Raw genomic sequence first — 67,406 nt, 5'->3', positions numbered from 1 at the left:
ACCATATTCGTTTAAGCAAGTCAGCCATATCAGTTATGTTTTTTAAAAAGGGAATAAATGAGGCCGAATTAACTGCCAGATGAGGCTCCTGTGGCTGATAGCCAGGTGTAGCGGTGGTAAGGATTCACTCCATGGTGCTGAAAGCAAAGCTCAAGCATTATGTTGGACTAACTAAAATTCAAATGGTTTACTTGAGCTGTTCTTGCCATAATATGGACTTGGTATTTTACCAAATCTTCTGTATACCACCCAGTGGCGTAGCTTCAGCCGATGTGGTTGCACCAGGGCCCGCGGAGTACAGGAGCTCGGTGACGGGCCCGGATCTAAGGATGTATTTTGAATTCCGCCCTATCATGTCCAATTATTAATTGTTGACGTGAGCCCATCACGCCCACGATTTGACGAGAAGATCTTTAATGTCGGCTATATGATAAATGATCCCAATGATCGTTTCACCAACAAAATGTTTTTTTGTCAATACATAAGTCAGCATGATATTTTAGTGTATTGACGACAATAAATCTAATTAATTTGCTAAATAAATCATATTATTCAATAGTTTCAATACCATGTTAAGATAATAAAACGCGTTCTGGGATTCCTTGTGCAAATACTCTCCAAAGCTTTGTTGTTTCTGTCATCGTTTTAAAAGAGGCTAACAACAGTTGAGCTAGCTATCAAGAGACAACTGGCGAAAATAAATAAAGAGAGAAAATCGAGAATAGAAAATTACGGATTTAAAAATCAGCAATGTATCAACACAAAAGTGGAGCACAAAAGAGCAAAGCCAAAAATGAGAAAGCAAAGGAGGTATCAAAATGAGTTAAATTAGATTCCTTTTTCAAATGCAGTTCAAGTGCAGCCATTGCTAGCACAAGCAATGTAGCGGGACCAGAAGAGGATGTAGGTTTATCATCACCAGCAGCAGCTTTTAGCGGGTCAAGTGAGCCAAGGCCAAGCTGTTCCATCGTACCAGAAGAAGCAACTTTGACAGAGGAGGATACAGGTTGTCAGGTATGGGCGGATACGACCCTGAGCACAAGCCAGGCCGGACAAGCTTTCCCCGGGCCGGGCGGGGAGGAAGAGGAGCAGGGCGAGGCTAGAATGGTGGCGGGTAAGGAAACAGGTGGAAGTGGGACAGACGGCCTTTTTACCTATCCAACTGACAGGATGCAAAAGTTAAACGGCACGTTATTGCATTAGGCAGTAAGTCTACTGGCCCATTCCCAAGAGATGACGAAAAGCGGTGTTTTTCCGAGTCGAATTACACCACTACAACCAAGGCTGGAATCAAATGACCACGTACATGGCTATGTTATTCGGCCAAGCTAGATTGTACGTATTGTGAGCCTTGCTGGCTGTTCGGAGATTGGAGTGCCCCTTTCTTCTCAGATGCGTGAGTGAATGGTGTGAGAGATTGGCGCCATCTGACACCCAAACGAGCATGTCATGAGACATCCCAGATTCACATGGGTGCCTGTTCGGTATATGAGCAATGGAAGCTCAATGGCACTATTGACGCAGAAATGGAGAGAGGTGTGCGTAACGCAGCAAATTTCTGGCGACAGGTGTTGGAGCGCATAGTTAATGTAACTCTCACACTTGCATCATGTAATTTGGCGTTCAGCTGGGGCAGGCCAACAGTGGGAATTCTCTCAGTATAATTGAACTGCTGTCATTTTACGAGCCAGTTCTGAAATAACTTTTAGAACGCCCCGCAGGATCCGTTAATTATCTCAGTCCTCAAATCCAAAATGAGCTGATTTATATCTTAGCCAAGCGAGTGAAGTGTGACATTCAGGGAGAGATGCAGGAAGCACCATTTTTTTCTATTATTATGGACACCACACCGGATGTATCCAAAGTAGACCAGTTAAACCAAGTTTATCGCTATGTGAGAGTGATAAGGGATGCAAATAATGTCGCCACAGATCTGACCATCACAGAGTTGTTTTGGGGATTTCTGGAGACTTGAACATAAAAACCTTCGGCAGCATAGAGGATAAGGGCCTGGATATTTCTAAATGTCGTGGGCAGGGGTATGATGGAGCTCCTAACATGAGTGGGGTGTATTCGGGTGTGCAGGCCAGAATATCCAAAAAGGAGCCGCTTGCTGTTTATGTGCATAGCGCAGCGCATCATCTTAACCTGGCTCTCAACGACTCTATCAAAAATGTGCCAGAGATTAAACAGTTTAAACAGTATGATACAGTTGAACTGTTATACACCTTCTTCGGGTATAGCATAAAGAGATGGTCAATGTTGAGTGGTATATTTGATTTTGCATCAGAAAAAGAAAATGGAACTCTAAAAACGACTGGGTCCCACCCGCTGGTCATCTAGATATGAGTCCCTTGACGCCCTGAGACACAGATATGTGGACGTAATGAAGGCCCTCGACAAAATTGTGCTTTTAAGTGACAAGAAGGACGAGATGGATGATGTAGCAGCACTTACATTTTAGTCGTTCTGCAGACTTAAGGTTTTAGAAAATGTGAGCGTCGTCTCCAAAATGCTACAGGCCACAGACGTAGACCTGCACAGGGCAGTTAGCCTACTCAAGGACATTATAGAGGTCCTGTCCAGATTCCGACAGGATTTTGAGAAGGCCAAAGTCACTGCAAAGACCCTTGCCGACAAATGGGGAGCTCAGAACGCATTTGAAGACACTCGGAGAAAGAAGGCGAGGTGTGATTTTGATGAGCTATGCGAGGACGAGCGACTGTCTGATGGGGAGAGTAGTTTTAGAGTCAACGTCTTTAATGCAAACCTTGACATCGTTATTCACCAGCTGTCAAACAGATTTAAAAGCCTGCGGGTAACATCGAGTCTGTCTGACTCCATCCATCCCACTACCCTGGTCAACGCAGATGATGATGCGCTCTACGAGACGGCCAGCCAGCTGGCTGAACATTACAGCAAAATAACAAAAGTAACAGTCAGTATCTGGTGTGGCCACCAGCTGCATTAAGTACTGCAGTGCATCTCATCCTCATGGACTGCACCAGATTTGCCAGTTCTTGCTGTGAGATGTTACCCCACTCTTCCACCAAGGCACCTGCAAGTTCCCGGACATTTCTGGGGGGAATGGCCCTAGCCCTCACCCTCCGATCCAACAGGTCCCAGATGTGCTCAATGGGATTGAGATCCGGGCTCTTCGCTGGCCATGGTAGAACACTGACATTCCTGTCTTGCAGGAAATCACGCACAGAATGAGCAGTATGGCTGGTGGCATTATCATGCTGGAGGGTCATGTCAGGATGAGCCTGCAGGAAGGGTACCACATTAGGAAGGAGGATGTCTTTCCTGTAACGCACAGCATTGAGATTGCCTGCAATGACAACAAGCTCAGTCCGATGATGCTGTGACACAACGCCCCAGACCATGACGGACCCTCCACCTCCAAATCGATCCCGCTCCAAAGTACAGGCCTCGGTGTAACGCTCCTTCCTTCGACGATAAACGCGAATCCGACCATCACCCTTGGTGAGACAAAACCGTGACTCGTCAGTGAACAGTGAGTTTGTGCCCATAGGTGACATTGTTGCCGGTGATGTCTGGTGAAGACCTGCCTTACAACAGACCTACAAGCCCTCAGTCCAGCCTCTCTTAGCCTATTGCGGACAGTCTGAGCACTGATGGAGGGATTGTACGTTCCTGGTGTAACTCGGGCAGTTGTTGTTGCCATCCTGTACCTGTCCCGCAGGTGGGATGTTTGGATGTACCGATCCTGTGCAGGTGTTGTTACACGTGGTCTGCTGCTGCGAGGATGATCAGCTGTCCGTCCTGTAGCACTGTCTTATGCGTCTCACAGTACGGATATTGCAATTTATTTCCCTGGCCACATCTGCAGTCCTCATGCCTCCTTGCAGCATGCCTAAGGCACGTTCACGCAAATGAGCAGGGACCCTGGGCATCTTTCTTTTGGTGTTTTGCAGAGTTAGTAGAAAGGCCTCTTTAGTGTCCTTGGTTTTCATAACTGTGACCTTAATTGCCTACCGTCTGTAAGCTGTTAGTGTCTTAACGACCGTTCCACAGGTGCATGTTCATTAATTGTTTATGGTTCATTGAACAGGCATGGGAAACAGTGTTTAAACCCTTTACAATGATGATCTGTGAAGTTATTTGGATTTTTACGAATTATCTTTGAAAGACTGGTTCCTGAAAAAGGGACATTTCTTTTTTTGCTCAGTTTAGATAAGTCACTTATTCATGTATTTTTACTTCATATCAGTCACATTCTGAACGTTGCAAAATTCTTGGATATCTGCACGAACCCTAGTCTAGATGATGAATCAGCTAAACACAAATTGGCTTAATTATTTATTTACTAACTAACTAAATAATCACACAGAAACACAAACACACAGAATAGATTATACATTGATTACTAACATGACTCTATTCTGGTAGAGTCTAACCATTCGTGACGTCCGGCTTACCGTCTGCCTACTTTGTCTGTTGTAGTTTTAAACCATTTGTCAGCCGTGTAGCCACCGCTCCACGCTGTCTGATCTGGTAGTTTTAAACCATTTTACATGTCAGTAGCAACCCGTCAATGTACTGGTCTAATATGTTAATTCTAATGCAAATCTTTTTAAGCACTCATCTTGGAGGGCAGTTCCATCACATTGCCACAATGTCTGTGCTCACGTGGGCGTGGTTACTGACTTGGAAAAAGTCTATATGAAAGAAAATAATCTCATTTAGAAGGCTAAAATCACATTTCATCTTTTCACAAATAGTTTCATTTAATCATATAAGTATTACAACATTTAGATGTAACTCTGACATATACATTGTGAAAGCTCTTAAAGTTACAATGTTTCCATTCTAACGTCTTTAATGATATCACAAATCAACAACTGATTTGACATGATTGTTCTTTAAGTCCCTCCCGACCATTTCCCACATTATTTAGATTATAAATATTGTTTCAATGTCCAACATTTTTATGTTAAAGTTTTGGGGCAGTCTCTCTACACACAAAAACGAGAGAGAGTTCCTGCAAGGTATTTACGACCGTCATAAAACTAGCCAACTTCCCCCCCTTCCTCTCTGGTGGGAGGGGAGGGGGGGCTCTCTTTGATCCTCACCCAGGAGGGAAAGTCAAGACACACATGTATCTACGGGGGAAGGATGCCCAGCCACAGAGGACGGTGATTTTCACTAAGGAGGAGGAGGAGGCCATGCTGACAGAGATGCATGCTGGACATTTCGGAGTGAAGCGCATGATTGCCAAAACCAACCTACGCTTCTTCTGGCGTGGAATTGTCAAGGATGTGGACAGCTGGGCAAGTGAAATAACCTTTTGTTTATAAATCACATGCTTTTATATCTGAAAATATTATGATTTCGATGAATGTCATAGAGCGCACACAGTGTTTCAATTTGTAATTTTGTGCTTATAGGTCAGTACCTGTCTATCCTGCCAGAAGTTTGAGAGGGTGAAGACTGTGGCGCTGGAGTTGAAGCCCATCAAAGTTGTTTCATCATGGCACATGATCGGTAAGTGTGTCACGATGCAAATTTTGCATTGATAAGTTGTTTTTTAAATGGTTGCTTTATTTGACCACAGCAGACTTCAATATGATCAAATGTTTGTGTCAGTATCCGTACAAATATGAAAACTGCATACTGTATGACACAGATACGGGTAAGAGTAAAGTAACCTAACATTTTAAATGTTAGGGGTGGACCTCATCGGACCCTTCACGAAATCCAGGAATGATAACCGCTGGTGTCTGACGGCAAACGATTATTACACCAAGTGGGTGGAGGCAATACCCATTAAGGTCAGTAATGCTTAACTCTAAATTCCCTTCTGTAACCCATTAAAAAGTGTGCTTGGAACCAAAAAAGCAATTTTCATGTTGTATAATACCCATCAAGGACAAGACTGGCGAGGCCACCTCCAAGGCAATGATGGACATCTTCAACACCCACGGTGCTCCTGAGGTCATCTTGAAACAGTCTTACTCTCTGCAGAGATGAGCAACCCTCCATGGCACGATACCATCAGAAATCCATGAGAAAACATATTTTCTCTTGTTTTCAGGCTGGGCACCTGGCACCATTTCCCAGTCCCGATTCCAGTCCCTGTCCTGGGTCCAGGCCTCGCAAGGTGTCCACACCCTACACAGAGGTCAGTATCCACTGCTTCTGTTGGAAATATGTGAGAGAAGGTAAGGGGGTGGCCCGGTGCAGGAGATGCGGCAAGTATTTTAACGTGTCTTGTTTGTCTCATGTCGTCAATGTGCGGGAATTTGTCTGTCCATCGTGTCCATCATCTGTTTTGTCTGATGTTTTCCCAACCATTGTTTTCACTGCTTGGTCGGCTCCCCGCCTCAAGACAGTAGGTATTTTACTACATTGCATCTTGTTGTATAAAGTATGTTATGGGAAATAACCTTAATAACCTGTTGTAATATTGTTTTAAATTTGTATTATAAAGATGTGTTTTCTTGCAGATATTGGCAATGAAGTTGGTAAGTATAAACCATATGTATCTGTAAATATTTGTATATTTTTCCATTTGTTTGCTGGTAAATATTTGAAACTTGCTCAAATTGGATGTAAATGTAAACATTTGCATATTAAATGTATTCATTGCAAGTAAAATGTTCAATTGACCAGTTCCTTACTGGTCCTTAACCCCTTCTTCCTAACCATTCATCTTTGGTGTCCAATTCCAAATCAAATTTTAGGCCAGGGTTGGCATGGAATTGGACATTGGTTTCTAGTTAGTGTTTGTATATCTGGAAGTTCTAGATTTGTTGAGTCATCACCACATTGCTACACCTATCCAAGCCCCATTAGGTCAAACACTACAAAGATAGAGTAGGAGGCTAAAGGACTTAAAATGTTTTATCCTGTTTTTGTTTTTTTATCCTTCTCTCGGCCTGTACCTTGACGTGCCGAGAGGGCTTCCAACTAAACCAGGCCCCTGTTATTGAACCCCTGACTGAGACTGGCTGCCTGTCGAGGACAAGTGACAAGAAGAATTAGCCACAGCACCTGATCAAGCATCTCTTGCTTCTGCCTCCTTCCTCATCTTTTAACTCTTTCTCTCCTCTCCCTCCAGATGAAATTCTGCATCTAGTGACTTCTGATTTCCCAACAATCTGCCCACTCATCCCATCCCCTCCTCATTACATAATTTAAAGCTACTGTTATTGTCATGTTGTCATTATCTGCTAATAAAGTTTGCGAGCCATATCATACTGGGCATATAATATGTGAGATACACAGATGAAGTAAAAACTACTAGTACTGCAAACACTCAGAACAAGGAGAGCAGCAGTGCCTGGACTTCGCAGTCTCCCTCTTCAAGTCCCCCTTCCGAGACTGTCTGTTGAGAACAAGTGACAGGCAGAACCTCACACCCACCTCTTTATTCCACACACCAGAATTAAGTATTTCTGTCTGCCATGTGTGTACAAAAAATAATCTGTGAAAATAAATGAATGACAACTGTACCAAAAAACAATCAGAGTTTATGTATTACAATCTTAAATATTGCCAGGTATCCTTTGATGGTATTTATTTGTTACACATTATTCATTGTTGTATGCTAGGACCTACAATAGATACATACATATACTCAACCACAAGGGCTAGGTTAAAATAACAGTTAAAATAAAACAGGACAGCCAGACAAGCCCGTTTATGAATCAAATGGAAATTAGCTGACTTCGTGATCTATAAGTTAAGACACTTTAATGTGTCAAGCAGATTACACGTGTTCTTTGCCATTTCTGAAATGTAGCAACATTTAAGACATGGATTTCATGTTGTAATGTTAACAAGGTACCAAAAAGTAGTACGAATTCATGATTAGCTAAACAAAACTTTTAAACAGCGAAATTGTCGTGGAAATCAGCCTTGTTTCCATAGCGATGATGAAAAGAACGTAATTTAGGCTGTAATGATCTCCAAAATTCTAATCATTAGGTCATCACACCATTGGTATAGCAACGGACGCTAATAGTTTATCCAATCCCATTGTGACGTAGAGGGGGACACTATTTGGCCGGGGGACATTATTTGGCATGAAATGCCCAATGTGTGCCATGAAAACAAACCATCACACAACCACCACCAGCCTGCAATGCTGACACACAGCATGAATGCATGTACTCAGGTTTTTCCATACCCTAGTCCTACCATCAGCATGAAACAGCAGGATCAGGGATTCATCAGACCAGGCAATGTTGTTCAAATTCTCCAGTGTCCAGTGTTTTCATTCCTTAGCCCATTCCAACTGCTGTTTGTTGTTTTCTGCTAAAAGCTAATGGGGATCCATAAAAAATAAACAGCATCAAGGATGATATCTTTCACCTGGGTTCACCTGGTCAGTCTATGTCATGGAAAGAACAGGTGTCCTTAATGTTTTGTACACTCAGTGTATGTTGTGTCTACCAGCTCATTCCCACAGAAATCTGCAGAGGGAAGCAGTACCACCCAGTCAACCATCAGAATCCATAGTGAGACGCCTCACAGAGGATATTCAACCCCAAGGGCAAATCCAAGGTCATCTCAATATCTTTACAGTAGAAGCTAACAACACTCACCAAAACTGACAAGGTGCACACTGATCACTAAAGTAAAGAGAGGCTAACATTCTATAAACACTCCCTTTCCTCTGCACAGTTCTCTCACAGTGAGAAACAATAGGATTACAGTAGAGTGTTCTACGCTTTCTTCATTTGATCCAATTCAACATTGCCAATTATTTTATGATAATTAAGTGGAGTGTCTAATCTTAGCTGGTCTGAGAGAACTGATGAGGCTTCTCTCCTTTATGTATACTTTGGTGTCTTTTTAAATTGCTCTGTTGAGAGAATCTCTTCTCACAGTCAGTGCAGTGATAAGGCTTTTCTCCAGTGTGTATCCGTTGGTGTATTTTAACATTACCCAATCGGGAGAAACTCTTGCTGCAGTAAGAGCAGAAGTAAGGTTTCTCTCCTGTGTGTGATCTCTGATGACCTTTTAGCTCCGCTGATGATTTAAAACATTTTCCATCGTCAGAGTAGAAGGAAGGCTTCTCCCCTTTATGTATACCTCAGTGTCTTTTTAAGTGGCTTGGTTGAGAGAAACTCTTCCTACAGTCAGAGCAGGAGTAAGGCTTCTCTCCTGTGTGTGTTCTCTGATGACCTTTTAGCTCAGTTGATGTTGTGAAGCATTTTACACAATAAAAGCAGGAGTAAGGCTTCTGTCCTGTATGTTTACGTTCATGTATTTTTAACTGGCCCAGTTGAGAGAAACTCTTTCCACAGTCAGAGCAGGAGTAAGGTTTCTCTCCTGTGTGTGTTCTCTGATGACCTTTTAGCTCAGCTGTTGTTTTAAAACATTTTCCACAGTCAGAGCAGATGTACGGCTTCTCTCCTGTATGTACACGTTCATGTAGTTTTATGTGGTCTAGTCGAGAGAAACTCAACCCACAGTCAGAGCATAAGTAAGGCTTCTCTCCTGTATGTGTTCTCTGATGAACCTTTAGATCAGTTGATGTTGTGAAGCATTTTACACAATTAAAGCAGGGGTAAGGTTTCTCTCCTGTATGCATACGTTCATGTACTTTTAAGTGGCCCAGCCGAGAGAAACTCGCCCCACAGTCAGAGCATAAGTAAGGCTTCTCCCCTGTGTGTGTTCTCTGGTGAAGTTTTAGCTCAGCTGTTGTTTTAAAGCATTTTCCACAGTCAGAGCAGTAGTAAGGCTTCTCTCCTGTATGTATACGTTCATGTGTGTTTAAGTTATCCAATCGGGAGAAACTCTTCCCACAGTCAGAGCAGGAGTAAGGCTTCTCTCTTGTGTGCGTTCTCTGATGAACTTTTAGCTTAGTTGATGTTGTGAAGCTCTTCCCACAGTCAGTGCAGGAATACAGATTCTTTCCTGTGTGTATTTTTAGGTGTATTTTTAGCTTTGATAGAAATGGCAAAATCTCCTCACAATGTGGGCAATGGTGAAACCTCTTAGCTCTGTGATCTTCCTGCTGTTGCTCTCTGGATGTAGAGAATGTCTCAACAAGGTCTCCTGTGTGAACAACATCAGAAGAACCAGTCAGTTGGTGTGATACACATGTCAATCAAATGTATTTTATGAAGCCCTTTTTACATCAGCAGTTGTCACAAAGTGCTTTCCAGAAACCCAGCCTAAAACACCAAAGAGTAAGCAATGCAGATGTAGAAGCACAGTGGCTAGGAAAATCTCCCTAGAAAACAGGAACCTAGGATGAAACGTAGAGAGTAACCAGGCTCAAGGGGATGGCCAGTCCTCTTCCTACTGTAATTTGTGACATGTATCCATATCAGTAGGCTGTACAACACAAAAAGAGAATACAACTATTCTAAAAGGGGGTACGAGTCAAAAACTAAAAAGGTACAAAAGGAGTGAAACTTATGAGCCATTATATCCTCCACCACCATCACAAGGGTTAGTCACTACACAGACTCATTCTACAGCAACTTTTCATGCACAGAGGGAAGTTGGGACGAACAACAAACTTAGAAAGAACTTGTGCTTACCATGAGAAACAGATTTCCCAATCTCCTCCTCCTCTTCATCTTTAATGTTGACATTCAGCTCCAGTGTTTGACTGCAGTCTTCCAGCTTCACTGATGCCATCTCTGGATCCTGCAGTGCAAACTGGGCTCCACTGTCACAATCAGGACCCAGTGACTGTAGGTTTGGACTCAGTGTGGAAGGAGAGAGGCAGGCTGGGTCTGTCCTCACTGTTGATGTAGTAATAAAGAGAAACGGACACAAAGTCATTGTCTTGACAGTTCTGGCACTTTCTTTATTCTCTAAAAATATATTATATTTCTTCCTGTTCAATTATCTAAGTCGTCTACTGGCTGCACCGGGTAACAGTGTATTCGGAAAGTATTCAGATCCCTTGACTTTTTCCACATTTTGAGGCATTACAAGGTTTTTCTAAAATGATTCAAATGTTTTTTCCCCCTCATCAAGCTACACACAATACCCCATAATGACAAAGTAAAACTGTATTTTTTCATGTTTGCAAATTAAAAAAATAACTGTTATCACATTTACATAAGTATTCAGACCCTTTACTCAGTACTTTATTGAAGCACCTTTGGCAGCGAGTACAGCCTTGAGTCTTCTTGGGTATGACGCTACAAACTTGGCACACCTGTATTTGGGGAGTTTCTCCCATTCTTCTCTGCAGATCCTCTCAAGCTCTGTCAGGTTGGATGGGAGCGTCGCTGCACAGCTATTTTCAGGACTCTCCAGAGAACTTTGAACGGGTTCAAGACCGGTCTCTGGTTGGGCCACTCAAGGACATTGAGAATTGTCCTGAAGCCACTCTTGCGTTGTTTTGCCTGTGTGCTTAGTGTCATTGTCCTGTTGGATTTGTGAACCTCCGCCCCAGTCGGAGGTCCTGAGCACTCTGGAGCAGGTTTTCATCAAGGATCTCTCTGTGCTTTTCTCTGTTCATCTTTCCCCTCGATCCTGACTAGTCTTCAAGGCCCTGCCGCTGAAAAACATCCCCACAGCATGATGCTGCCACCACCATACTTCCCCGTAGGGATAGTGCCAGGTTTCCCCCAGACATCACGCTTGGCATTCAGGCCAAAGAGTTTAATCTTGATTTCATCCAACCAGAGAATCTTGTTTCTCATTGTCAGAGTCCTTTAGGTGCCTTTTGGCAAACTCCAAGTGGGCTTTCACGTGCCTTTTACTGAGGGGTGGCTTCCGTCTGGCCACTCTACCATAAAGGCCTAATTGGTGGAGTAATGCAGAGATGGTTGTCCTTCTGGAAGGTTCTCCCATCTCCGCAGAGGAACTCTGGAGCTCTGTCAGAGTGACCATCAGGTTCTTGGTCACCTCCCTGACTAAGGCCCTTCTCCCCAGCTTGTTCAGTTTGGCTGGCCGGCCAGCTATTGGAAGAGTCTTGGTGGTTCCAAACTTCTTCCATTAGAGAATGATGGAGAGGACACTGTGTTCTTGGGGACCTTCAAAGCTGCAGAAATGTTTTGGTACCATTCCCCAGATCTGTGCCTCGACACAATCCTGTCACAGAGCTCTACAGACAATTCCTTCGACCTCATGGTTTGGTTTTTGCTCTGACATGAACTGTCAACTGTGGGACCTTATATAGACAGGTGTTTGCCTTTCCAAATCATGTCCAATTCATTGAATTTACCACAGATGAACTCCAAGTTATATAAACATCTCAAGGATGATCAATGGAAACAGGAAGCAAATGTTTTCACTTTGTCATGAGGATTATTTATATTTTTTATCCATTTTAGAACAAGGCTGTAACGTAACATTATATGGAAAAAGTCAAGGGATCTGAATACTTTCTGAATGCTCTGTACATCATCCACTCACTATCACAAGGGTTAATAATGACAGACTCATTTCATAGAACAATACTGGTGTCAAACCATGCAAGTCTCAGTAGCATGAAATAACATTACTTTCTCATTGAAACAGTTCTACTGCAACTTTCATTCACAGTGGGAAGTTGGAACGAATAACAAACTTAGATAGGGACATCTGTTTCTCATGGTAAGAGCAGGTTCTATCTTCTCCTCCTCCTCCTCTTCATCTTTAATGTTGACATTCAGCTCCAGTGTTTGACTGCAGTCTTCCAGCTTCACTGATGCCTTCTCTGGATCCTGCAGTGCAAACTGGGCTCCACTGTCACAATCAGGACCCAGTGACTGTAGGTTTGGACTCAGTGTGGAAGGAGAGAGGCAGGCTGGGTCTGTCCTCACTGTTGATGTTACCGGCCTCAGACTTAATTCTAGTCGGGCAGTAGTATTAAAGAGAAACAGACACAAAAGTTAGTCTTGAAAGTTCTGGCATTTTCTTTATTTTCTAAAAATATATTATATTTCTTATTTTTCAATTATCCAAGTCAGTGTTTGACTTGAAATAGGTGCCGGTACTGTTTATATTTAGGTGCAGGAGCTCCACAATACTGTTGAGCTAATATTCTATAAGAGGAACATGAGCTCAAACAGTAGAAATTTGAGGTGACTGTACTCAGCTCCGGTGAGCTCCTGTCCAAGTCAAGCACTGATCTCATTTCAATAGATCTGGTAGCTAAGCATTGGCAACAAAACATTAATTAATTCACATTAGACACAAAGTACATGCTTTAAATTAGGCAATGCAACTTAAGTGCACTTAATCTATAGTAGATACACTGAATTTACATACATGCATACATGACAAAAACCATGTATTACAAGGTTGCAGCTAGTTTGTATTATGTACTATTTTCCTGAATAACCTTGTCTTCAAAATATTGTTACAAAACCAATAGCATTTCCGTTCACACCATACTATACCATACTCCCGGGGAAGGACTGCCCGTTCCATGATCTCGCCATCACGGTTGACAACTCCATTGTGTCCTCCTCCCAGAGTGCTAAGAGCCTTAGCGTGACCCTGGACAACACCCTGTCGTTCTCCGCTAACATCAAGGTGGTGACCCGATCCTGTAGGTTCATGCTCCACAACATTCGCAGAGTACGACCCTGCCTCACACAGGAAGCGGCGCAGGTCCTAATCCAGGCACTTGTCATCTCCTGTCTGGATTACTGCAACTCGCTGTTGGCGGGGCTCCCTGCCTGTGCCATTAAACCCCTACAACTCATCCAGAACGCCGCAGCCCGTCTGGTGTTCAACCTTCCCAAGTTCTCTCACGTCACCCCGCTCCTCCGCACACTCCACTGGCTTCCAGTTGAAGCTCGCATCTGCTACAAGACCATGGTGCTTGCCTACGGAGCTGTGAGGGGAACGGCACCTCCGTACCTTCAGGCTCTGATCAGTCCCTACACCCAAAGAAGGGCACTGCGTTCATCCACCTCTGGCCTGCTCGCCTCCCTACCTCTGCGGAAGCACAGTTCCCGCTCAGCCCAGTCAAAACTGTTCACTGCTCTGGCACCCCAATGATGGAACAAGCTCCCTCACGACGCCAGGAGACACCTGAAACCCCACCTCTAAGGAATACCTGGGATAGGATTAAGTAATCCTTCTAACCCCCTCAAAAAAAGATATAGATGTACTATTGTAAAGTAGTTGGTCCACTGGATATCATAAGGTGAATGCACCAATTTGTAAGTCGCTCTGGAAAAGAGCGTCTGCTAAATGACGTAAATGTAAATACTAACATTTATAAAGATTGAAACAACTGAAAGTATCTGAATATTACTACACATGTCGAAAACGGATAATTACTTTCAGCTTCAAAACAGTAGTACAACCGTCAAATGGTCTCTCTCTGCTGCACCCGCACTGCCGGAAGTCCGTTTACGCAGACCGAGTGGGCGCCGCCATTGTTCCAACTCGTGAATTTTACACAAAACCAATAATGCAAAACGAACTCAGAAATATCAAATAAATGTATTCTTTATGAAATTACCTTGAGAAAAGTATGTATATCCTCTCAGACAAACCAAGTCTCTAGTTATGTAACTTGTCAAGTAGTTATCACGTTCTTCATTCTGTTTGACACAAAAATAACACATCAAACCTTAACCAAACGTGATATTACCTTAATAGATTTGTTACCTAGCATGGCATGACATGTTCTTTCGATATTATAAAGTTTAAACATTCTATTACATACCTGTAGTAATAAATAGAAACGGACACAATGGTTATCTTCTTGACTGCACGCTTTCCTTAGTCTGAAGAATGTTGCGCGCCTGTCCGGAACTTCCTGTTCCCCACTACCACAGTGTAACCGTCCGTACGTTCCGGGATCCTTGGGATGGCCCTACCCCATTACATGAGAAGGGGGTTGGTGCCACCGACTCCTCCTCCTCCAGGACATAGGATCGTAAGAAAAGCCGTGCGTGAAACATGTAATGTAACCGTAAAAAGGAAATCGGTAAACGTACTATGTTACGACCATGAATGAACATTTACACTTAAATGTTTACTTTACGTCTCCCTTTACTCGGTTACAGATCTTTTTTATATGCACAAACGTCTGTCTGGAATGTGGCATCTGCAAAGCCGAATGCTGCTAGTCAATCAAGCAACTCTGCCCAGACGTTAGAGTTGTTTTGCAGCTTCCGGTTTCATTTCCAAAATAAAAGTCTAGATCTTGTTTTAGAACGGCATTGTACCAGTAGATGGCGTAGTATAGGCTTGGGCCTTCAGCAAATGACTTCTGTGAGAATTATATAATAAAGACACAGAAGAGCATTGTCTAGAAAAACCGCCTGAGCTGCAAAACAGAAAGTAAATATGATTTAGGCTAGGGCTATTCCACTATCTAAATATGCCATGGTGTTGTGTGTTATTTAATGGCCATATAATTGCCTAATTTATTTTTATAGCCATGTGGGGCTAATGAATCATGTAACCTTATGAATCACACTATTTCTACTATTTGGGAGCACGGACTTATATTAGGCATTTTGATTGTTTGAGTGCGAATTCCATTCTATATGTAGGCTCGTTATAGTCATTTGCGTTACACAACCCCATCACGTAGAGGCTATATCCATATCAATAAATGAGACAAAACAAAATATTGATTAAGTCTTGGCTACAGTGGCGATTTTAGCATGTAAATCTTGGTGGGGCAAAAAAAATAAAAAAATTGGGATGCATGCCAGCAAGTTTAAATGTTTTTGGCTGTATGTAAGGTGTATGTAAACTTCAGACTTCAACTGTACATACACGCAACCCGCCGCATGCTGCTCCTAATCTGCAGTTCTTTTGAAGTGTCGTGGACGAATCAGAATTAGTTGGGTAACATAGATAATTAAGATGTTTTATTAGTATAATATGCTTATTTGAGGTACTTGTCATTAGAAAATGTCCATTGGACTCTGGTGTCTTTTCAGTTACACATTTCCCTTAGCTGGGGCTCAGACACTTGGGGCCCAGAGAGGGGAAGAGGTCAGACTTGTCTTTTACTTGTCTCTGTTGCTCTGCAGAATATCAGCAAGAGAGGAGGACTGAATGAAATATTGTCTTCATATGTGAATGTCTCTTTACCTATGCTTAAACCATGTGAAGGGATGGCGTGATTACTGGGGAACCAATGACTTGTCTCCACAATGTCTGTGAGCAAGTCACACCCTCCTTTTCCTTATTGTGGAGAGGTTTATGGCAGTGTCTGGGACCATGGTCTCTTAGATCTCACACTTATCCTGTGATAATATATGGCCTAGAGGCTCACTCCCTCCAGTGAGCCTGTCCAGGAGTGGGGTCAAGAGGGGGTTTGCTTGAGATGGGAGTATCTAGAGTTGACAATTGATATATGCCATTGGATGAAATAGTTCTGTTCAATACCGTACCAGGGAGGGACAGTTCTAAGGAGACCAGATACTGGGCTATACCATTCATCCTGTTGACATAGCAGTTACTGTCTGATGTGTTTTATTGATATCTGTCATACAAAACGTAACCTTTGTGAACTGTTACTAAGTATCTGTGGTTTGTCAATGTACGTTGAAGGGGCTGTATCGTTGCTATAAAAGATCCCTGAGCCATTCTGTAAGCACCTCATTAAATGATTTATTCGAGAGAATGCATTGGTGAGGTCAAGAACTTTTGCAAAAGTATCTTAAGTATTAAAGATGTAGTTTTAACTCGGACTGGTGTGTTTGTAAATCCTCATTTGGTAATGCGGAAATTAGCCACCACAGAAGTGAGAACGTGCAGGGAAGGTATTTTGCCAAAATCTATTTAGCAATATTAAAACACTTCAGTTTATTTCAGATTACGAGTATCATCCAATCCGACTATCAAATGTAAATTTATGGATATGATTTAGAATACAAGTATGGCCATGTGGGCACACCCCTACTTAGGACTATGGTTAGCCTGGGGACTATGGTTAGCCACTTTTCCTTTTAGCTGTGTTAATATTTTTATGTCAGAACAGAATGACAGTCATAGAAACACTGTCTATGCATTGTGCCAGAGCCAGGGGCTCTGAGGAAAGATGGCAGGCAGAAGGGTCGGGTTGCGGAGCAGAGGGTATCAGTGGTTAGATAGCTATGCCCCAGATGCCCAGGACCATTAAGGAAAGATAAAACGGATTACTGCATCGGCATTCTATTCCCTACAGTGAGAGAAAAAAGTATTTGATCCCCTGCTGATTTTGTACGTTTGCCCACTGACAAAGAAACGATCAGTCTATAATTTTAATGGTAGGTTTATTTGAACAGTGAGAGACAGAATAACAACAAAAATATCTAGAAAAACGCATGTCAAAAATGTTATAAATTGATTTGCATTTTAATGAGGGAAATAAGTAATTGACCCCCTCTCAATCAGAAAGATTTCTGGCTCCCAGGTGTCTTTTATACAGGTAACGAGCTGCGATTAGGAGCACACTCTTAAAGGGAGTGCTCCTAATCTCAGTTTGTTACCTGTATAAAAGACACCTGTCCACAGAAGCAATCAATCAATCAGATTCCAAACTCTCCACCATGGCCAAGACCAAAGAGCTCTCCAAGGATTTCAGGGACAAGATTGTAGACCTACACAAGGCTGGAATGGGCTTGCAGCTTGGTGAGAAGGTGACAACAGTTGGTGCAATTATTCGCAAATGGAAGAAACACAAAAGAACTGTCAATCTCCCTCGGCCTGGGGCTCCATGCAAGATCTCACCTCGTGGAGTTGCAATGATCATGAGAACGGTGAGGAATCAGCCCAGAACTACACGGGAGGATCTTGTCAATGATCTCAAGGCAGCTGGGACCATAGTCACCAAGAAAACAATTGGTAACACACTACGCCGTGAAGGACTGAAATCCTGCAGCGCCCGTGAGGTCCCCCTGCTCAAGGAAAGCACATATACATGCCCATCTGAAGTTTCCAATGAACATCTGAATGATTCAGAGGACAACTGGGTAAAAGTGTTGTGGTCAGATGAGACCAAAATGGAGCTCTTTGGCATCAACTCAACTCGCCGTGTTTGGAGGAGGAGGAATGCTGCCTATGACCCCAAGAACACCATCCCCACACATGGAGGTGGAAACATTATGCTTTGGGGGTGTTTTTCTGCTAAGGGGACAGGACAACTTCACCGCATCAAAGGGACGATGGACCTGGCCATGTACCGTCAAATCTTGGGTGAGAACCTCCTTCCCTCAGCCAGGGTATTGAAAATGGGTCGAGGATGGGTATTCCAGCATGACCATGACCCAAAACACACGGCCAAGGCAACAAAGGAGTGGCTCAAGAAGAAGCACATTAAGGTCCTGGAGTGGCCTAGCCAGTCTCCAGACCTTAATCCCATAGAAAATCTGTGGAGGGAGCTGAAGGTTCGAGTTGCCAAACGTCAGCCTCAAAACCTTAATGACTTGGAGAAAATCTGCAAAGAGGAGTGGGAGAAAATCCCTCCTGAGATGTGTGCAAACCTGGTGGCCAACTACAAGAAACATCTGACCTCTGTGATTGCCAACAAGGGTTTTGCCACCAAGTACTAATTCATGTTTTGCAGAGGGGTCAAATACTTATTTCCCTCATTAAAATGCAAATCATTTTATAACATTTTTGCCATGAGTTTTTCTGGATTTTTTTGCTGTTATTCTGTCTCTCACTGTTCAAATAAACCTACCATTGAAATTATAGACTGGTCATTTCTTTGTCAGTGGGCAAACGTACAAAATCAGCCGGGGATCAAATACTTTTTTCCCTCACTGTACATGTTTAGTTTAATCACGTAATAATAATTATAGAGAATTGATTTGATAAAATAACAGTCTTCCCTTTTAATGATGCCAAAGACACGACAGTAGCATACACATATTTTGCAGTTATCACGGGTGTAGCAAAATGCTTATGTTCCTAGCTCCAGCAGTGTAGTAGTACCTATCTAGTAGCTAACAATACAAACCAACAGTGCAGTAGTACCAATCTAGTAGCTAACAATACAAACCAATAGTGCAGTAATACCTAGCTAGTAGCTAACAATACAAACTAACAGTGCAGTAATACCTAGCTTGTAGCAAACAAAACAAACCAACAGTGCAGTAGTACCTAGCGAGTAGCTAACAATACAAACCAACAGTGCATTAGTAGCTAGCTAGTAGCTAACAATACAAACCAACAGTGCAGTATTACCTAGCTAGTAGATAACAATACACATATATGAAGAAAGGAATTAAGAAATATAGAAATAATACAACAAGAGAGTCCCAAATATAATTATAGACGTACAGTGCATTCGGAAAGTTTTCAGACCCCTTGACTTTTTCCACATTTTGTTACGTTACAGCTTTATTCTAAAATGTATCAAATTGTTTTTTCCCCTAATCAATTGACACACAATACCCCATAATGACAAAGCAAAAAACAGGAAGAGAAATGTTTGTAAATGTATTAACACAAAAAAAAACAATCACATTTACATAAGTATTCAGACCCTTTACTCAGTACTTTGTTGGAGCCCCTTTGGCAGCGATTACAGCCTCAAGTCTTCTTAGGTATGAAGCTACAAGCGTATTTGTGGAGTTTCTCCCATTCTTCTCTGCAGATCCTCTCAAGCTCTGTCAGGTTGGATGGGGAGCGTCGCTGCACAGGTATTTTCATGTCTCTCCAGAGATGTTCAATCGGGTTCAAGTCTGGGCTCTGGTTGGGCCACTCAAGGACATTCAGAGACTTGTCCCGGAGCCACTCCTTCGTTGTCTTGGCTGTGGGCTTAACGGTCGCCTAGGATAGGGGGCGCTACAGCGATTTTTGAAAAAAAATGGTGCCCATTTTAAACGGCCTCCTACTCAAACTCAGAAGCTAGGATATGCATATAATTATTACTTGTGGATAGAAAACACCCTAAAGTTTCTAAAACTGTTTGAATGGTGTCTGTGAGTATAACAGAACTCATATGGCAGTCAAAACCCCGAGACAGATCGTAACAGGATGTGGAATTCTGAATTGCAGACTCAACTTCATCACTTTGCCTATAAATCACACCGTGAGCTATGGTTCATTGAGCACTTCCTATTGCTTCCACTAGATGTCCCCAGTCTTTACAAAGTGGTGTGAGTCTTCTACTGTGAAAACTGACAGAATGAGAGTCTGTGGAACGTGGTCACATGGGGAGGGCCATCACCATTATGACGCCGGCGCCCCTGGCTACCCTCCCCTTTCGAAACGTTTTGAAAGACAATGCAATCATCCCCCTTGAATATTATTGGAGCTCTGGTTGAAAAAGGCCCTAAAGATTTATGTTATACAACGTTTGACATGTTTGAACGAACTTAAATATTTTATTTTTCCATTTTGGTAAGAAAGGAGTCCCGCGGACGACGGTACTTTTGGTGCAGCCTTCAGAACGCGCTAACAACAACAAGCTATTGGGACATAAAGGATTAACTTTTTCGAACGAAAATACATTTGTTGTGGACCTGGGATTCCTGGAAGTGCCTTCTGATGAAGATAATCAAAGGTAAGGGATTATTGACAATAGTATACAAGAGTAGATTTGATATGCGATTGTTCCAAGATGGCGCTGACCTGTAACGGTAGCCTATTTTTCTGAGTATCGCATCCCCTTTTATCGCAAAGTGTGATTACCCAGTAAAGTTATTTTTAAATCTGGCATTGCAGGTGCTTTCAAGAGATGTTAATCTATAAATCTTAGAATGACAATATTACATTTTAAAAATGTTTTCGAATAGTAATTTAGTAAATTGTAGCGCTATTTCACCGGATGCATTTGAGGGACAATAGTTAATCAACGTCACACGCCGATGTAAAATGCTGTTTTTATACACTGCTCAAAAAAATAAAGGGAACACTTAAACAACACATCCTAGATCTGAATGAAAGAAATAATCTTATTAAATACTTTTTTCTTTACATAGATGAATGTGCTGACAACAAAATCACACCAAAATAATCAATGGAAATCCAATTTATCAACCCATGGAGGTCTGGATTTGGAGTCACACTCAAAATTAAAGTGGAAAACCACACTACAGGCTGATCCAACTTTGATGTAATGTCCTTAAAACAAGTCAAAATGAGGCTCAGTAGTGTGTGTGGCCTCCACGTGCCTGTATGACCTCCCTACAATGCCTGGGCATGCTCCTGATGAGGTGGTGGATGGTCTCCTGAGGGATCTCCTCCCAGACCTGGACTAAAGCATCCGCCAACTCCTGGACAGTCTGTGGTGCAACGTGGCGTTGGTGGATGGAGCGAGACATGATGTCCCAGATGTGCTCAATTGGATTCAGGTCTGGGGAACGGGCGGGCCAGTCCATAGCATCAATGCCTTCCTCTTGCAGGAACTGCTGACACACTCCAGCCACATGAGGTCTAGCATTGTCTTAAGAGGAACCCAGGACCAACCGCACCAGCATATGGTCTCACAAGGGGTCTGAGGATCTCATCTCGGTACCTAATGGCAGTCAGGCTACCTCTTGCGAGCACATGGAGGGCTGTGCGGCCCCCCAAAGAAATGCCACCCCACACCATGACTGACCCACCGCCAAACCGGTCATGCTGGAGAATGTTGCAGGCAGCAGAACGTTCTCCACGGCGTCTCCAGACTCTGTCACATCTGTCACGTGCTCAGTGTGAACCTGCTTTCATCTGTGAAGAGCACAGGGCGCCAGTGGCGAATTTGCCAATTTTGGTGTTCTCTGGCAAATGCCAAACGTCCTGCATGGTGTTGGGCTGTAAGCACAACCCCCACCTGTGGATGTCGGGCCCTCATACCACCCTCATGGAGTCTGTTTCTGGCCGTTTGAGCAGACACATGCCCATTTGTGGCCTGCTGGAGGTCATTTTGCAGGGCTCTGGCAGTACTCCTCCTGCTCCTCCTTGCACAAAGGCGGAGGTAGCGGTCCTGCTGCTGGGTTGTTGCCCTCCTACGGCCTCCTCCACGTCTCCTGATGTACTGGCCTGTCCCCTGGTAGCGCCTCCATGCTCTGGACACTACGCTGACAGACACAGCAAACCTTCTTGCCACAGCTCGCATTGATGTGCCATCCTGGATGAGCTGCACTACCTCAGCCACTTGTGTGGGTTGTAGACTCCGTCTCATGCTACCACTAGAGTGAAAGCACTGCCAGCATTCAAAAGTGACCAAAACATCAGCCAGGAAGCATAGGAACTGAGAAGTGGTCTATGGTCACCACCTGCAGAACCACTCCTTTATTGGGGGTGTCTTGCTTATTGCCTATAATTTCCACCTGTTGTCTATTCCATTTGCACAACAGCATGTGAAATGTATTGTCAATCAGTGTTGCTTCCTAAGTGGACAGTTTGATTTCACAGAAGTGTGATTGACTTGGAGTTACATTGTGTTGTTTAAGTGTTCCCTTTATTTTTTTGAGCAGTATATATAAATATGAACTTTATCGAACAAAAGAATGCATGTATTGTGTAACATGATGTCCTAGGAGTGTCATCTGATGAAGATTGTCAAAGGTTAGTGCTGCATTTAGCTGTTTTTTGGTTATTTGTGATGCATGTGGTTGGTCGAAAAATGGCTATGTGGCTACTTTTACGATATACTCCTCTAACATAATCAAATGTTTTGCTTTTGCTGTAAAGCCTTTTTGAAATCGGACAACGTGGTTCGATTCAGGAGAGGTGTATCTATAAAACGATATAAAATAGTCCTATATTTGAAAAAATATATATATTAAATTTTGTTATGAATATGGCGATAAGATTTTTCACTGGATGTTGATCCCACATACGGGACGGAGACGGTCAAGAGGTTTTAAGGTCGTTGTCCTGTTGGAAGGTGAACCTTCGCCTCAGTCTGAGGTCCTGAGCACTCTGGAGCAGGTTTTCATCAAGGATCTCTCTGTGCTTTGCTCAGTTCATGTTTCCCTTAATCCCGACCAGTCTCCCAGTCCCTGCCACTGAAAAACATCCCCACAGCATGATGCTGCCACCACCATGCTTTACCGTAGGGATGGTGCCAGGTTTCCTCCAGATGTGACGCTTGGCATTCAGGCCAAAGAGTTTAATCTTGGTTTCATCAGACCAGAGAATCTTGCTTCTTATGATCAGAGTCCTTTAGGTGCCTTTTGGCAAACTCCAAGCATACTGTGATGTGACCATTTACTTCGGAGTGGCTTCCGTCTGGCGACTCTACCATAAAGGCCTGAATGGTGGAGTGCTGCAGAGATGGTTGTCCTTCTGGAAGGTTCTCCTATCTCAAGAGGAACTCTGGAGCTCTGTCAGACTGACAATCGGCTTCTTGGTCACCTCCCTGACCAAGGCCCTTCTCCCCGGATTGCTCATTTTGGCCGGGTGGCCAGCTCTAGGAAGAATCTTGGTGGTTCTAAACTTCTTCCATTTAAGAATGATGGAAGCCACTGTGTTATTGGGGACCTTCAATGCTGCAGAAATTCTTGTCCCATCGCGCTCTAGCGACTCCTGTGGCGCGCCGGGCGCAATGCACTCTAACACGGTTGCCGGGTGTACAGTGTCACATTGGTGGAACTTGGTGGCTGGGTTGTGTTTCCGAGGACACACGGCTCTCGACCTTCACCTCTCCCGAGTCCATGCGCGCATCATTCTTCAGAATAAAGGATATGACAGAATTGTGCAGTCGAGACGACAACTTCTGTGTCCGTTTCAAATGTATAACTACTGGTATGTAATAGCACGTTATAATATCGAAAGAACATGTCATAACATGCTAGGTAACAAATACGTCAAGTTATTATCACGTTTGGTAAAGGTTTTTTTGTGCTATTTTTGGGTCAAACCGCGTGAGTGAACATGATCACTTTTTTACAAGTCACATAGTTAGATACTTTGTGTTAGTCTGAGTGGATGTATATCATTTTGTTCACTATAAGCCAAGTTCCGTTACATTTAAGTAAGTTTGAGAGGGATAAAAGTTAAGGTTACTCGGAGCAAGCTGAAATCTCGTCTGCACTCGCCGCCATCTTCAGCCACCTTTTTCCACCGAAAAACGACATGTAAAACGAACCCAGAAATCTCAAATAAATGTATCCTTTATGAAATTCATAAAGAAATTTAAGAATTTATGAAATTCATAAAGGATACATTTATTTGAGATTTCTGGGTTCGTTTTACATGTCGTTTTTCGGTGGAAAAAGGTGGCTGAAGATGACAGCGTGTGCAGACGAGATTTCAGCTTGCTCCGAATAACCTTAACCTGTTGGGGATAGGGGGCAGTATTTGCACGGCCGGGTAAAAAACGTAACCGATTTAATCTGGTTACTACTCCTGCCCAGTAACTAGAATATGCATATAATTGTTTGATTTGGATAGAAAACACCCTAAAGTTTCTAAAACTGTTTGAATGGTGTCTGTGAGTATAACAGAACTCATTTGGCAGGCCAAAACCTGAGAAGATTCCAAACAGGAAGCGCCCTCTCTGACCATTTCTTGGCCTTCTTTGTCATCTCTATCCAAAACAAAGGATCTCTGCTGTAACGTGACATTTTCTAACGCTCCCATAGGCTCTCAGAAGGCGCCAGAACGTTGAATGATGACTTTGCAGGCCATGGCTGAAAAACAGTAGCGCATTTGGTAAGTGGTCGATCTGAGAACAATGAGACGGGTGTGCGCATGCACGAGACGACTCTATGTTTACATTTTCAGTCTTTGAACGAAAACAATGACTCCTGGTCGGAATATTATCGCTATTTTACTAGAAAAATCGCATAAAAATTGATTTTAAACAGCGTTTGACATGCTTCCAAGTACGGTAATGGAATATTTAGAAATTTCTTGTCACGAAACGCGCCGGGCGCGTCACCGTTCGGATAGGGACCTGAACGCACGGACAAAACAGAGGATATTTGAACATAACTATGGATTATTTTGATCCAAAACAACATTTGTGGTTGAAGTAGAAGTCCTGGGAGTGCATTCTGACAAAGAACAGCAAAGGTAATCACATTTTTCTTATAGTAATTCTGAGTTTAGTGAACGCCAAACTTGGTGGGTGTCAAATTAGCTAGCCCGTGATGGCGAGCTATCTACTCAGAATATTGCAAAATGTGCTTTTGCCGAAAAGCTATTTTAAAATCTGACGCCACGATTGCATAAAGGAGTTCTGTATCTATAATTCTTAAAATAATTGTTATGTTTTTTGTGAACGTTTATCGTGAGTAATTTAGTAAATTCACCGGAAGTTTTCGGTATGTTTGCTAGTTCTGAACGTCACATGCTAATGTAAAAAGCTGGTTTTTGATATAAATATGAACTTGATTGAACAAAACATGCATGTATTATATAACATAATGTCCTAGGAGTGTCATCTAATGAAGATCATCAAAGGTTAGTGCTGCATTTAGCTGTGGTTTTGGTTTTTGTGACATTATATGCTAGCTTGAAAAATGGGTGTGTGATTATTTCTGGCTGGGTACTCTCCTGACATAATCTAATGTTTTGCGTTCGTTGTAAAGCCTTTTTGAAATCGGACAATGTGGTTACATTAACGAGAGTCTTGTCTTTAAAATGGTGTAAAATAGTCATATGTTTGAGAAATTGAAGTTATAGCATTTTTAAGGTATTTGAATATCGCGCCACTCGATTCCACTGGCTGTTGACTAGATCCAATTTTGTGAAGAAGCGCGCCCCGTGCATTGACTTGATCGCACTGGCGATGAGAGGTAGCGGGTAACTGTACCTCACAGTGATTTGGTTGATGTATCGATAGTCAATACACGGGCGCAGACCTCCATCCTTCTTCTTTACAAAAAATAAACTCGAGGATGCAGGTGAAGTGGAGAGCCGAATGTACCCCTGCCCCAGAGATTCAGAGACATATGTTTCCATAGCCGCCGTCTCCTCTTGCGACAGGGGATACACGTGACTCCTGGGAAGTGCTGCGTCTACCAGGAGATTTATCGCACAAAACCCCCGTCGATGGGGTGGTAATTGAGTCGCCTTCTTTTTACAGAAGGCGAGAGCCAAATCGGCATATTCAGAGGGGATGCGCACGGTGGAGACCTGGTCTGGACTTTCCACCGTAGTAGCACCGATGGAAACCCCTAAACACCTCCCCGAGCACTTTCGTGACCACCCTGTGAGAGCCCTCTGTTGCCACGAAATAGTGGGGTCATGACAGCACAACCACGGGAAACGCAGGAGAATCAATAAGGAAGAGATTGATTCTCTCCTTGTGACCCTCCTGCATAACCATGCCCAGTGGAGCGGTGGCCTCCCTAATTAGCCCTGACCCTAATGGTCGATTATCTAAGGCGTGCACAGGGACAGGCATAACCACTGGAACAATGAGGATCCCTAAACTATGGGCAAATGATGTGTCAATACAATTCCCAGCTGCGCCCGAATCTACGAGCGCCTTACGCTGGGAATGCGGGGGAAAATCTGGAAAATTAATCAACAAAAACATGTGAGCAACAGGGGGCTCTGGGTGAGCCTGGTACCGACTCACCTGGGGTGACACGAGAGTGCCCTGCCTGCTGCTTCGACTCCCAGAGGAACCTCCCCAGCACCGACCGGCAGTGTGCCCTTTGCGGCCACAGATGGTGCGTGGATCGGCCCATCCTCCGGTCGCCCTAAATGCAGCACCTCCCAGCTCCATGGGTGTCGGAGTGGTGGTGCTGGGGGATAGAATCGACAGACCCCGATCTGGACGTCCGCTGGTAGCCAGCAGGTTATCCAACCTTATGGACATGTCCACCAGCTGGTCGAAGGTCAGAGTTGTGTCCCTACAGGCCAATTCCCGACGGACGTCCTCACACAAACTACAAAGGTAGTGATTGATCAGGGCCCTGTTGTTCCACCCTGTGCCAGCGGCCAGGGTCCGGAAGTCCAATGCGAACTCATGTGCGCTCCTCGTCCCCTGCCTCAGGTGCACGAGACGTTCACCCGCGCTCAACCCTCAGGCGGGTGGTCGAATACTGCCCGGAAGCGGCGGGTGAAATCCTCGAATTGGTCCAGCACCGTTCCTCCTTCCTCCCATACGGCGTTGGCCCAATCCAGGGCTTTCCCTGAGAGACAGGAGACGAGGGTGGACATGCCCTCGCAGCCCGAAGGAGCCGGGTGCACGGCCGCCAGGTAGAGCTCCAGGTGTAGTAGGAAACCCTGACATCCCGCTGCCTTCCATTGTACTCCCTCGGAAGGGAGAGCCGAATCCCACTGGAACCGGGTGAAGGCGGGGTGATCAGTAGTGTCCTTGGTGGTGCTGGTGGAGGCGCTGGAGGAACTCCTCTTCTCTCCCAGCGTTCCATAGTTTGTAGGATGCGATCCATGGCGGTGCCGAGATGTTGTAGCATCGCCTCAAGCTGCTGGACGCGCTCCTCAACCCCTAGTACCGGGGTAACTGCTCCTGCTGACTCCATTTGAGGTGCGTGTTTCTGTCAGGCTGTAGGTAACTGGTGCATGGAATCAGGCGCAGGAGAGCAGAGATGAGTGTACAAGGTCATTTATTCCACGAACAGCACCAGTATAAAACAAATACTAAAGGTGCGTGAAATAACCGGTCACTCGTAAATAACGGGCGTAATAACGAACCCGGCAAACAATACCAGCCAATAAGTAACGACCTGATGTCAGAATCTTCGTCGTCTGAAAAGGAGAAATCATCGAACCAATATGCAGCGGGTATATAGCTCATCTTTGTATTTATTGAAGGTAAACAGACTCAGACAAAATAACGACGTAACAGTTCAGTAAGGTGCACAGACTAACCCGGAAACAACCACCCACAAAAACAAGTGAAAACACACAACTAAATATGGCCTCCAATCAGAGAGAACAACAAACCACTGCCTCTGATTGGAGGTCATTGACAAAACTATCATAGACATAGAAAACTAGAAAAACCACATAGAAATAGAAAACCTAGAACATAAACCAAAAACCCCGAAACACACTAAACAAACACCACGCCCTGACCAAACTACAATAACAAATAACCCTTTTACTGGTCAGGACGTGACACCTGAACATTATATACAAACATGCACAGGGTTAAAGGGGGTTAAATAATGAACATGTAATTGGGGAATATAAACCAGGTGTGTAAAAAACAAAGACAAAACAAATGGAAAACGAAAAGTGGATCGGCGATGGCTAGAAAGCCGGTGACATCGACCGCCGAACGCCGCCCGAACAAGGAGAGGGACCGACTTCGGCGGAAGGACAGGAAGGACAGGTGACCAATAAAGTAAAGGAGATCTCCTTTAAGATTATCCATAGATTCTATCCGTGTAATAGCTTGATTTCTAAATATATACGTGATGTTACCTGTGAATGCAGTTTTTGTGGACTAGAAACTGAATCTGTTGAACACTTAGTCTGTAATTGTTTATATAGTGAAGTGTTCTGGACTGATGGAAAACTATATCTTGGCCTCAAATTGCATACAACCATTGAAATGTCTAAGTTTGACATATTATTTTACTACACTGATTCCACAATTGAATGTGAGTATGTCATAAATCTCTTTATTTTATTAGTAAAAATGTTCATACACAAATCAAAATTTATGAAGAAAAAGGCCCTTTTCTTAATTTTTTTAATCTGATTTGGAAAACTATTTAGAATCTTTAAAACGAATACAAAACAAAATGTAAAAAAAAAAGTATTCGCTATATATCTGTATTTGATTTGATATAATGTGGATTAGTTTTATTTAATTTTTTTCTCATTTCTTTGTGGAATCCCTCTGGCTGTTATGTTTATGTTTTGCATGTTACTGTTAATATTAAAATTAAATTAAAATAAAAAAAATGTTGTTTTTGGTTTTGTGTAAAATGGCGGCTCCTACTAGGTCTGCATCAACGTACTTCAGTGCAGGCAGTGAGGGTGCAGCAGAGAGACAATTTCATGGTTGCACTACTGTTTTGAAGCTAAATGTAATGATTATCAGTTTTCTACATGTGTACTAATATTCAGAGACATTCAGTTGTTTCTGTCTATCTGTAAATGTTACTATGGTGTGAACGGAAATACTATTGGTTTTTGATTGAAATAATACAGTGAAGACAAGGTTATTCAGGAAAATAGTACATAGTGCTGCCTAAAACATACTGCAACCTTGTACTAAATGTTTTTTTTAGTAATTTATGCATTTACGTGAATTCAGAAATCTACTATAGAATATTAGCTCAACAGTATTGTGGAGCTCCTGCACCTAAATATAAACCATATTTTTAGAGAATAAAGAAAGTGCCAGAACTGTCAAGAGTAACTTTTGTGTCCATTTCTCTTTATTACTACAGACCGACTCAGATTAAGTCTGAGGCCGGTAACATCAACAGTGAGGACAGACCTAGCCTGCCTCTTATTGGGAATTTTCCAGTAAATGTGTGCACATTATACATTTTAGAGTAGTCAGCAGAATAAGTGCACTCTATATGTGTGTCTAGGTCATTAGGCACCATTAAACATGTGGGCATGTCTGTTTATTTTTGTAATATTGCTATGGCCCAATATTTACTGTTGCTATGGTTACGCCACAAATGGAATCTATGCCCTAAAGTGAAACCAAGCTAAAATTAGTGCAAGGCAATAAGATAAGGGTGGCTAAATGCCAGAGGGGATGAAACATTAACATAAAGAGGAGTTACTATGTGTGTGACGTAAGGAGGAAAACTGTATAAAAAAGTCTGGAAAGACATTGACTGAATATTTCCACTACACTCTCCTTCCGCACTGAGTCCAAACCTACAGTCACTGGGTCCTGATTGTGACAGTGGAGCCCAGTTTGCACTGCAGGATACAGAGATGGCATCAGTGAAGCTGGAAGACTGCAGTCAAACACTGGAGCTGAATGTCAACATTAAAGATGAAGAGGAGGAGAAGATTGGGAAATCTGTTTCTCATGGTAAGAGCAGGTTCTGTCTATCCAAGTTTGTTATTCATTCCAACTTCCCACTGTGCATGAACATTTGCAGTAGAACTGTTTCATGATGAACTTTTTTAATGAGAAGCTAGATATTATTTCATGCTACTGATACTTGCATGGTTTGACACCAGTATTGTCAGCATCTGTTTTATTCACTGGTCTATCTGGAGTGTTCAGAGAGTAGACTGAAGAAGTGAAGGAGACAAACTGCTAGTGTTTTTAAAGTTCTATGATTGAATAAAAAAAAATATATATTTACCTTTATTTAACTAGTCAAGTCAGTTAAGAACAAATTATTATTTACATTGACGTCCTACCCCCTGCCAAACCCGGACGTTGGGCCAATTGTGCGCCACCCTATGGGACTTCCAATCATGTGATACAGCCTGGTTACTAACCCTTGTGATAGTGAGTGGAAGATGATATGACTCACAGTTTCCACGACTTTTAGAAAGGTTTTATTCTCTTTTGTTTTGTACAGCCTACTGATATGAATAAATATGTCACCTGGTACAGCAGAAGAGGACTGGCCACCCCTTTTAGCCTGGTTCCTCTCTACATTTCTTCCTAGGTTCCTGCTTGCTATGGAGTTTTTTTGTGGCCACTGTGCTTCTACATCTGCATTGCTTGCTCTTTGGGGATTGAGGCTGGGTTTTTGTTAAGCACTTTGTGAAAACTTCTGATGTAATAAGGGCTACATAAAATACATGTGATTGACATGTATATCACACAAACCGACTGGTTCTTCTGATGTTGTTCACACAGGAGACCGTGTTGAGACATTCGCTACATCCAGAGAGCAACAGCAGGAAGATCACAGAGCTAAGAGGTCTCACCACTGCCCACATTGTGAGGAGATTTTCCTATTTCTATCAAAGCTAAAAATACACCTAAAAATACACACAATAGAGAATCGGTATTCCTGTACTGACGGTAGGAAGAATTTCACAACATCAAAGGCTCTGACAGTTCATCAGAGAGTGCATAGAGAGAAGCCTTACTCCTGCTCTGACTGTGTAAAATGCTTCACAACATCAACTGAGCTAAAAGTTCATCAGAGAACACACACAGGAAAGAAGCCTTACTCCTGCTCTGACTGTGGAAAGAGTTTCTCTGTACTGGAACACTTGAAAGCACATGAACGTATACATACAGGAGAGAAGCCTTACACCTGCTCTGATTGTGTAAAGTGCTTCACAACATCATCTAGGCTAAAAGTTAACCAGAGAACCCATTCAGGAGAGAAGCCTTACTTCTGCTCTGACTGGGTCGTGAGTTTCTCTCTACTGAGCCACTTAAAACGACATACACATATACACACAGGAGAGAAGCCTTACTCCTGCTCTGACTGTGGAAAGAGTTTCTCTGTACTGGGCCACTTAAAAAGACACCAACATGTACATATGGGACAGAAGCCTTACTCCTGCTCTGACTGTGTAAAATGCTTCACAACATCAACTGAGCTAAAGGTTAATCAGGGAACACACACAGGAGACAAGCCTTACTCCTGCTCTGACTGTGGAAAGCATCTCTCTCGAATGGGCCAGTTAAGAAGACACCAGTGTAAACATAAAGGAAATAGGCCTTACCCCTGATCTGACTTGAATTTTTTTTTAAACAACAGCTGAGCTAAAAGTTAATTAAAGAACACACAGGAGAGAAGTCTGACTCTTGCTCTGATTTTGTAAATGCTTCACAACATCAACTGGGCTAAAAGTTCTTCAGAGAACACACACAGGAGAGAAGCCTTATGCAATGTAAAAACACACCAACGGATACACACTTAAGAGAAGCCTTATCACTGCACTGACTGTGAGAAGAGATTCTTCAGATTGGGCCATTTAAAAAGAAACCAATGTGTACATAAAGGAGAGAAATTTTCTCAGACCAGCTAAGATTAGACACTCCACTTAATTTTCATCTCATAAAGTAATTGGCAATGTTGAATTGGCTCAAATCAAATTAAGAAAGCGTAGAACACTCTATTGTAATCCTATTGTTTCTCACTGTGCAGAGGAAAGGGTGCATTTATAGAATGTTAGCCTCTCTTTACTTTACTGATCAGTGTGCACCTTGTCAGTTTTGGTGTGTTTTGTTAGCTTCTACTGTAAAGATATTGAGCTGACCTTGGATTTGCCCTTAGGGTTGAATATCCTCTGTGAGGCGTCTCAATGGAGTGGTTGACTGGGTGGTACTGCTTCCATGAGATGGTTGACACAACATACACTGAGTTTACAAAACATTAAGGACACCTGCTCTTTTCATGACATAGACTGACCAGGTGAACCCAGGTGAAAGCTATGATCCTTAATGATGTAGTTGTGGTGTATTTATTATGGATCCTCATTAGCTTTCAGCAGAAAACAAGATACTGTGGTTGCAGTGGGCTAAGGAATTAAAAGATTGGATGCTGGAGAATTTGAAAAACATTGCCTGGTCTGATGAATCCTGGTTCCTGCTGTTTCACACTGATGTGAGGACTAGGGTATGGAGGAAACCACGAGTACATGCATCCAGTGGTGGAAAAAGTAACTAACTGTCATACTTGAGTGAAAGTAATGATACCTTAATAGAAAATTACGCAAGTAAAGGTGAGTCACCCAGTAAAATACTACTTTAGTAAAAGTCTAAAAGTATTTGGTTGTAAATATACTTAAGAATCAAAAGTAAAAGTATGAATAATTTCAAATTCCTTAAATTAAGCAAACCAGACTGTACAACTGTGTTGTGTTTTTTTATATTATGGATAGCCAGGGGCTCACTCCAACACTCAGACATCATTTACAAATGAAACATTTGTGTTTAGTGAGTCCACCAGATCAGAGGCAGTAGGGATGACCAGGGATGTTATCTGTTTAGTGAGTCTGCCAGATCAGAGGCAGTAGGGATGACCAGGGATGTTATCTGTTTAGTGAGTCCACCAGATCAGAGGCAGTAGGGATGACCAGGGATGTTATCTGTTTAGTGAGTCTGCCAGATCAGAGGCAGTAGGGATGACCAGGGATGTTCTCTGTTTAGTGAGTCTGCCAGATCAGAGGCAGTAGGTATGACCAGGGATGTTATCTTGATAAATTTGTGAAATGGACCATTTTCTGTCCTGTTCAAATCGTAAAAAGTACTTTTGGGTGTGAGGGAAAATGTATGTAGTAAACAGTACATTATTTTCTTTAGGAATGTAGTGAAATAAAAGTAAAAGTTGTCAAAAATATAAATAGTAAAGTACAGATACTACTGAAGTAGTTTAAATCATTTTTACTTCAGTACATTACACCACTGCCTGCATCCATGCCGTGTGTCAGCATTGCAGGGGGGTGGTGTGATGGCGTGGGGTGTGTTTTCAGGGCACACATTGGGCCCCTTGATAAAAGATGAACAATGTTTGAATGCTACAGGATGTCTAAATAATCATTGCCAATCAGGTGCATCCCTTCATGGCAGCAGTGTATCCATCTACAAATATATATTTTTCAGCAGGATTATGCCCCATGCCACAAGGCTTGTTCAGGAATGGTTCCAAGAACATGACAGTGAATTCAGCTTACTGCGGTGGCCTGCTGAGTCACCAGATCTCAATCCAATTTTTCATCTGTGGGAGGAGATGGAACGAGCTATTCAGAGTAGAGATCCACTCCCAGCCAACTTGACACAATTGTAGGAAGAATTGGAGTCAACATGGACCAGCATCCCTGTGGAACGTTCTCAACACCTTGGACAGTCTATGCCTGATGAATTGAGGCTGTTCTGAGGACAAAGGGGTTGCAACTCAATATTAGGAAGGTGTTTCTAATGTTTTGTACACTCCGTGTATATCAGATAAAGATGGTGTGATGATCAGTTTTTAGCGTTAGTTTGGGTGTCACAACATCGACGGAAGGTGGCGCCCCTCCTCGCCCGGGCGGGGCTTGGTGGTCTTCGTCGCCGGCCTACTAGCTGCCACCGATCCTCTGTTTAATTTTCTGTTGGTTTGGTCTAGGTTAGGTTCGCACCTGTTTTGTATTAGTTCATTAGTGGGGGGGGGGGGGTCATTTAGTCTTTCTGTGTTGATTTGTTTTTTGTGCGTGATTCATTTTCGTCAGGTCGTTTGTCTGGGGGGAACAGGTGTTTTTCCCTCTGCCTGTGTGCTTTGAGGCAGCCTGTTTTGGGCTGCGTCCCTACACTCTGTTCGGGCTGTTTATTGGGCTTTTGTATTGTTGCCCTGCCCTACCTGTTTGTGGCAAGTGTGGATATCTATTAAACGTGTGTTCACAGACTTTTGTCTCCTGCGCCTGACTTCACCCCTCCTGCTTCCTTGAGCCGCTTGACATTGGGGGGATTGTTTTATATTACTAAACAACTTTTGTTTAATGATAAACAGGCTATGAATTGACTACTTGTGTATATTAAATTGTATTTTAAAATTAGATTCATTATTTTAGTAATTGATGATGAATGTATTTGAATAACTGTATTGAAGTTAATTGATCTGGCGGCAGGTAGCCTAGCGGTTAAGAGTGTTGGCCCAGTAACTGAAAGGTTGCGGGTTTGAATCCCGAGCCGACTAGGTGAAAAATCTGCCATTGTGCCCTTGTGCAAGCCAATTAACCCTGATTTGTCCTGTAAGTTGCTCTGAATAAGATAATCTGCTAAATGACAAGAATGTAATGAAACATGTTTGTACATGAATTTATGCTGGGCAACCACTTTTTTCTCTTGTGTATAATTAAATGAAATAAACTGTTTGAAGTGAAATACTATATATACACAATACACAACATTACCACTTTGTTTACCCTGGTCAGAAGGACAGGACCATAGTAAACTAGACTATGTAGCTGCTGTTGTTAGTAGCCTACAGTTTCCATGCAATACAGCATGTCAGATCACTAATGGTTAGGTGTACAGGCTGCTACATTTATACAAGAGTTTTGGCTTGTGTCTGTCAGGAGTGATGTGTTATCAGGCTTGTTAAATAACTACTGGAGGGAAGTGGAGAGCCGCCTTGACCTTTGTGCCTTGTGCCCGACCCGCCCGACATGGTCAAGAGAGACAAAGGACATGCAGCAGCACTCCGATGTGAAGAACTGTACAATTGTAGTACAATGAAAAATATATAGCATGATATTTTCGTGGAGTGGTAGTGACAAAAAAACAACATATATTTTTTATTGTACTAGGCCTAGGAACATAGAAGAAACTGCCAGATGTGTCATAATAGCCTGGAAGTAAAGCTGCACTGGGAGACACATTTGAAATGGAATACATGCAGCAAGGTGGAAATAATCACAGTAAGACACGATTTTAAATATTGTTTCGGAAGGGCTGTGGTCTCCATTCATGTAATACATTAAATATATACATCGGATGGTATTAGGGAGCTTTTCACAGGTACATTATTTACCCATTTCAATCTTTTACCAACCAACCCTATGCTTGGTGTGACTGTTATGGTCAGAGCAGACCATCTGATATGCCCTTAAAGTGCCCTGGTGGGGCCGTGCCACAGTGAAACACATCTCACATCTGTGCTGTTTGAGAGAGATGTTAGACTACATTGTATCGTTGTTTTCTCTTCTGAGTGCACTGGTGGGCAACAACATTTCAGTTCACGAGACATTTCAGTTCACCTTCAAGTTTAGCACTATGTCTACGCGTTTGAATTATCTGTTTGATGATGGTGAGGGAGGTGAAGGGGGAGATTGAATTTACAATATACAACGGGGATTGGTAACTAGGTTTGGCCTCCAGTCAGTTTGTTGCTGAGTTTGTAGCTAGTCTGCAGGCCAGAACATAATTATCCTATTAACAAATAGCCTATAGCTGCCCAATTCATAGTCCTACACAGTGTGGGCTACACTACACATTTAACACGTGGTTAGTGGGCTAATCAATTCAATGACCATAACATAATAATTGGGGAATGGAACCAGAGAGGAAGCTTGTGTTACCTTTCTCACACACCACTACAGTATTCATTTCAACAGACCTTTTCCACGCCCCTTTGATAGAGCTCAATTCTTGCCACAATATGGACTTGGTCTTTTACCAAATACACCACCCCTACCTTGTCACAACACAACTGATTAGCTCAAACACATTAAGAAGAAAAGAAATTCCACAAATTCACACATATGTTAATTGAAATGCATTACAGGTGACTACCTCATGAAGCTGGTTGAGAGAATGCCAAGAGTGGGCAAAGCTGTCATCAAGGCAAAGGGTGGCTACTTGGAATAATCTCAAATATAAAATATATTTTGATTTGTTTAACACTTTTTTTGGTTACTACATTGTTCCGTATGTGCTATTTCATAGTTTACATGTCTTCACTATTATTCTACAATGCAGAAAATAATAAAAATAAAGAAAAACCCTTGAATGAGTAGGTGTGTACAATCATTTCCCCTTCAATTCAAGAATTACCCACTATCTATTGGGGAATGGAACCAGAGGAAGCTTGTGTTACCTTTCTCACACCACTACAGTATTCATTTCAACAGACCTTTTCCACGCCCCTTTGATAGAGCTCAATATATACCCAAGACTATATTGAGGGTCAGGCTGTTGAAACGTCCAGTTGATTATGTAAACAGTATTGTAGAACTCTGGTATTGATGGCCCATTTCAGGGTGAGTCATTGATATGAATGTTCCGAGTGAAAGAGCTGTGAACTCACCTGTGATGGTCCACATCTACCTCAACCTTTTCTATTGTGTTAGTAAGCACCACAGCATTTTAGGAAGCCATAGTTCAAAATGTTTTCATACACACAGTAACAATGGGAGGGGATGTAGCATGTACAGGGGAGGACCAGGAAGTTGATCTCAGACTTCTATTTAGGACTGGGATCCTATCCAGAGTTGACAGATTAACAGTGAGGACAAACCCAGCCTGCCTCTCTCCTTCCCCACTGAGTCCAAACCTACAGTCACTGGGTCCTGATTGTGACAGTGGAGTCTAGTTTGCACTGCAGGGTCCAGAGATGGCATCAGTAGACAGGCCTATGTTTATTTTACTATTTTTTATTATTTTAAACCTGGAAAACATTGAAGAACCACAGTGCAATGATGTGAAGGTGTAAGAATGGTGCTGCGAAGATCAGGTGTTATATAAAGGTGGTATAAAAGGTGTTATATTGAGTTTAATAAAGGTGTTATATAAAGGTGGTATAAAAGGTGTTATATCTGGAGTTTATTAAGGTGTTATATAAAGGTGGTATAAAAGGTGTTATATCTGGAGTTTAATAAAGGTGTTATATAAAGGTGTTATATCTGGAGTTTAATAAAGGTGTTTCATAAAGGTTATATAAAGGTGTTATATAAAGGTGTTTATAGGTGGAGTTTAATAAAGGTGTTATAAAAGGTGTTATAGGTGGAGTTTAATAAAGGTGTTATATAAAGGTGGTATAAGAGGAAGATTTCTGGAGGGGTTTGTATTTGTGTATTTATCAGGGATCCCCATTAGCTACTCTTCCTGGTATCCAAACACACTAAAGCATCCACATGACATATAAAACAACAGATGAAACAGTGAACTATGTTTGTACTGAATGAGCTAAAGATAAAACAGTACATCATATGACATCCCTACACCACCACATCTCCACAACACAAAATGTTCAATACCACAATACAACAATATCACAATGTGTGCTTATGCATGTGTCTGTACCTTTGTGTGTGTCTCTTCACAGTCCCCGTTCTTCCATAAGGTGGTATTTTTACCTGCTTTTTAAATCTGATTCTACTGCTGGCATCAGTTACCTGATGTGGAATAGAGTTCCATGTAGTCATGGCTCTATGTAGTACTGTGCGCCTCCCATAGTCTGTTCTGGACTTGGGGATTGTGAAGAGACCTCTGGTGGCATGTCTTGTGGGGTATGCATGAGTTTCCAAGCTGTGTGCTAGTATTTTAAACAGACAGCTCGGTATATTCAGCTTGTCAACAGCTCTTACAAAAACAAGTAATGATGAAGTCAATCTCTCTTCCACTTTGAGCCATGAGAGACTGACGTGCATGTCATTAATGTTAGCTCTCCGTGTACTTTTAAGAGCCAGCCATGCTGCCCTGTTCTGAGCCAACTGCAATTTTCCCAAGTCCCTCTTTATGGCACCTGACCACACTACTGAACAGTAGTCTAGGTGTGATAAAACTAGGGACCTGCCTTGTTGATAGTGTTGTTAAGAAGGCAGAGCAACACTTTATTATGGACAGACTTCTCCTCATCTTAGCTACTGTTGTATCAATATGTTTTGACCATCACAGTTTACAACCCAGGGTTACTCCAAGCAGTTCATCACCTCAACTTGCTCAATTTCCACATTATTCATAAGGAGACGTAGTTGAGCCACATACGTTTTTTCCAGCAGCAGACTATGATCGATATTGTCAAAAGCTGCAATGAAGTCTAACAAGACAGCCCCCACAATCATTTGATCATCAATTTCTCTCAGCCAATCATCAGTAATTTGTGTAAGGGTTGAGTGTCGAGTGTCCTTCTCAAACATCATTTTTTCCAGAAGTTTGTTGACAAGCTGATTGGTTGGCTATTTGAGCCAATGAAGGGGGCTTTACTATTCTTTGGTAGTGGAATGACTTTATCTTCCCTCCAGGCCTGAGGGAACACACTTTCTAGTGGGCTTAAATTGACGATGTGCCTATATCATCTGCTCAGTCATTTTCCATCTAGATTTTTTTACCCTTTATTTGACAAGGCAAGTCAGTTAAGAACAAATTCTTATTTACAGTGACAGCCTATTGGGGAACAATGGGTCAACTGCCTTGTTCAGAACAACAGCTCTTTACCTTGTCAGCTCGGGGATTGGAGGAGGGTACGACCCCCTTCTCATGTAATGAGAACGGTGTTAGTGGGAGAACAGGAAGTTCCGGGCAGGCGCCCACCGTTCTTCAGAATAAAGAAATCGCCAGAACGATGCGGTCTAGAAGATAACCTTCGTGTCCGTTTCTATTTATTACTACAGGTATGTAATAGCACGTTTAAACTTTCTAATATCGAAATAATATGTCATACCATTTTAGGTAATACATCCGTTAAGTTATTATCACGTTTGTTAAAGGTTTGATGTGTAATTTTTTGTGTCAAACCGAATGAAGCACATGATAACTAAGTTACATAGTTAAATTAGAGCCTTTAGGGGTTGTCTGAGTGGATGTAACGTTACATCGTTTTCTCAAGGTCATTTCATAAAGAATATATTTACTTGAGATTTCTGAATTCGTTTTGCAAGTTATTGGTTTTGTGTCAAATTCACGAGCTGGTAAAATGGCGGCACCACTCGGTCTGCGTCAACGGACTTTTTGTTTTTATTGCAACAATAATAACAATATTACACATCAATACAGGGACGTTTCTGTGAATACAATGAAAAAAAATGTAAAGTTCAGGCAGAGAGAGACAATTTCACGGTTGCACTACTGTTTTAAAGCTGAATGTAATGATTATCAGTTTTCTACATGTGTACTAATATTCAGACACATTAAGTTGTTTCTATCTTTATCTATAAATGTTACTATGGTGTCAACGGAAATGCTATTGGTTTTGATTGAAATAATACAGCGAAGACATGGTTATTCAGGAAAATAGTACATAGTGCTGCCTAAAACAAACGGTAACCTTGTACTAAATGTTTTTTTGAGGCATTTATGCATTTGTGAATTCAGGAAATCTACTATAGATTAACTGCATTTAAGTTGTGTAGCCTAATTTAAAGTGTATACTTTGTCTAATGTGAATTAATGTTTTGTCAGTGCTTAGTTACCAGATCTATTGAAATGAGATCAGTGCTTGACTTGGACAGGAGCTCACCAGAGCTGAGTATCGTCAACTCAAATGTCTACTGTTTGAGCTCATGTTCCTCTAATAGAATATTCGCTCCAAAGTATTGTGGAGTTCCTGCACCTATATATATAAACCTATATATATAAACCATATTTTTAGAGAATAAAGAAAGTGCCAGAACTGTCAAGACTAAATTTTGTGTCCGTTTCTCTTTATTACTACAGGCTGACTCAGATTAACCATGAGGCCGGTAACATCAACAGTGAGGACAAACCCAGCCTGCCTCTCTCCTTCCACACTGAGTCCAAACCTACAGTCATTGTGACAGTGGAGCCCAGTTTACACTGCAGGATCCAGAGATGGCATCAGTGAAGCTGGAAGACTGCAGTCAAACACTGGAGCTGAATGCCAACATTAAAGATGAAGAGGAGGAGAAGATTGGGAAATCTGTTTCTCTTGGTAAGAGCAGGTTCTATCTAACTAAGTTTGTGTTGTTCGTTCCAACTTCCCACTGTGTATGAAAAGTTGCAGTAGAACTGTGTCATGATGAACTGTTTCAATGAGAAGGTAGATGTTATTTCATGCTACTGATACTTGCATGGTTTGACACCAGTATTGCCAGCATTTGTTTTATTCACTGGGCTATCTGGAGTGATCACAAAATAATTGAAGTAGTGTTTTAAAGTTATATGAAATGAGTCTGTGGTAGTTACTAACCCTTGTGATAGTGAGTGGAGGATGACATGCCCCAACTTACCCACTTTTAGAATAGTTTTATTCCCCTTTTGTATTGCACAGCCTTCTTATATGAATTCATACAGTGCATTCGGAATGTATTCAGACCCCTTGGCTTTTTCCACATTTTGTTACGTTACTGCCTTATTCTAAAATTGATTAAGTAAAAAAAGATCAGCAATGTTCCTCACAAAGGAAACAGTTTTTTTTTTAGAAATGTTTGTACATGTATTAAAAATTCAAAACAAAAATACCTTATTTACATAAGTATTCAGGCCCTTTGCTATGAGACTTGACATTGAGCTCAGGTGCATCCTGTTTCCATTGATCATCCTTGAGATGTTTCTACAACTTGATTGGAGTCCACCTGTGGTAAATTCAATTGATTGGACATGATTTGGACAGGCACACACCTGTCTATATAAGGTCCCACAGTTGACAGTGCATGTCAGAGCAAAAACCAAGACACAAGGTGGAAGGATTTGTCTGTAGAGCTCCGAGACAGGATTGTGTCGGCACAGATCTGGGGACCGGTACCAAAACATTTCCAGTGTAATATGCAGGCTACTCTAGGACAATTCACACCAAAAAATAGAGAATATACAGATTTACAGTTCCAATGCTTCTACGATATCACTGGTTTGCAAAAACTCACAAAACAGATCCCAAATGTTTTGAAACTCTTGGGGCTTTCTTTTTCACTATATAAGTACATTTTTCAAAAGCCAGGCTTGACGTTAATTATTTTAACCAATGACCAAGTGAGGGGAACAGACTTACTTCCAGTGGAGAGCAATTGATCATCTAGCTTGCAATAGACTGAGGTCAACCATTTTCTCTCCTATGTAATGAGAGATTCTCTGGGTAAAGATGTCAGAGGTATGGTTTAGGGATTAGTGGTATTGGGCTAGAGATCATCTCAGAGATATAGCTCAGTACTGAGCTCCAAAAAGTTTATCCGCACATTCCACCAGGCAATGATACAAGGTGCCTAAATGCGTGTTACATTTAACACACAGGTCACAACCATTTTCACAGGTCTGGGGTATTGGGGTCAAATTTGTGGCGCTTAACAAGGGTGATATAGTTTCTCATTATGCAATTGTATTGCAACAATCTCAGGCGGGTGTTTATTGTCTCTGTCTGAGCTCTAGAGCATATCATACCCCATTACACTGTACATATCTAGAAGTGAACCTAGAAGTTTGTCCTTAAATGCCTTCTAAATATCTATTGGGAGCCCGTCTGGACCTGCCTCTTTACCTCCCTTCATATTGAAAATAGCATCAGATATTTCAACACCATCCACTTCCTTTTCCAGATGCAATTTAGTGTCTTCTGAACTAGAGGGAACATCAAGACCTGATTAGTTCTCAGGGGATTCAGAGTTGTAAATTGTGTTGTAGTAGGAAGCAAATGTTTGGTTTATTTCTACCCAGGATCCATTGATAATTGTCCTTGTTAATTATGAATTGCAGGAATGGCTCGGTCTGAATTTAACCTCTAAATGCGCCAGGCCAGCAATTTACCAGGTTTTTCACCTTGATCATAGGACTATTTCAGTCTAGTTAAGCTGTTTGCAGCTTTTGAGGTGGAACGTTCTTTATACTGAGCTTTAAGAACAAATAATTCCTTGTTTACTTCTACTGAGTTATCCCGAAAAGCTTCACTCTCCAATTCTCTGATTTTGCTGTCCAGCTCTCATTTTCTGATTACATTTAATTGAGTTGATTTGAAACTGGTAAAATGTATAATTTGCCCTCAAATACATGCTTTGAAAGCCTCCCATCTGGTACTCGCTGATGTTTGGTTAGTGTTCAATGTAAAATAAACATCTATATGCACTCCAACGTAATGTAAGAAGTCCTGGTCCTGTAACCATCTGGGATGCAAACACCATCTAGAGGATACTTTTACTAGTTTTGTATCCCTATAGAATAATGACACAAGGGAACGGTCACTCTGAACAATACTATCATATCCACTTCCTGCTACATTGGGAAGCAATGAGCAAGAATCTAAAAAGTAGTCTATATGAGAATATGATTTAAATATGACGAGTAACATGAATACTCCCTTTTACTTGGGTTCTGAGTCCTCCAAGGTTCACATAGATTAAAGTCCTTAAGGAAATGCTGTAATTTCTTTCTACTCTGCGAGTGGGAAGTGTCTAACTAGAGGAGGATCAAGAGTGCAATTAAAATTCCTTGCCATTAGGACTTAGCCAGCCTCCCTGGTAATCAATAGAAAAAAATTCTCAAAGAACTTGGGATTTCATCATTAGGACCATAAACATTAACCAGATGAATATGCTCATTCAAGAGTTCCCTTTATCAGAATGTATCAGTTATTATATTATCCACTTGAAACGGAACAGATTTGTGAATTAAAACCATAACACCATGAGAATGAGAGGAGAAACAGGATGCTATTACTTGCCCTTGCCATCTCCTGCATACTTTAAGTAGCTCATCCTTCAAGTGAGTTTCTTGTAGGAACATAACAGATTAATGAAGTTGTTTAACCTCTCTAGGGTACGTGGAAGCGTCCCACCTGACCAACATCCAGTGAAATTGCAGAGCGCAAAATTCAAAAATACTCAATACAAGTATTTAACATTCTTGAAAATATGTTGTACATCAAAATAAAGCTTAACTTCTTGATAATCCAGCCGCTGTGTCAGATTTCAAAAAGGCTTTACGGCAAAAGCAAACCATGCGATTTATCTGAGGACAGCGCCCCGCATACAAAAACATGAAAATCATATTTCAACCAGGCAGGTGCGACACAAAAGTCAGAAATAGCGATATAAAAAATGCCTTACCTTTGATATTCTTCTGTTGGCACGCCAAAAGGTCCCAGTTACATCAGAAATGGTATTTTTGTTCGATAATATCCTTCTTTATATCCATAACTCAGTTCAGCTGGCGCGCTTCAGTCAATAATCCACTCATTTTCCCTCCATCAAAATGCATACAAAATGAATCCCAAACGTGACTTCCAAACAAGTCAAACAACGTTTATAATCAAACCTTAGGTATCCTAATACGCAAATAAACGATAAAAATGTAAGACGGAGAATAGTATATTCATTACCGAAGATAAATAAGAAAGAACGTGCTTTCCTCCATGCGCTTGGAAACACTACAGCCAAAATGGGAGCCACCTAGAAAAACTACAATTTCTGGGTCATTTTTCCAAACACCAGCCTGAAACTCTTTCTGAAGACTGTTGACATCTAGTGGAAGCCCTAGGAACTGCAACCTGGGAGGACTTGGCCTTATTATTAAAATACTAGCCATTAAATTGTGGTAAGCTGAATTATACATTTTTTGGGGGATGGTTTGTCCTTGGTGTTTCACCTGCCATATCAGTTCTGTTATACTCAGACATTATTGTAACAGTTTTAGAAACTTTAGAGAGTTTTCTATCCAGATCTACCAATTATATGCATATCCTAGCTTCTGGGCCTGAGTAACAGGCGGTTTACTTTGGGCACGCTTTTCATCCGGATGTCAAAATACTGCCCCCTACTCCAAAGAGGTTAAGCCTAGTAATAACCTGCTTAAGCTTGGATAGTTTACAAACTCCACGGACATTCCACAAAGTAGTTTTGCATTTAACCAAAGATGTAAATGTGGAATAAGCTATAGCATAAAGACATATCTAAAATATGTTTAGTAACCACAAGGACTGCAGGAATATTTTGTGGTGGGAAATGTGTAAAGATCTGTTGGAAAAAAACAAATATATCATAACAGTAAAACACTGAACCCCATTCCACTGTCTCCCTAACCGAGACACCCAACACTTCCTCTCCCACCTCCCTCTAATCGTAGAGTGTAGCCTGGTGGACGACTGATCCATTAAAGGGAGCAGTCTAACCTAAGCGACACTAAACAAAACAAAGTGTCTCCTGCCTTCTCTCTGCCATTACTCCTCACGAACAAAACTAAAGGCATATCTAGCAAGATGTTATGTGAAATATCATAACAAAAGGCATATCTAGCAAGGTATGTGAAATATCACGTAGTATTCGTTTTTGAAAAGTAGCAAAGAATATTTCCACCTATAACAGTAACGCTAGTTAGGGAAGCCAGAGACTAACGTTACAGTATGGACAGTCCAAAATAGTTGTAGATGATCCACAACACAGGGTCTTTTGCTAGTAGCTTCATAAACCAAAAAAATGATCAAAGATCAGAAATGAACAGCCTACGTGAGAAAAAGAGATACCATTGAATATATGCTACGTTACCCAAAGGCCCTTTGCACATGGTGTTAAGATTGCATGTGAGTGTCAATGATTTTAGGACAAGGATATTATCGAAACTCCTCCAAGAGCCTTGGTCAGGGAGGTGACCAAGAACCCAATGGTCACTCTGACATAGCTCCAGAGTTCCTCTGTGGCGATGGGGGAACCTTCCAGAAGGACAACAATCTCTACAGAACTCTACCAATCAGGCATATATGGTAGAGTGGCCAGACGGAAGCCACTCCTCGGTAAAAGGCATATGACAACCTGCTTGGAGTTTGCCAAAAGACACCGAAAGGACTCTCAGACCATGAGAAACAAGATTTTCTGGTCTGATTAAACCAAGATTGAACTCTTTGGCCTGAATCTCAAGTGTCACGTCTGGAGGAAACCTGGCACCATCCCTACGGTGAAGCATGGTGGTGGCAGCATCATGCTGTGGGGATTCTTTTCCACATCAGGGACTGGAAGACTAGTCAGGATCGAGGCAAAGATGAACGGAGCAAAGTACAGAGATCCTTGATGAAAACCTGATCCTGTGCGCTCAAGACCTCATACTGGGGCGAAGGTTCACCTTCCAACAGGACAACAACCCTAAGCACACAGCCAAGACAACGCAGGAGTGGCTTCGGGACAAGTCTCTGAATGTCCTTGAGTGGCCCGGCCAGAGCCCAGACTTGAACCCGATCGAACATCTCTGGAGAGACCTGAAAACAGCTGTGCAGTGACACTCCCAATGTAACCAGACAGAGCTCGAGAGGATCTGCAGAGAAGAATGGGAGAAACTGTTACTCAGGCCCAGAAGCTAGGATATGCATATAATTGGTAGATCTGGATAGAAAACTCTCTAAAGTTTCTAAAACATTACAAATACAGTTATGACAAGCTTGTAGTGTCATACCCAAGAAGACTCGAGGCTGTAATCGCTGCCAAAGGTGCTTCGACAAAGTACTGAGTAAAGGGAATGAATACTTAATTAAATTGATCAGTTTTTATTTTTTATTACATTTAGAATATGCATATTGTCATAAAATCTAGCGGTCAAACAGGGAAATGGTTCCAATCATTTTTCCTTTTCATTCATTTTTCCCCTAGAGGGTTTTAGAAACACGTAAAATAAGGGCTGTGTTTCATTTACATTACATTTGTCATTTAGCAGATGCTCTTATCCAGAGCGACTTACAGTAGTGAATGCATACATTTTCATACATTTTGTTTTTCCTCCGTACTGGCCCCCCGTGGGAAGTTTCATGTAGGCTTACCTGTCATGATGTTTTGATAACCTTGTAAATCTCTCTCGGACAAGGTGACTTTTTTATTAATATTTGGCTATTTCCTCTCAGACATCAGACATCATGCAAAACAACAAATCACTACAACCTCCTGCATGTCATCTCCAACTGACACCTTTGCTAAAAGGTATTGTGTCAATTTAAAACTTGCACCAGGCGGTTCACAAAATTGTCTATTTAAATAAATGTACCGTATTTATTAATGACTAAATTTAGCTAACATAGTTAACCCAGAGATCCTTACCGTTGCCCAGATTTGGCAGTCTTATCCAGATCATCATGGCATTTGTAGATCTGAGGTGTCAGGTGAGAGAAAGGCAGATTGAGGTTGCCAGGGTTACAGTAGTACAGAAAGTGTAGTATGGTGAAGCAGTGAAGAGAGTTAGAGGAATATGGGTACAGGGTGAGGGATCCCGAGAGGATTCCTGTGAGTAGGCAGACCAAGAGAGAGAGATGGGAAGAATATGTGCTTCAGCAAGATGGGCTTTTTAGCATTTATAGCTATGGTTGTCAATTGTACTGCAGAAATTGACAACTTATTTCTCTCATTTTGTAGACAAATTTGTTTACATCCCTTTTAGTGAGGTTTTCTCCTTTGCCAAGATAATCCATCCACCTGACAGGTGTGGCATACCAAGAAGCTGATTAAATAGCATGATCATCATTACACAGTGTAATGGCTGTCTGGAAGAGGGAACCAAGGTGCAGCAGAGGATGTGTTCATCATTAGAATTTTAATTAAAAAAAACAAGAGAACACTACAAAATGAACAAAAACGACAGCAAACAGTCCTGTTAGGAAAATACTCAAACAGAAACAATTACCCACAAAACCCAAAGGAAAAACATGCTCCTTATGTGTGACTCCCAATCAGCAGCAACGAGCTTCAGCTGTGCCTGATTGGGAGCCACACACATGGCCCAAAACAAAGAAATACCAAAACATAGAACGCCCACCCAATGTAACACCCTGGCCTAACCAAAATAAAGAACAAAAAAACCCTCTCTATGGCCAGGGCGTTACAGTACCCCCCCCCCCCCAAAGGTGCGGACTCCGGCCGCAAAACCTGACTCTGAAGGGGAGGGTCCGGGTGGGCCTTCTTACGGCGGCGGCTCAGGTGCGGGACGTGGCCTCTGCTCCACCCTTGGCGTCGCCCTCTTAGGTGGCGCACCTGGCCGCGCCGAAGGTCTGGTGGGCGACGCGGACTGCGCCCGGCTGGCGGGCGGCGATGGCTGCGCCCGGCTGGTGGGCGACCCTGGTTGCGCCCGGCTGGCGGCCGGCGAAGGTTGCGCCCGGCTGGCGGGCGACCCTGGCTGCGCCCGGCTGGCGGGCGACCCTGGCTGCGCCCGGCTGGCGGGCGACCCTGGCTGCGCCCGGCTGGCGGGCGACCCTGGCCACTCTGGCAGTTCAGGGCTGTCTGGCCACTCTGGCAGTTCAGGGCAGTCTGGCCACTCTGGCAGTTCAGGGCAGTCTGGCCACTCCGGCAGTTCAGCGCAGTCTGGCCACTCCGGCAGTTCAGCGCAGTCTGGCCACTCCGGCAGTTCAGCGCAGTCTGGCCACTCCGGCAGTTCAGCGCAGTCTGGCCACTCCGGCAGTTCAGCGCAGTCTGGCCACTCCGGCAGTTCAGCGCAGTCTGACCTCTTTGGCGACTGTTGACTGGCGGGCAGCTCTGACGACTGTTGACTGGCGGGCAGCTCTGACGACTGTTGACTGGCGGGCAGCTCTGACTGGCTCGTGGACAGGTGAGACCCACTGGAGGCCTAGTCCTGGGAGGTGGCACAGGACGGACCAGGATGGGGAGACCCACTGGAGGCCTAGTCCTGGGAGGTGGCACAGGATGGACCAGGATGGGGAGACCCACTGGAGGCCTGGTCCTGGGAGGTGGCACAGGATGGACCAGGATGGGGAGACCCACTGGAGGCCTGGTCCTGGGAGGTGGCACAGGATGGACCAGGATGGGGAGACCCACTGGAGGCCTGGTCCGAGGAGGAGGCACAGGATAAACCGGGCTGTGGGGGAGCACTGGAGTTCTGGTACGGACACTCTTTACCCACACTCCAGGCTGAATGCCCACTTTGGCCCGGCACGGGCGGAGAGCAGGCATTGGGCGAACTGGACCCTCCCAGCGCTCTGGAGACACAGTGCGCAACGCCGGCGCAGGATAACCTGGACCGAGGAGGCGCACCGGAGACCAGACGCGCTGAGCTGGCAGGCTACTTTGACACTGACAAACTGAGAATCGCAAATCAATAAAAACGACCTTGTCTCTAATCCATCAAAAGCCTAGTCCAGGTGTGAGGAGAAACACATTGTACAATATGAGGAGGAAGTTACAGTCCTAAACAAGCTTTCCAGTTTCACTGACTCACCCAATGATGTGCAGTTCACTCACCGGCCAAAAGCTTCTCTCTCTTGCTTTACTTTGTAAAACAATGCTGTTCGCTCAATAGGCCTATTTGGAAGTTGATAACTTGGTAACATACAGACAGATTAGTATTTTATTTTCAGCAGGATCCATTTTCTTTACAACCTGTGTTTTCCAGTGGTAATATTAGAAATATTGCTAAAGGCCTGTTTTGGCTGCATGCTGTCCACTGACAGATTTGGCACACGTTCCCGACTGTAGTCATGCCTTGTGATTTGGCTACACACAATCCACAGCTAGGCTATTTAAAAATAAATAGCTATTGATCCTCTATTGCTAAATTATAGTTTTACTCCTGGGGTATCCCTGAATACACAGACGGTTGTGCCAAAGATTTTATAACTAAACCAAGATGGACCACAGCTGGTGGTTTCCAATGGGAACAGTTGAGTCTGTGGGCAATACCAAGCATGAGCTAATGAGATCCTATTGGTGTGTTCTAGCACATATCTGCATATTTCTGTTAGGGAACGCCTCTGTGAAGCGTTTGTGTGCAAAAACTCAATTCGCCTTTGCGTTCCTTTTTTTACTGTTGCAAAGGGTGAAGTCTACAAAACTTAGTCCACTCTGTTCACAACTGATTTTAGTTTTGGGAACAGAACTGTATTAAGATCAGATTTTTCATCGTTTAGAACATTTGCAGAATGTCGGACAAAATCCATCTTCAACCACTGCCGGCCAGTGGGCTTCCTCTTACTACCCTATTTGGTAGTGAGTGGAAAAGTTTAGCGAATGCTTCACATTTATACATCCAGTGAAATATCTATCTGTGGCTGCACTGTGGTAGTGGAGGAACAGTAAGTTCCGGGCAGGCACACACCATTCTTCAGAATAAAGAAAGCGCCAGAACTGTGCAGTCTGTTTCTGTATTACTACAGGTATGTAATAGCAGGTGTTAAACTTTCTAAAATCGAAAGAACATGGGGATCTACATTTCCATGATAGGTAACAAATCTGTTAAGGTATTATCAGGTTTGATGTAATTTTTCTGTCAAACAGTGAACGTGATAACTATTTTACAAAGTCCCATAGCTAGAAACTTTGGGTTTGTCTGAATGGATCTACATTTCCTCCAGGTTATTTAATAATCTATTTATTTGAGATTTCGGAGTTCATTTAGCATGTTATTGGTTTTGTGTAAAATTCATGACCTGGTAAAATGGCGGCGCCCACCCTGTCTGCGTCAACGGACTTCAGTGCGGGTGCATCAGAGTGTAACGGCTGTCGGAAGGAGCGGACCAAAGCGCAGCGTGTTGAGTGCTCATAATGAATATTTATTTAAACTCAGAACACTAAAGATAAATAACAAAACGAAAGCGTACAGTTCTGTCAGGAATATCAACTAAACAGAAGACCACAACCCACAAACACAGGTGGGAAAAAAACCCTACTTAAATATGATCTCCAATTATAGACAATGAGGACCAGCTGCCTATAATTGGAGATCAACCCAAAAAACAACAACATAAAAATAGAAAACTAAAACTAAACATAGATATAGAAAACATAGAACAAAACACCCCCCTGTCACGCCCTGACCTACTCTACCATAGAAAATAACCTCTTACTATGGTCAGGACGTGACAGTACCCCCCCCCCCCCCCAAAAAAAAAAAAACACAAAGGAAGGGTAGGGTGGGTGACTAATGTCTATGGTGGCTCATGTGCTGTACCCAGAACCTGCGCATCCCCCAGTGGAGGAGGCGGCTCTGGTAGTAACCCCCGCTCCGCCCGCTGATCCCTCTGCTTCTGTGCCACTGGACCGTGGATCATCGGCAGAGGATCTGGAGTGCAGACTGCCGCTGGAGGTTCTGGGCTGCAGGCCGTCGCTGAAGACTCTGGGCCGCAGGCCGTCTCAGTAGGTTCCGGGCCGCAGGCCGTCTCAGTAGGTTCCGGGCCGCAGGCCGTCTCAGTAGGTTCCGGACCGGGAACTGTCGCCGGAAGCTCTGGACTGGGAACTGTCGCCGGAGGCCTGATGCGTGGGGCTGGCACAGGAGGCGCCAGACTGGTAACACGCACCTCAGGGTGAGTGCGGGGAGCAGGAACGGGACACCCCGGACTGGGCAGGCTCACTGGAGGCCTGATGCGTGGGGCTGGCATAGGAGGCGCCAGACTAGTACCACGCACCTCAGGGCAAGTGCGAGGAGCAGGCACAGGACATACTGGGCCGTGGAGGCGCACTGGAGATCTCGAGCGTAGAGCTGGCACCACCCGTTCTGGCTGGATGCTCAACCTAGCTTGACAAATGCAGGGCGCGGGCACAGATCGCACCGGCCTGTGAATGCGCACTGGCGATACAGTGCACATCACCGCAGAACTCAGTGCTTGCCTCGTCACCCGCTCCCCACAGTAAGCACGGGGAGTTGGCTCAGGTCTCCACCCTGACTCTGCCAAACTACCCGTGTGCCCCCCCGTTGTGGGGCTGCCTCTCGCACTTGCCTCTCGGTCGATATAGCGCTCCGTAACGTTGCCGCTCCTCCCTCGCTGTCTCCACCTGCTTCCATGGCAGGGTCTTGTCCCCTGCCATTACCTCCTCCCATGTCCAGGACGTCCTCCATTCTCTCCTCTCCCTGGCCCAGGATCCCTGCTCCTCCTGGGCACGCTGCTTGGTCCTTTTGTGGTGGGTTGTTCTGTAACAGATCTCGTAAAGAGGAGACCAAGTGCAGACCTACTCTACCATAGAAAATAACCTCTTACTATGGTCAGGACATGACACAGAGAGAGACAATTTCACGGTCTCACAAACAGTAACCTCATACTATATGGTTTTGTGCATTTATGTGAATTTGTGAAATCTACTGTAAGTTATTTAAAGGGTCTACTTTGTCTAATTAGGATGAATTCATGTTTTGTTGTCCATGCTTACCTCCTGATCTATTGAAATGAGATCAGTTTTTGACTTGGACAGGAGCATACCGGAGCTGAGTACCGGCACCTCAAATTTCTACTGCTTGAGCTCATGTTCCTCTTATAGAAGATTAGCTCAACAGTATTGTGGGGCTCCTGCACCTAAATATAAACAGTACCGGCACCTATTTCAGTCCAAGTCATGTGGTGAATTAGATAATTGAACAAGAAGCAATATACTATATTTTTAGAGAATAAAGAAAGTAGCGGAACTGTCAAGACAATAACTTGTCTGTTTCTCATTGTTACTACAGGACTGACTCAGATTAAGTCTAAGTCCGGTAACGTCAACAGTGAGGACAGACCCAGCCTGCCTCTCTCCTTCCACACTGAGTCCAAACCTACAGTCACTGGGTCCTGATTGTGACAGTGGAGCCCAGTTTGCACTGCAGGACCCAGAGATGGCATCAGTGAAGCTGGAAGACTGCAGTCAAACACTGGAGCCTGGATGTCAACATTAAAGATGAAGAAGAGGAGGAGAAGATTGGGAAATCTGTTTCTCATGGTAAGCACAGGTTCTGTCTAAGTGTGTTGTTCGTTCTAAGTTGCAGTAGAACTGTTTCAATGAGAAGGTAGATGTTATTTCATTCTACTGAGACTTGCATGGTTTGACACCAGTATTGCCAGCATTTGTTTTATTCACTGGGTTATCTGGAGTGATCAGAGAGTAGACTAAATAAGTGAAGTATACAAACTGCCAGTGTTTTTAAAATTTCTATGAAATGAGTCTGTAGTTACTGTCGTGGAAATATTGAATCAAATATTTCTCAGATACCGGAGCTTGTGAATTCAAATAGACTTTATTACAAAAGTAACAAAGCCGAGCAATTCCATGGAAGAACTGATTCTCCATTCTCAGTACTCAGCTTTTATACAGTTTTACCCTAATGTAACATTGTCACTCCACTTTATTTAAATGATTAATACCTTCTAGCCTTGGCCACCCTAATCTTGCTGCCTTTCTTATTGTCTCAGACATTAGGGCATAGATTGTATTGGTGGCGTGACACACAGACATGTACACTCCTACTGCAGGTCTAATGGTGCCTATAACTGATTAGCTAATGTTCCTGTCCAAAGGTCTTCACAAGTTCAGGCTGATGTTGTCTATGTATGATTAACCCATGTCCAGTAGCCTTCACAAGATCAGATATGGCCCAGACCAGTCACGTCTGTGTTGGTCTACCTTGTCTCATTCACACGGATTCTGCTTACATTCTGTTTTTTATATGTCTAATGGTTAACTCGATATTGATTCAGCTCTGTACATTCAAATGGGCTCAGCCTTCATTCTGCTTACACATGTTTAATATTTTACCTTATATCGATTCTTCTTTCTACTTCAAAGAGAACATTATAGGTACTGAAAATCACCGGATGACTGGAAATTCTCTAACATTACTAACCCTTGTGATAGTGAGTAGAGGATGACACTCCCCTTTTTAGCTTTCAACTCTTACCCACTTAGAGTAGTTTTATTCCCCTTTTGTGTTGTACAGCCTACTGATATGAATACATACACTACCGTTCAACAGTTTGGGGTCACTTAGAAATGTCCTTGTTTTGAAAGAAAAGCACTTTTTTGTCCAATAAAATATAAAATTGATCAGAAACAGTGTAGACATTGTTAATGTTGCAAATGACTATTGTAGCTGGAAACTGCTTTTTTTTAAATATTGTTTTTATATTGAATATCTACGTAGGTGTACAGAGGCCCGTAATCAGCAACCATCACTCCTATGTTCCAATGTAATGTTGTGTTAGCTAATCCAAGTGTATCATTTAAAAAAATAGTTTTCTAATGATCAATTAGCCTTTTTAAAATGATAAACTTAGATTAGCTAACGCAACGTGTCATTGGAACACCGGAGTGATGGTTGCTGATAATGGGCCTCTGCACGCCTATGTAGATATTCCATAAAAAATCTGCCGTTTCCAGCTACGATAGTCATTTACAACATTAACAATGTCTACACTATTTCTGATCAATTTGATATTTTATTTTACAAAAAAAATGCTTTTCTTTCAAAACAAGGACATTTATAAGTGACCCAAAACTTTTTTTAAACGTAGTGTATGTCACCCGGTACAGCCAGAAGAGGACCGGCCACCCCTTTGAGCCTGGTTCCTCTCTGTTTCTTCCTAGGTTCCTGCTTTCTAGGAAGTTTGTCATAACCACTGTGCTTCTACATCTGCATTGCATGCTCTTTTGTGATTTTAGGCTGGATTTCTGTAAAGCACTTTGACAACTGCTGATGTAAAAAGGGCTCCGTAAAATAAATTTGATTGACATGTACAGTGCCAGTCAAAAGTTTGGACACCTACTCATTCAAGGGTTTTTCTTTCTGCATTGTCGAATAATAGTGAAGACATCAAAACTATGAAACAACATATATGGAATCGTGTAGTAACCAAAAAAGTGTTAAACAAATCAATATATTTGAGATTCTTCAAAGTAGCCACCCTTTGCCTTGACAGCTTTGCAAACTCTTGGCATTCTCTCAACCAGCTTCATAAGGTAGTCACCCGGAATGCATTTCAATTAACAGGTGTGGCTTTGTATAAGTTAATTTGTGGAATATCTTTCCTTAATGCATTTGAGCCAATCAGTTGTGTTTTGACAAGGTAGGGGTGGTATACAGAAGAGAGCCCTATTTGGTAAAAGACCAAGTTCATATTATGGCAAGAACAGCTCAAATAAGCAAAGAGAAACGACATTCCATCATTACTTTAAGACCTGGAGCTCAGTCAATCCAGAACATTTCATGAACTTTGACAGTTTCTTCAAGTGCAGTCGCAAAAACCATCAAGTGCTAGGATGAAACTGGCTTTCATGAGGACCGCCACAGGAATGGAAGACCCAGAGTTACCTCTGCTGCAGGGGACAAGTTCATTAGAGTTACCAGCCTCAGAAATTGCAGCCCAAATAAATGCTTCAGAGTTCAAGTAACAGACACATCAACTGTTCAGAGGAGACTGTGTGAATCAGGCCTTCATGGTCGGATTGCTGCAAAGAAACCACTACTAAATCACACCAATAAGAAGAGACTTGCTTGGGCTAAGAAACACGAGCAATGAACATTAGACCTGTGGAAATCTGTCCTTTGGTCTGATGAGTCCAAGTTTCAGATTTTTGCTTCCAACCACTGTGTCTTTGTGAGACGCAGAGTAGGTGACCGGATGATCTCCGCATGTGTATTTCCTACCGTGAAGCATGGAGGAGGTGTGACGTTGTGGGGGTGCTTTGCTGGTGACACTGTCTGATTTACTTAGAATTCAAGGCACATGTAACCAGCATGGCTACCACAGCATTCTGCAGCGATACGCCATTCCAGCTGGTTTGGGCTTAGTGGGACTCATTTGTTTTTCAACAAGACGACCCAACACACCTCCAGGCTGTGTAAGGGCTATTTGACCAAGAAGGAGAGTGATGGAGTGCTGCATCAGATGACCTGGCCTCCACAATCACCAGACCGTAACCCAATTGAGATGGTTTAGGATGAGTTGGATTGCAGAGTGAAGGAAAAGCAGCCAGCAATTGCTCAGCATATGTGTGAACTTCAAGACTATTGGAAAAGCATTCCTGGTGAAGCTGGTTGAGTGCCAAGAGTGTGCCAAGCTGTCAAGGCGGCTACTTTCAAGAATCTAAAATACAAGCTATTTTGATTTAACACTTTTTTTTGGGGGGGGGGGGGGGGTTACTACATGATTCCATATGTGTTTTTCCATAGTTTTGATGTTTTCACTATTATTCAATGAAAGAAAATAGTTAAAATGAAGAAAAACCCTGTAACGGCTGTCGTAGTAATGAAACCAAGGTGCAGCGGAGGATGTGTGTTCATCTTGAAATGTAATTGAAAAAGAGAACACTACAAAAATAAACAAAAGACGACAGCAAAACAGTCCTGTCAGGAAACACTCTAAACAGAAAACAATCACCCACAAACCCCAAAGGAAAAACAGGCTGCCTATGTATGACTCCCAATCAGCAACAACGAACTACAGCTGTTCCTGATTGGGAGCCACACACGGCCAACCAAAGAAATAAACCAACATAGAAAAATAAACATAGAACGCCCAACCATGTAACACCCTGGCCTAACCAAAATAGAGAATAAAACCCCTCTCTATGACCAGGGCGTTACAAAGCCTTGAATGTGTAGGTGTGTCCAAACTTTTGACTGGCACTTTATATTACACCAACTGACTGGTTCTTCTGATGTTCGCACAGGAGATCATGCTGAGACATTCTCTACATCCAGAGAGCAACAGCAGGAAGATCACAGAGCTAAGAGGTCTCACCACTGCCCACATTGTGAGGAGATTTTGCCAATTCTATCAAAGCTAAAAATACACCTAAAAATACATACAGGAGAGAATCTGTATTTCTGCACTGACTGTGTGAAGAGAGATTCACAACATCAGGGGTTCTGACAATTCATCAGAGAGTGCACACAGGAGAGAAGCCTTACTCTTGCTCTGACTGTGGAAAATGCTTCACAACATCAACTTTTCTAAAAGTTCACCAGAGAACACACTGGAGAAAAGCCTTACACCTGCTCTGACTGTGGAAAGTGTTTCTCTCAATCGAGCCACCTAAAACAACATGAACGTATACACACAGGAGAGAAGGCTTACTCCTGCTCTGACTGTGGGGCGAATTTCTCTCAACTGGTTCACTTAAAAGGTCACCAAGGTATACATAAAGGAGAGAAGCCTTACTCCTGCTCTGACTGTATGAAGAGCTTCTCTCAACTGGGCTACTTAAAACGTCACCAAGGTATACATAAAGGAGAGAAGCCTTACTCCTGCTCTGACTGTAGAAAGAGTTTCTCTAACTCGAGCTACCTCAAACAACATGAACGTATACACACAGGAGAGAAGCCTTACCCCTGCTCTGACTGTGGAAAATGCTTCATAACATCAACTGTTCTAAAAGTTCACCAGAGAACACACACTGGAGAAAGGCCTTACTTCTGCTCTGACTGTAGGGCGAGTTTCTCTCAATCGAGCCACCTAAAACAACATGAACGTATACACACAGGAGAGAAGCCTTACTCCTGCTCTGACTGTGGAAAATGCTTCATAACGTCATCTGAGCTAAAAGTTCATCAAAGAACACACACAGGAGAGAAGCCTTATTCCTGCTCTGACTGTAGGAAGAGTTTCTCTCAAATGGGCCAGTTAAAAAGACACCAAGTTATACATAATGGACAGTAGCCTTACTCCTGCTCTGACTGTGGAAAATGCTTCATAACGTCATCTGAGCTAAAAGTTCATCAAAGAACACACACAGGAGAGAAGCCTTATTCCTGCTCTGACTGTAGGAAGAGTTTCTCTCAAATGGGCCAGTTAAAAAGACACCAAGGTATACATAATGGACAGTAGCCTTACTCCTGCTCTGACTGTGGAAAATGTTTTAAATCATCAGCTGAGTTTAAATGGTCATGAGAGAACACACACAGGAGAGAAGCCTTTCTTCTGCTCTTACTGTGGCAACACGTAAATACATGCATTACACTTTTTACCCATAACAGGGGCAGTTCAGGGCAAGGTGTTAGTGCTGAAACTAAGCATAGTTTACAAATGTATCCAAGTGTTGAATTTCTCATTTGCGCTCTATCTCTCAATCTCTCTCTGTAAATCTCCATCTTGTGATGGTCCACTAGGGACCGGTTGCCATTGTATGAAGTTTTAACCAATAACCTAGACTGTTTGTGTATATGTATCTTGTGTTATCATTTAGCTCATTGGTAAATAAATAATCAACTCAATTTGTGTGGTACGGAATAATTAGTGAGACCCGGGTTTGTGCAGATTTACTAATGATGTGACATTCAGAATGAGACTGAGCAAATTAATTAATTGGTGACTGCTATGAAATCTATATATTCTTTGAGTTAATTTGGGAAACGGTAACTCATTAAACAAACTTTTCCCTTGACTTGTGTTGTATATTTGACACAAATCAGTGTAGGGGATTTATTGAATGCTATGAGCTATTAGTGACCTCTGGTGGTGAAGAATTGCCAGTAGTTGTTTTTAAATAATTCAGGTTATAGTGTATGATATGATTTGATTTAACTTTCTACATTAACTTAGATTAAGCAACGTTTTCAGGTAAATTAAAGTTTAATTTCCAAATAGCCTAGACAGGTATGATTCATCAATAACATTATTTGAATTGAAATTACATTTGCGAGCTCATTAGAGCCAACTCCCACATTACTGATCTGGTATTGTTGGAAGTCCCGCCTTTGCTAGAATCCAGTGGGATTTCAGCTTTCAGGGATAAGATTTTTTTTTAAATGTTTTTTATATAATTTCTTGTGACAGCAACCATATGCTCAAATCAAATTTTATTGGATCACATACACATGATTAGTAGATGTTAATGCGAGTGTAGCGACATGCTTGTGCTTCTAGTTCCGACAGTGCAGTAATATCTAACAAGTAATCTAACATTTCCACAACTACCTAATACAGACAAATCTAAAGGGATGGAATAAGAATATGTACATATAAATATATGGATGAGCGGCATAGACAAGATGCAATAGATGGTATAAGACACAGTATAAACATATGAGATGAGTATTGTAAGATATGTAAACATTATTAAAGGGGCACTTTTTAAAGTGGCCAATGATTTGAGTCTGTATGTAGGCAGCAGCCTCTGTGTTAGTAATGGTTTTTCAGTCTCTCAGTCCCAGCTTTGATGCACCCGTACTGACCTTGCCTTCTGGATGGTAGTGGGGTAAACAGGCAGTGGCTTGGGTGGTTGATGTCCTGGAGGGCAGGTAGTTTGCCCCCGGTGATGTGTTGTGCAGACCGCACCACCCTCTGGAGAGCTTTGCGGTTGAGGGCGGTGCAGTTGCCGTACCAGGCAGTGATACAGCCCGACAGGATGCTCTCAATTCTGCATCTGTAAAAGTTTGTCAGGGTTTTAGGTGACAAGCCAAATTTCGGAAAGATTGATCGCTGACCTCCGCAGTGATGCCAATCCTAACTATGCCGAGGGGCTGAGAATGTTAGATCACAATGCCATCAGCGAAAAAAAAATTGCGACAGACGCTCTCCACAATAGACCATCAGGCACAGGCCTTGTGAAGGTCCTCTCCAGTCTAGCCCTAAACTATGCCCACCAGCAGAGATGGACAGTGGTCCAATACCTCAGTGCCCAGCAGAGGCACGAGCAGGAAGCTGTGGAGTTGAAGGTACAGGTGGAGAACCAGGAAGTTGACAATAAAAGCCGACAAAGACAAACAACTGCTAGCCGAGGAACTGCATTTGAGAACAAGCAAAAGGAGGACATTGCATCACTTAATTTCTCGCTCCGCACTCGAGACCTCTCCCTGAAAAACATGACAGATAAGTATGAGGCCGGGCGGAGCAAGTGCGACACCTACGTGTCTAAGATAAACACTCTCAACTCCCAGGTGGACTCTGTGATACAGCAGAATACCACCCTTAGGTATCATCTTGAGGAACTCCAGAACAGTCACGCGCTATCGTGGGACTACCTAACCGAGCAACCTAGCTCACAACAGGAGCTCAGGGAACGAAGGAATGTAGACGACAGGAGATTTCAGACTTCACCTCTCTTAGGGGTCCCTCAGTCTTTTCCTCTTGGCCATTCGGCCCACAGTAACCTGGCGCCTCCTCGCCAACACAACCAAAGCTTAGCTTTTCCTCTTGGCCTTTTGGCCCACAATTCCCCACAGGAGGGTGCAGATGCTCCCTGCGCACTTGGCAGGGATCGCCTTGACAAAATCGTCAAACCTCTGCGTTTTTGACCCCAGTCCAGGAAAGCCAAACAACACAGACTTTCTTAGCAGACATAGAGGACACCTTGGATGACTACCCTAATGCTACATATATCGACAGGCTTTACCTGTTGAAGCTAATGTCCAACAGACACGTGACACGGTTCATCCGTCTACAACAGCAACACGTGGCAAAACGACTACGCTAAACTTGCCGCGGCTTTGAAAATTGAATTCAGTGGTTCTGCCACTCGCAAACACGATAGCTCGTTGGCTAACAATGTCAAACAACCTCGAAATGAACACTCACAAGCATACTATCATAGGTTTCGTTCAGCTTACTTTGGCATGCTCACTGAAACAGGAATGGAAGAGCTATTGCCTTTCAAACAACTGTTTCTGTCAAACATGTATCTCAACTTCATTAACTTCTTGGGCGCTACTACTATTGCCCACATTGGGGTGGCAGGTAGCCTAATGGTTAGAGCGTTGGACTACTAAACGAAAGGTTGCAAGATCAAATCCCCGAGCTGACAAGGTAAAAATCTGTCATTCTGCCCCTGAACAAGGCAGTTAACCCACTGTTCTAAGGCCGTCATTGAAAATAATAAAATGTTCTTAACTGACTTGCCTTGTTAAATAAAGGTAAAATAAAAAAGGGCCTTTTGCCAATTTTGTCACTTCTAGAGCTTGTGAGCAAAGCTAAGAACCCGGACAGCTAGATTTTCGAGCTCGATCCAGATCGACTGGGTTGGCCCATTTGCCAGGTCGGCCAGATGTGACAAGTATCTCCTCACATCGTCAGAATCCTAAGGAAATATGTGGCAGCCAACCACAAAGATTGAGACTTCAAACTCCCACTGGTACTGATTGCGATCAGAGCCACACGCAACAGGTCTACAGGAATAACACCGAGATGGCGGGCCGGCACCCCCGCATCCGACCCCGGGGTGCCCGCAGCCACCGCCTACACGGCTCATCAACACGTGACGGACTTGCGAACCCATCTCCAAACTACCTTTGCGTACGCTCAAGGAAAGTTGGAGAGAAGTGCAGAAGGTGACAAGACCCATTATGACAAAAAGGTGTTCGAGGTCGGGGATTATGTGTGGTACTACATATACACCAACCCTGCGGGCGTTGCGGCAAAGTTCCTGCCCCACTGGACAGGGCCTCACGAGATTGTGGTGAAACTGTCACCTGTAGCTTATCAAATCAGAATCAGCAAAGGTCAACAAACCACCACGTTAAAGTGGGTCCACAAGAACCAAATTGTTTTACACTCCCCCATGGGAATAGAAGGGGTGCCAGCCAGCACCGAATAGACAGAAACCTAGCAAAGTCAGAGGTACTAAGAAAATTCTTAAATGACCTCAGCTGATCCCTTCCAGGAGATCAGTATGTTGCAGGACAATATCAACAGTGACAACGAATGTACACTACCGTTCAACAGTTTGGGGTCACTTTATAAATGTCCTTGTTTTTGAAAAAAATCTCTTTTTTTGTCCATTTTAAAATAACATCAAATTGATCAGAAATACAGTGTAGACATTGTTTAATGTTGTAAATGTGCTATTGTAGCTGGACATTTGTGATGGAATATCTACATAGGCTTACAGAGGCCCATTATTAACAACCTTCACTCCTGTGTCCCAATGGCACGTTGTGTTAGCTAATCCAAGTTTATCATTTTAAAAGGCGAATTGATCATTAGAAAACCCTTTTGCAATTATGTTAGCAGAGCTGAAAGCTGTTCTGATTAAAGAAGCGATAAAACGTACCTTTTTTTAGACTAGTTGAGTATCTGGAGCATCGGCATTTGTGGGTTCGATTACAGGCTCAAAATGGCCAGAAACAAAGAACTTTCTACTGAAACTCATCAGTCTATTCTTGTTCTGAGAAATGAAGGCTATTCCATGTGAGAAATTGTCAAGAAACTGAAGATCTCGTACAACGCTATGTACTACTCCCTTCACAGAACAGCACAAACTGGCGCTAACCAGAATAGAAAGAGGAATGGGAGGCCCCAGTGCACAACTGAGCAACAAGACAAGTACATTACATTAGAGTGACTAGTTTGAGAAACGGACGCCTCACAAGTCCTCAACTGGCAGCTTCATTAAATAGTACCCGCAAAACACCAGTCTCAACCTCAACAGTGAAGAGGCGACTCCGGGATGCTGGCCTTCTAGGCAGAGTTCCTCTGTCCAGTGTCTGTGTTCTTTTGCCCAACTTAATCTTTTCTTTTTATTGGCCAGTCTGAGATATGGCTCAGCATCCCGGAGTCGCCTCTTCACTGTTGACGTTGAGACTGGTCAAGTATTCATAAAATGTATATATATTTTTTTTACATGGCTAAAAGATAAATAATATTGTACATATTGTTTACAGGAAACTCATTCTACAACTATAGATGAGGTTGGGTGGAAAAAGGACTGGGAGGGAGAAATATATTTTTGTCATGGTCAAAGAAACTCAAAAGGGGTGATTATACTAATTAATATACATTTTTATCCGATTGTGCAAATAAACCAAGGAAGATGGTTTATTTTAAATATGCTATTGGACCAAAAACAGATCTGGCTAATTAATCTATATGGGCCAAATAATGATGATCCACACTTTTTGAAAATATATTTAATAATCTGTTGAGCTCACAAGCAACAAAATAATCTATTATTATGGTGGGAGATTATAATACGGTTTTAAGAACCTCAATGTAAAGGAAGTCATTCTACAAACTATCACCATCAAGCACTTAAGGAGATTACAATGATCATGGATACATTAGAACTAGTGGATATATGGAGGTTGAAAAATCCTGACCTAGTGAGTTATACATGGAGGAGGCTTAATCAAGCTAGCCGTCTTGATTACTTCCTAGTCTTGTTCTTGCTGGCATCAAAGTTTTTTTGAAAGTATTAATAAGAGACCGTATGCGATCGGACCACAATCTAATTGGCCTCCACATAGCTCTTACAGAATTTCCACATGGACAGGGATATTGGAAATTTAATTAAAGCCTATTGGATGACAATTTGTTCTTAACAAAGACAAAATAATTCATAATTTACTTTTTTGTACAACATAGCAGATCCCCTTATTGTAGGGGACACTTTCAATATACTTTTAGAGGCCATTCAATACAATACTCATCATTAAAACAAAAGCAGTTTAGGTCAAAAGAGATTAGACTAATAAAGGAAATAGAGGAAGTAACAGAGCAGGTAGATGGTAAAGTAAACTGTATTATAGAGGCACAAAATATGTTACAGGAAAAACAAAAAGAACTAGAGGTACTTATTCAAGAACAATCAAGTGTAATGTATTACAAAAATAAAGCAAATTGGATGGAAAATGGGGGAAAATACACACAATTGTTTTTTAATCTTCAACACAGAAATTCTAAGAAAATAATTTACAGAAACTCATTACAAATGATGGAGTTATCCATGATTCACCAAATTATATTTTGAAAGAGGAAGAAAAATATTTTAAGCATATGTTTTCTTTTCAGTCTCCATTTCCACTGAATGATAACTGTAAGGATTTCTTTCCTAATAATAATAATATTAATAATCATAATTATAATAATGTAAAATTAACACATTTACAGAAAGACTGGTGTGAAGGCAATAAAATCTTTTCAGTCTGGAAAAACACCAGGGCTTGACGGTATACCAGTAGAGGGATATCAGACCTTTTTTGATGTACTCAAAGATCCATTAATAGCATGTTTTAATTACTTTTATACAAATGGTAGAATTTCAGGTACTCAACAAGAAGGTCGGATTTCATTACTACTAAAACAGGACCCAGGTGGTAAGTATAAAGATCCAGTCCATTTAAAAAACTGGAGGCCTCTAACACTTCACATCTGTGATGTGAAAATCCTGGCGAAATGCATAGCATAGAATAAAAAAGATGATATATTGGAGATAATATACAACAATTACTTGAAACAATTGAACATTATGAAATGTTGAAGATACCAGGTCTGGTCTTCATAGCAGATTTTGAAAAGGTGTTTGATAAAGTATGATTCGAATTTATATATAAATGCGTGGAATACTTTAATTTTGGTGAATCTCTTATACAATGGGTTAAAGTTATGTACAGCAACCCCAGATGTAAAATAGTAAACAATGGTTACTTCTCAGAAAGTATTGAGCTTTTAAGAGGAGTAAAACAAGGCTGTCCGTTGTCTCCATATCTATTTATTATGGCCATTGAAATGCTATCTATTACAATTACATCAAACAAGAACATCAAGGTGTTAGAAATCCATAGGATAAAAACAAAAGTGTCAATGTATGCTGATGACTCTAGTTTTTTCTTAAGTATGCAATCTGGATCCCTGCACAGTCTCATTGAATATCTTGATCACTTTTCTAGCGCCTCAGGTTTAAAACATAATTATGACAAGTGTACCATATTACGTATTGGATCGTTAAAAAAATAGTGTTGACACTACCTTGTAGTTTACTAATAAAATGGGTGGATGGTGAAGTAGACATACTTGGTATTCACATCTCAAAAAATATAAATTCATTTAACACAATTAATTTCAATAGAAAGTTAGCAAAAATGTATACGATTCTGCAACCATGGAGAGGTAAATACTTGTCTATTTATGGAAAAATTACATTGATTAACTCTTTGGTCCTATCACAGTTTACTTACTTACTAATAGCATTGCCTACTCCAGATGATTTGTTTTTAAAATCATATGAGCAAAAAATATTTCATTTTATTTGGAATGCTAAGCCAGACAAAATTAAACATGCCTATTTATATAATGAATATGAGTTTGGTGGGATAAAATGATTAAATATTAAAGCTTTAAATCTCTCACTAAAAGCTTCACTCATACATAAGTTATACTTAAACACAAATTGGTTTTCCAGTAGATTAAGAAACTCATCCTTTGTTCAAAAATTGCTTTTTTGCCTTCATACAGATTACAACTTCTCATTTCCAACTAATTGAAAATGAAATTTTGTTTAAAGTATTGCCCTTTCTTAATCAAGCCATACAAAGCTGGCTACAATTTCAGTTTTGTCCTCCAGAAAAGATAGAACAAATATTACAACAAATGTAATGGTTAAACTCAAATATATTGATGAATAAAAAAACATTCTTTATGGAAAAAATGTTTTAAACGGTATTATATTTATTAATGATATTATGAATAGAAAGTGAGGAGTTATGTCACATATGCAGTTGTCGAAAATATATGGGAATATCTTCTCAATCCAAACTTAGAACCAACTGATTTCAGCACTACCACAAAAATAGAGGAGGCAAGTGGAAAAGGGAGAAAGTAGGGAACTTGTTTGCCTGCCATATATTAAAGATACAAATTGTCTGAAAGGAATTGGTATAAATAGAAAAATTTACCAGCTTCATCTGAGGACAAAAATGATGACAGCTGAGCCATACAGGTTGCAAAATAAATGTGAGGAAATGTTCGATGTACCAATTCCATGGCACATGGTTTATGAACTGGTACAAAAAACTACACTTGACTCAACACTTAGTTTTTCAATTTAAATGATTATATAAAAGTCTTGCCACCAACAGAATGCCATATATATGGGGCATACAACAATCTCACCTCTGTAGATTTTTTTGCGAAGAGACAGAATCAATAGATCACTTATTCTGGTATTGTAGTTTATGTAGTTTGTTTCTAGTCACAGGTTCAGGAATGGTTAAAAAATCACAACATGCACTTAAAATGAACCTTACAAATAGCAGTGTTGGGCGATCTGGAAAGCCATAGCCAATCAATAAATAATACAATAATACTCATAGGAAAGGTTTTCATCTTTAGCTCACAATCTGTGGATATTATACGTTTGGAAAGATTCAAACATTTTGTAAAACATCACAGCACAATTGAAAAATATATGGCACATAGAAACCAAACAAGGGCAGTCTATGGTGATGGGTGGGATGGGCTGAGAGTGGCTGAAGGTTGGGATTAAAGACTTTGTTTGGTAATGTATTGTTATATATAAAAGTACCATGTATGTAAAATGTATTGGTAAAATGTATGTATATGTAGCAAAAAAGTTGTACAAAAAAAGAGGACAAATAGGGGTTTAAAAATAAATAATTATGGAAATTATTTGAATATGGCTTATTGAGAGGTCAATAAGAAAAAACATTGCAATGAAACATTGTTTTTATTCAAATTAATTCTAGCCATAGCTCTAGTTTTCCTCATCTTCAGGTTCACCCTCTCCAACTGAACAGGACATCAGTAGGTTAAGTCCATGCACACAGATATGCAGCCTCGCCTCCTAAAGTGCCATCGTACAAAAAACTATGAAAAGAAAGTACATTTTCTTATAAATATAACTTTGCACTGTTCGTCTCCGAGCATGGTCTAGGCCTATAGTATAGTCTATGGATCATGTTGGAAGAGAGAAGAAACCTCTGGGAGGAGGGCCGGCGGGATCCACCCCAACGACACTAGCCACAGTCCTATCTCACACACCTCTCCGCTCACGCTGCTCAGGACAGGCAGGGCCATGACAATACCAGTAAAAAGAACAGACCTAGGTCCTCTGAGAAATAGACTGATTGTTTATCTTATAGGTGGTGAGTGGTGACTCGGCCTAGTTGGAAGGTATAAATATATCATTGTGTGACTTGTATGTTGTATTTGCAGCTGACGTATCCAGTAGGTTGTATAAATCTGGTGTGTGCTTTTACTAGTTGTCCATCTGAGTTTCTACTCTGTTCGTTCAGAACTTAACAATCCTTTTATTGAGACCACACTTTGCACACTTGATATTGCACACCCAGCAGAGAATCAGGGAGGAAGGGCATCATGACATATAATAAGCAACTAATTCTCAAACCCTGAGCAAGGTGACATTTGATTGATTGCAAATTACATGACACTCCCTGAACTAAATTAAAAAATACTAAACCCTCCCCTTGACTGAAATCTAAAAAGAATGACACTCCCTCATTTTCCTCCAGGGAACAATTGTGTAAATTTCACCTCTCCCTAAGTGACTTTTGTTTAATGATATACATACTTTGAAACTACTACATATGTTTATTAAATTGTCTTTTAAAACTAGATGTACTATTTTCGTCCTTGATGATGAAGAATGTGTTTGGATAACTGCATGGAACTTGATTGATCCACTAATGACAAAATACATATTCTACATTCTACTGCTCAGCCTATGGGTTATCTATACAGAAAATGTGTTTGTTTAATTGATAGCATGCAAAATAATTGAAATGTCTATGTATCTACTCAATACATGTCACTACACCTCTACATGCCAATTAGCTAGCCCCCAGTATGTTCTACAATGCATACAAATAATGTTTTGCAGTATAAAGGACATTTTTCATATTTAAATAAATGTGAAATAAAACTAATGTATTTGTAATTTTTTTATTTTATTTGTTTAGTGTTTTCTATGGTGCCAAAGTCCAGGGACAAAATTACTACCACATTTCAAGTATGATCCACTTACTATTGGGGAATGGAACCAGAAAGGAAGCTTGTGTTACCCTTTCCATGCCCCATTGTTCAGAGTGGAAGAGCTGTGAACTCACCTGTGATGGTCCACATCTACTACAACCTTTCCTATTGTGTTAGTAAACACCACAGCATTTTTGGAAGCCATTGTTCAAAATGTGTTCATACACTCCGTAACAATGGGAGGGGATGTGGCATGCACAGAGGAGGACCAGGAGGTTGATCTCAGACTTCTATTAAGAACTGGGATCCTATCCAGAGTTGACAGATTGACAGTGAGTACAAACCCAGCCTGCCTCTCTCCTTCCACACTGAGTATAAACCTACAGTCACTGGGTCCTGATTGTGACAGTGGATCCCAATTTGCACTGCAGGATCGAAAGTTGGTATCAGTGAAGCTGGAAGACTGCAGTCAAACACTGGAGCTGAATGTCATCATTAAAGATGAAGAAGAGGAGAACATTGGTAGAACCAGGTTCTAGCTATAAATGCTATTCATAAATTAAACCTCCATAAGTTATGACCCAGTCTATTGCTGTGTTGAATTATGACATTACACATCACTGAAGAACTTCCAACTGCACAAATGTAGTTATGAAAGTTCAATCAGTAAGGCTGGTCTGAATGGATCGTCACTTCATTCATCTAGTAAACTCTATGGTGCAGTTCTGTGGACATAGATTAAGCCTAATCCTAGAATAAATTGCACTTTTAAACTGTACTAACTGAAATGTATTTTCTCAGACATGGTTTAAAATAGTCTCAGACTTGTACTAGTCTAGATTTTAAATCAGGATGATTTAATCTAGATCTCAGCAGTGGGGAACCATGAGGGCCTTCAGAGAAGGCTAAGGCTTGATAAAAATGTATATATTTTTTTAAATAAAATTTCGTTTTACTTTGTATTTCATCATTACAATTTTTTTAATTTGTATTTCGTTTTAACAATAATTGTAAAAAAAAATC

At 42.0% G+C, this 67,406-nt stretch overlaps 2 protein-coding genes and 1 pseudogene across 3 annotated transcripts; 2 read left to right on the top strand and 1 right to left on the bottom strand.

The window, feature by feature from the left end:
- Window positions 1–7,476: 7,476 nt before the first annotated feature.
- On the bottom strand, window positions 7,477–15,024 carry LOC106576008 (uncharacterized). The gene is made up of 4 exons (XM_082964424.1): window positions 14,609–15,024; window positions 12,512–14,483; window positions 10,524–10,730; window positions 7,477–10,032 (listed from the first exon to the last, which is right to left on the bottom strand). Exons 2-4 carry the CDS (start codon window positions 12,534–12,536, stop codon window positions 9,065–9,067), a joined length of 1,200 nt encoding a protein of 399 aa, XP_082820550.1. The 5' UTR covers window positions 12,537–14,483; window positions 14,609–15,024; the 3' UTR covers window positions 7,477–9,064.
- Window positions 15,025–29,406: 14,382 nt separating this feature from the next.
- LOC145861464 (uncharacterized) lies at window positions 29,407–34,023 on the top strand. The gene is made up of 2 exons (XM_082964428.1): window positions 29,407–29,752; window positions 30,539–34,023. Exons 1-2 carry the CDS (start codon window positions 29,653–29,655, stop codon window positions 31,366–31,368), a joined length of 930 nt encoding a protein of 309 aa, XP_082820554.1. The 5' UTR covers window positions 29,407–29,652; the 3' UTR covers window positions 31,369–34,023.
- A 17,378-nt stretch (window positions 34,024–51,401) lies between these two features.
- LOC145850237 (uncharacterized) lies at window positions 51,402–57,105 on the top strand (annotated as a pseudogene). Its single transcript, XR_006759925.2, has 3 exons — window positions 51,402–51,666; window positions 52,510–52,577; window positions 55,393–57,105. The product of XR_006759925.2 is annotated as an uncharacterized LOC145850237 (transcript).
- Window positions 57,106–67,406: the final 10,301 nt, after the last annotated feature.

The sequence above is a fragment of the Salmo salar genome, chromosome 17 (genome assembly GCF_965601325.2).
Source record: "Salmo salar chromosome 17, fSalSal1, whole genome shotgun sequence".
Classification (NCBI taxonomy): domain Eukaryota; kingdom Metazoa; phylum Chordata; class Actinopteri; order Salmoniformes; family Salmonidae; genus Salmo; species Salmo salar.
Note: the sequence above shows the minus strand (reverse complement) of the source record. Positions and strands in the feature narration are given on the sequence as shown.

What these genes read in the sequence shown, in the direction of transcription:
- LOC106576008 (XM_082964424.1), bottom strand. Translation starts at nt 12,536, where the DNA reads ATGAGAAACAGATGTCCCTATCTAA. An exon ending in AAACAGATGTCCCTATCTAA is followed by an intron (nt 10,731 to 12,511) that starts GTTTGTTATTCG and finishes CTACATCAACAG; the next exon opens with TGAGGACAGACCCAGCCTGC. An exon ending in TGGGAAATCTGTTTCTCATG is followed by an intron (nt 10,033 to 10,523) that starts GTAAGCACAAGT and finishes TTGTTCACACAG; the next exon opens with GAGACCTTGTTGAGACATTC.
- LOC145861464 (XM_082964428.1), top strand. Translation starts at nt 29,653, where the DNA reads ATGGCATCAGTGAAGCTGGAAGACTGCAGTCAAACACTGGAGCTGAAT. An exon ending in TGGGAAATCTGTTTCTCATG is followed by an intron (nt 29,753 to 30,538) that starts GTAAGAGCAGGT and finishes TTGTTCACACAG; the next exon opens with GAGACCGTGTTGAGACATTC.